Source organism: Puma concolor, chromosome B2, assembly GCF_028749965.1.
Source record: "Puma concolor isolate L17-30 chromosome B2, mPumCon1.1.hap2, whole genome shotgun sequence".
NCBI classification, from domain to species: Eukaryota; Metazoa; Chordata; class Mammalia; order Carnivora; family Felidae; genus Puma; species Puma concolor.
The window spans coordinates 48,452,333-48,524,421 of NC_141671.1; the positions used below are offsets into that span (position 1 = coordinate 48,452,333).

At 35.8% G+C, this 72,089-nt stretch overlaps 1 protein-coding gene and 1 pseudogene across 1 annotated transcript; one reads left to right on the forward strand and one right to left on the reverse strand.

Annotated features, from left to right (window-relative positions):
* Nucleotides 1–10,870: 10,870 nt before the first annotated feature.
* Nucleotides 10,871–28,635, reverse strand: CRISP1 (cysteine rich secretory protein 1). The gene is made up of 6 exons (XM_025925887.2): nt 28,513–28,635; nt 23,816–23,906; nt 22,591–22,739; nt 19,289–19,386; nt 16,984–17,072; nt 10,871–11,456 (listed from the first exon to the last, which is right to left on the reverse strand). The coding sequence occupies exons 1-6, from the start codon at nt 28,522–28,524 to the stop codon at nt 11,329–11,331; spliced, it is 567 nt and encodes a 188-aa protein (XP_025781672.2). The 5' UTR covers nt 28,525–28,635; the 3' UTR covers nt 10,871–11,328.
* A 21,011-nt stretch (nt 28,636–49,646) lies between these two features.
* On the forward strand, nt 49,647–50,148 carry LOC112862513 (tRNA-splicing ligase-activating factor archease pseudogene; annotated as a pseudogene).
* Nucleotides 50,149–72,089: the final 21,941 nt, after the last annotated feature.

Below are 72,089 nucleotides of genomic sequence, written 5' to 3' on the forward strand. Positions count from 1 at the left end.
CCATAAAAATTTCAGTGGAGTAAATTTTTGATCAGAGCAGTATTGTTTTCCTTTGGACCTACTCCTGAGTGATTCAACTGTAGGAAAACATTTATTTATGCGTGTATGTATGTATGTATGTATGTATGTTTATTTTTGAGAGAGCACAAGCATGGGAGGGGAAGAGAAGAGAGGGAGAGAGAAAATCGTAGGGCCTGATCTCACCAACCGTGAGATCATGACCTAAGCCAAAACCAAGAGTCGGTTGCTTACCTGACTGAGCCACCCAGAAAATCTTTATTTATAATTGATGAGATCACTATTTAAAAAATAGCAAAATTGAAAGGTATTAAGAAATATAATAATTATAGATTGTATATTCTTTCCATGCATTTCAATTTCATATAGTCACACCTGAAGGGAGAGAATTCTGAGTATTATTTTTTATTGTAAAATGTCTACATACTTATGAAAATTAGTCCTACATGAATTTAATAAAACTGCATTTTGCTTTCAAATATCTTCATATTCATTTCTTGCTTGTCGATATTCTATCAAGAAATTATTTAAGCCACTCTTCTATATTGCATCTCATAATTTTACAGTGGTAAATAGGTCAATTTTTATTCTAGTCAGCATTCTGAATATGGATAATATTACTGTGTTACTCACTTTCTATGTTGTAATCTTGGGGAGACGCATGGATATCCTGGCCATAGCTACACACTATTGTATCTCTAATTTTAATCACAAACAGTAGCTCTATAATGATTTTTCACAGGCTGATGTATTCTCCTTATTTGTGCTTTTAAATGACAGTACTGTGAACCTAGTAATTTCTCAAGTCTTTCTCCAATTGAATGGAAAGAAAGTCACACCTCCAGAACACTTGCTTGCTCCTCTTCACTTCTTGATAGACAGTCGAAGAGTTTCTAGTTTGGGGCTAATAGAAAAAAAAAATTTGTGGGGCGCCTGGGTGTCTCAGTTGGTTAAAAGTCCAACTTCGGCTCAGGTCATGATCTCACTGCTTGTGGGTTCGAGCCCCGCTTCAGGCTCTGTGCTGACAGCTCAGAGCCTGGAGCCTGCTTCGGATTCTGTGACTGCCCCTCCCCTGCTCATGCTCTGTATCTCTGTCTCTCAAAAATCAAATAAACGTTAAAAAAATCTTTAAAAAAAAGAAAAAAGAAAAAAAATTGTTATGGACATTGGTGTGCATCTTTGCATGGGCTGTGATTTCATTTCTCTTGGTTAAATACATAACAGTGGAATGGTCAGCTGCCAAACTGTTTTTGATAGTAGTTGTGCCATTAAACATTCACATAGTAAAACATGAATTGAGTTGGTCCACATTTTCACTGACACTTGCTCTTGTTCATTTTTGTCATTCTAATGGATGTGTAGTTGTATCTCATTGTGATAATAATTTGGATTTCCCTGCTGGTGAATGATGTAGAACATCTTTTCCTGTTTTTTTGTTTTTTTTTTTTTTTTACCAATTATATATCCTCTTCTGTGAATTGTCTGTTCAAAACTTTGAAGATCATAATTGCTTTTGTCTTCAGATTGTTATCAGACTTTTTATATAAAATGGATACAATTCCAGTTTCACATATGTAATTTTGAACCAAATTTCTACTCATCTTTTAATGGTTCTTTGTTGCTTAACTGTGCCTTTCCAAAATCAAGAATTCTAGTTTTGAAAGAGGTCAAATTATCAACTTTTTCATTTATGAATCATATGTTTGGCATCGATTCTAAGAAATTTACCTTATTATTGTCACATATTTTGCTTGGTTTTTTTCTATACACTTTACAGTTTTACACATTACACTTTGGTCAAGAATCCATGTTGAATTAATTGTATAATTTTAAACATATGGAGCAAAATTCAAAATTTATGCCTATTAATACCCAGTGTTCCTTTCTCCACTGAATATTCAGCTTTTAAAATAAATTGGTAATTTATGCCTGCATCTGTTTTGGGATTCTATTCTCTTCCACTGAGTATCTTAGTCCAACTGCTATACTGTCTTGATTACCCAGAATTATAATAAGAACTTACTTCTCTAACATAGTTATTTAGCAATTTAAATTTTCTCTCAACACTCCTTTAAATTCCTCTCACACAATTTTGAATTTTATGTTTTTTTTTAAATTGTATTAAAAATGCTTCCTAATTTTCTATTAGATTTATTCTCAGCTCATGACCTATTTAAATGTGTATTACTTAGTATTCAAAATTTTGAGCATATTCCAGATATATCTGTAACTGATTTATAATACTTTTCTATTATAGATAGAGATCAATGCACTTTGTATGCTTTGAAGTACTTTTAAAATATTGACCTCTCTTATAGGACCAGAATATCTTCTATCTTGATAAATACCTGTGTGTACTAAAAAAGTGTATTGTGCCTGAGAGAGTTTATTCAAAGAACACCACATGGATTTGTTATAGAAATTTGATCTTACACAAATGTGTGAGCTGACTAAGCAGTATGTAAGGTTTATTCTTCACATCTCCTGCTGGAGATTAAGGCCACTGGAGAGGCAGTTGGGAAGGACAGATGTGAGAGAGAGAGAGAGAGAGAGAGAGAGAGATCAGACTGGAGTCAACTTCATGATCTGAAAACCCACCAGGATGGAAGGTGGGTGACAGACACCTGGCAGAAGTGAGGCCCTTAATCTTGGAGTTAATTATGCCTACCTACCCCAGATACTGTAGAAGTTGAAGGAAGATCCAACAGAAGATGGAGCGGTTGCTATCGACCTGCTACTTCTAACAAATTGATTCAGCAGATTATCAACAACATCCAAGAGCTACAAAATGGTTTCTGCTTCATTTCCACCTAGAAATCTGCCACAAGAATCTCCTTGGTGACCCCAAATGACCAGAAATTCATAGGAATGATCATCATGGGAAATGTAGTTCAGTCTTCTTAAGTTCATGCATATCGAAGTGGCTTCATGTTTTCTGCTGATTTGGTTAGATGTTCAATAAATGCCAAATGAGTTTAGTAGTTGATCATATTAAGTCCTGCATATCAATTCTGATTATTTGTCTTTATGTTGTATCAATTTTTGAGAGAGAGGTGATGAATTTTCTAACTATATTTGTGGGGTCCTTTTGTTTCCCCTATTTTATTTTAAAGTTTATTTATTTTGAGAGAGAGAGAGAGAGAGCAGGGGAGGGGCAAAGAGAGGGAGAGAGAGAATCTCAAGCAGGCTCCAGGCCCTGGTGCGGAGACAGACCTCCTGACTGTGAGATCGTGACTTAGTTGACATCAAGAGTTGGTCACTTAACTGACTGAGCCACCCACATGCCCCTCCCCTTGCTTTATAAAACAAAAATTTTCCAATAAAAATGTAAAATAGCCACTTAATCAATGTTTGTTATTTGAGTAATAAGGTTTTGTGTGGGTTTTTTGCTAAATGTATTAAATATTTAAATGGTGAAGAATGGAACTATAAGAAATAATGTGAAAAAAAACACTGCATATCAAGGCATTAGTTGAGATTGCTTTTAAAAATTTAAAAATAGTAGTGTTTGCACATACAAGTACATAATAGTCTGTAGGTATACCTGATCCCAGTTTAAAAATATGTGTATGTGATGTAAAGAGAAATTGATGAGAGGTATATAATTGGTGCCCATTACTGTTAACCTCAGAAACAGGAAGTGGTTTATATATGTTTACTAAGGTTCATTCTATTTTCATCCACACTGAATGGATATTTTTTCCTTTTGGAAAGATTTCAAGCATCAGCTGAATTTCTACAATAATCAAAAGAAAGGGAGGTAATGGAAGATAAGGATTCAGCCACTCAGCTGCTATTTTCTTTGGCTTATTTATTTACAATGAAGATCTACCTTCATAGTATTTTGTTTGCGCAGTAGTCTAAGTCTATTTTCCTGTAGTGGTGATTGAACACAAAGGGAGAGATATCAATACAGATTATTAATACAGAAAGTGATGTTTGAAAAATCAACTTTTATATATGACACAAGAAATTAAAATAATCTATTATTTGTTCTATTAATAACTGATTGAAAATTCATGGCATTATTGTATCAATTACATTTCTGTTGACAATTAATATGAAATATATGTTTCACTATGCTATGAAGAGATTCTGGGTACTGAGATGACCATTAACCCGTATGCCTATAATTGCCAAAATGCCCAATTTAGTCACCTGAATTATGAAAAGAAGTAGACCAAGCTCTCATTAAATATTAATATTTAATGATACAGTAAACTCTGTTTTGAAACTAGACACAGCTACAATGTTTGCATTGCAAAAAATTTCATGAGTTCTTCTTATTATTAAAAGGAGGGACACCGGGGTCGCTCAGTCGGTTAAGCATCCGCCTTTGGCTCAGGTCATGATCTCGCAGTTTGTGGGTTCGAGCCCTGCATCGGGCTCTGTACTGACAGCTCAAAGCCTGGAGCCTGCTTGGCATTCTGTGTCTCCCTCTCTCTCTGCCCCTCCCCAGCTCATGCTCTGTCTCTTTCTTTCTCTCTCAAAAATAAATAAACACTAAAAAAAAATTTAAAGGAAAAAATCAGTTGTGCAATTTTTAAGAACTTATTTAAAGCAGGACTAGATTTATAAAGCTACATATCAGATATAACAGTTGTGGCTGGATGTTTAATTCACACTTTTTAAAGTATATGCTGTACCTTCCTAGCATTTTGTTGATTTCCTCACCTATTTATCTTTTTCTCTAACATAGTACTCTTACATAAAGAGTAAGATATCTTATTTTTTTACATTTTTATGTTTCACATATTGTTGTTGTTTTGTTAGTGACTACAAAGGATATCAGATAGAGGGACAAAATAAAATGACTAAACCGTCTGAACCACAAATATTTATTCTCTTAAGGTCTTTAATACTGATTTCCTACTAAACTCTATAATGAGTTATTCACTCACGTAGGCATGGAATAAGACAAATCCATGATGTGAGGACTTGGATGGGAATTTTAATTTTATTAAATTGAGGCAAATAATAATCATTTAAAAATAAACAAGACAAGGGGCGCCTGGGTGGCGCAGTCGGTTAAGCGTCCGACTTCAGCCAGGTCACGATCTCACGGTCCGTGAGTTCGAGCCCCGCGTCAGGCTCTGGGCTGATGGCTCAGAGTCTGGAACCTGTTTCCGATTCTGTGTCTCCCTCTCTCTCTGCCCCTCCCCCGTTCATGCTCTGTCTCTGTCTGTCCCATAAATAAATAAAAAAAAAAAAAAAAAAAAAAAGTTGAAAAAAAAAATAAACAAGACAAATCATCTCCAGCTCAACCTAACCCTATGAGAGAAATGGTGTGCTACTGAGATTACATTTGCATTTCATAGTCGCCTAAAGATCCAGAGTGAAGCTGCAAAAAACATGAACAGCCAGAAAAATATGGTCTAAATTTTTTTGTTGCAATGAAATATTTCAAAAGTGATTCCTTCCTTAAAATGTTAACAAAATAGTGATTAGAAGCTATAGACTACAAATAAACAGTAACAGGGGCACCTGGGTGGCTCAGTTGGTTAAACGTCTGACTTCAGCTAAGGTCATGATCTCGTCTGTGAGTTCCAGCCCTGAGTCTGGTTTTGTGCTGACGACACAGAGCCTGGAGCCTGCTTCAGATTCTGTGTCTTCCTCTTCTCTCTCTCTCTCTCTCTCAAAAATAAATAAACATTTTAAAAATTTAAAAAAAAACACAAAGAGTAACAGTTATTTATCATTTTTAAGTTTATTTATTTTTGTTAGAGAGAGGGAGAGAGAGAGAGAGAGAGAGCACACTCAAGTGGGGAAGGGGCAGAAAGAGAGGAAGAGGGAGGATCCCAAGCAGGTTCCATCCACACTATCAGTGCAATAGCCTGATTCAGGGTTTAAACCTATGCACCAGGAGATCATGGTCTGAGGCGAAATCAAGAGTTGGATGCTTAACCAACAGAGCCACCCAGGCTCCCCAAGAGTTACTTTTCTGATACTTCGAACACTAAGTTTTTTCAAAATGTAGCTTTAATTTGGTTTTATTATTATAAGATAAGGTAACAAATTGTTTAACCAAAACTTGAAATCGGGGCACCTGGCTGGCTTAGTATGTAGAGTCTGAAACTCTTGATCTTGGGGTGAGGAGTTTGAGCCCCACATTGGGGGTAGAGATTACTTTAAAAAATAAATAAACTTAAAAAGAAACAACTTGAAATCAAATTAAGCATGCCTGTGTAAATGCCTTCTAATATACACACCCAGGAATCTTCTCTTCTTACATAAATTTTTATTACTGAAAAGTTTACAACTTCTAATAGGAAACAGGAAAATGTCACTAAGGCAATCTGTCACTGAGTTTTCATAAAACACCTTTCCATCACTATCATAGATATATCCTTTACCTTCTGAAGGCCTGCATAGTGTAGAGCATGCTTTCTAATTAAACGACTATTTGTTTATCTTTTATTATAAGAAAATTTAAAATTTATTATAAGAAATGTATTAATCTATTATAAAGATTATAAGAAATATATATTTGGTCTTCAGCCCTGTTTCTGGTTCACAGTTCCCAAAAACCTTGGAATATTAAAAGTGTTGAGGGTGAGGGGCGCCTGGGTGGTGCAGTCGGTTAAGCGTCCGACTTCAGCCAGGTCACGATCTCGCGGTCCCTGAGTTCGAGCCCCGCGTCAGGCTCTGGGCTGATGGCTCAGAGCCTGGAGCCTGTTTCCGATTCTGTGTCTCCCTCTCTCTCTGCCCCTCCCCCGTTCATGCTCTGTCTCTCTCTGTCCCAAAAATAAATAAACGTTGAAAAAAAAAATTTAAAAAAAAAAAGTGTTGAGGGTGATAAGGGTGTCTTCTGTCATGTTGACCTTTGGAAAGCAGCCCGCCCCACCCCTCCCACCCTCCCCCCAGTCCTGACCTCCAGGGAAGGGACCAGGACTGAAGGTTGAATAAGCCAATGTCCACAATCATGACATTGTAATGAAGCCTCCATAAAAACTCAAAAGGGAAAGCTTTTTAATCTTTCTCTTTTGGAGTACTTCCAGGCTTAGGGAACCAGGACATTTTTGAGTGTCATTGAGCCCAGGCTGCAAACTCCATAACAGGAACTTCTTTGTCAGGCACCTTGCCTTATGTATGTCTTCATCTGCCTGTTGAAACATTGTTTCCCTGAGTTCTATGAGCTGCTCTAGCAAATTAATCAAAGGTAAGGAGAAGGTCACTGGAATCTCCAATCTGTAGTTTGTAAATCAGAAACGTGCGTAAGAGGGGCACCTGAGTGGCTAGGTTGGTTAAGTGTCTGACTCTTGATTTTGGCTCAGCTCTTGATCTGGTGGGTTGTGGGTTTGAGCCCCATGTCAGGCTTTGTGCTGACAACACAGAGGCTGCTTGGGATTTTCTGCCACTCCCCTGCTCACATTCTCTTTCTCTCTTTCTCACTCTCTCTCTCAAAACAAACAAACAAACAAACAAACAAACAAACAAACTTAAAGAAAAAAGAAACAGACAAGGGCTTGCCTCTGACATCTGATGTTGGAGGTAAAGAGACAGTCTTGCAGAACTGAACCCTTAACATAGGGAATCTGATGCTAACTTCAAGTAGATAGTATCAGAATTGAGTTGAATTGTCAAACACCATGGAGTCTGAGAATTGCTTGGTGTTGTATGTGAGGGACCCACCCCTCCCACCCCACATCAGCATTGAGTCCAGGATCCCTAAAAATAATTACATCCAATTGAATAATTTTTGCACTGTGATATAAAATGTGGATTCACCCATTATAATATGTTGAGTATAACATTGCCACAAGGGAGAAATAAAAATGAGAGAGAAAGTTGTAGTCTAGATAAGGTCTAGCTAAAGGAAAGACAAAGAATGAGAATATGTTTCTTTGTGTATACAGCATTATGTAGGACCAAGGAGAATTTTTAGACAGATTATGAAGGGGACAAGGAGAACTCATTCTAACAGCCTTATCAGAAACATCTCTGAAGAATATATATACTACAAAAAATGGCCGGATGACACCAAGTTTCTTACAAATTAGAGACCTAAACAGTACATGCTTATTCTCTGTCCCTCATCTAGCCCTGGAGATGACAGAAAAGAGACAGGAATTTTGAGAGTCCTTTTTTTTTTTTTTTTTCAGTTTTAAAATGGATGCAATGTTTATGGACCGTAGGATGTTTGCATCCTTTTGTTTTCTGAGGGGGCACGAAGACATGCCCTCAGTTCTAGAAGTTGAAAGACCAAGAAGAGGAGATGGGCTGCTGTATAGGATAGTCACATTGTTTCTCTCTCCCTCATGCCCTGATAAGGTCAAGCCAGTGACTGAGAAAGGAAGGGCTTAATTGGGGTAGCAGTTGGAAGGGGTGTGAAATTTGATGAAATAAGTACTAAGTATGCCTAGAATTTAGATTAGAGTAGTCAGCAAGGTGCCAAATGAAAGGAAATTGCAAAATTTAAGTTGGAAGAAGAAACTTGTTCCCTAATGATGAGTGTCCTAGAGATAGATTCTAAATATGTGTTACTCACCCTTTGCCAATTACAGAGTAATGTTCAGTGTTAAGACACTGCTGGGGGCAGGTAGAGTGGAGAGCCAAGAACCTAGAACCACAAATATACTCAGTTCTGGCAGCCCCTAGTCCTTTTTAATTAAAAGGGTTGCAGCCAGGAACAGAAGTTGCGAAATACAGCTGCAGTGATGTTATCTTGAGGATGGGAAGTGTGCATTTTGGGGGATAAAGGGTAAGGAGCAGATGACCATTGACAGTAAAATAAAGCCTCTCAGAACTAATGTCTTTTTCCAACTCTGCCAAACATACCATGAAAAAATGGAAGACAAAGCCCTATCTGATCTTTGCAGACTTAACTACCCAAACTAACAAATATGGGGAAATTTTCAGTATATCAAAGTTATCTTCTGATGTTGTGAGAGAAAGATAACAACAGAGCATTTGCCAAAGGAAGCTGAATTATTAAAAAGTCAATACACATTTGAAATAAACACAAATGTCATTATAGAGAAATACACAATGAAAATGTAAATGATCAAATGTTTATGAATCATAATCATTTGGAAATATTGGAAATTAAAAAAAATAGTTGAGATGAAAAACTCAAAAGGAAAGATTGCAAAGTCAATGAGATACAAATGTAGGTAAAGTATAAATTAGTAAGAAAAAACATAGGTGGAGAAATTGCTTATGTATTGGAACATCTTTTTTGATTGCTGACTTTTTATCTAGCTTCTGTGCTGAACTATCTAATATAGTTAACTATAAATTTTAATACAAAATAAAAGTAACTTAAGTGATTTTTTTTGAAAATTTAGAAAAATCATTGTCACAGTCTTTTTTTAAAAGTTTGTCTATTTATTTTTGAGAGAGAGAGAGAGAGAGAGCAAGAAAACACGAGTGGGGAGAGGGGCAGAGAGACGGAGAGACAGAATCCAAGCAGGCTCCGTGCTGTCAGCACAGAGCCCCATGCGGAGCTCCAACTCATGAACCATGAGATCATAACCTGAGTCAAAATCAAGAGTCAGCACTTAACCGACTGAGCCACCCAGGTGCCCCCATTGTCATAGTCTTTATCATCTTTGTTAATTCTTTGTTAAGTACTCCCAGCATATTATAAATATTCCTTAATATACTGGGAAATTGGAGAGAGTTACAGGCTGATCTAAGAATATGAGACATACCACATCCCCACTATTATTCAATGGTTCAGGATATATGATCCCTAAACTGTCCAGGGATCTCTGGGCTCTCACCAGTGAAGGAACAATGATGCCCTTTCCTATTAGAGAAAATATGATTATGAAAATGCTGTCCAAACTGCTTAACCCTTGAGAACATTTTGAAAATTCACAGTGACCCCTAATTTGGACCAGTTGTCAGTCTGCACATCTTGGACTGTTCTATTATACACGTCTCCATACAAAACTGCATAGAACCAATTTTTATCGTAGAGCTCTTATAATTGAGAATCAGGGCTGTGTTGTCTTTGCTCATGGCATCAAATAAAAGTCATTAGTCTGGCTTTTCTTTAGGTTTCCCTGTAATCAGATCAACTTTTGTGCCCATTTGCTCTCCACTGTGAATCCAACAACCTAATCAGACTTGTCCTCAATACTGCTCTTTAATAGCTTTGCTTCACAGATCTTGTGGACATGCCTCAGTATTACGTGTGCACACGTGTGTGTGCGTATACACACACATACACACACACACGCAGTTTTAATGGAACAGTGTGTTCCAGCTTTTGAGTCCAATCATGAGAGTGACTCTGAAGTTACCCTGAGATTTCTTTCCATGTGTAAGTGTGTTGCTGTGTGCACAAACACTCCTGATAAGCTCTGGTCATGGAGTGATATTGGGAAGTATTCAAAAAGTTGCATTATAATTTGTGTCACATTTCCTTATAGATATTTAGCATATGAAGTTCATTGGGGATCACACAAAAAATTCTCATCCTCAGAGTAACTTGGTTTCTACTGCCTCTTTCTTACACATGATATGACCAATGATGAAAACCTAGAGAATTTTCTTTTATACAAACTTGTAGAAAGAAAGATCATATCTATGGGGGGAAAAAAGAACAAACTGAAACTGAAAACAAAACACCAGGTGCTGGGATCTCTGTGTGGTCATACACTTTAGCAGGTTTCTTTAGTGTGGAGATTCACTAATATTTATGTCTGCATTTGAAATAAGGGAGACAATATCTTCTATAGTTGTATTATATTTTGTATATAATCAGTGCTGAATATGTATTTTGTTAAATTAAGGAAAACAATTCCACCCCTGCTTTACAAATGTAGATATCAAACAATAAGACATTTAAATCACTTCCAATTAAGCAATTTGTCTTGTAAGTAATAAGACTGGACTCTTTGATTGCTTTGTGAATTATTTTAATCATCAATTTAAAATAGAAGTAAAGTTAAGATATAAAGAATTACAGTGCATGTTAGTTGGGCAGGAAAGACAAACATCGAGGAGGTAGCAGGGGAAGGAGTTAATAGCAAAAAGACAAAGTTATTGTCAAGGGGCCAGTTATACCATGAGTTGAATTTTGTCAACCTGAGAACTACAGGTCACATGATTTAAACGTGGGGCAGGTGTTGGGCTGGACGCTTCACTTCTGTAGTAAGGAACATTAAACCAGTGTTGGATCAGGACAGGAGTGGGTGGCATTGATGTAAATCTACTGATGCCTGTATGTGCTCAGTAAAAATTAGGGTCTCACATGTAATTAAAACCAAATGAAACTCAGCAAAAGCTACAGAAGCAAAGTAAGGTAGAAGGTGTAATCCAGCAGACATTTTCTAACAGCACGTTATACTTGCAAATATATTATTTTATCTCCGTGTCACACAGACAACTAGCTTTGCAGAACTCTTGAACCCACTGGCGGCTGCATCCAAAACTACGTTTTTGTGTCTTACAGTTATTGTATTCATCATAGTAGAGGCAGGGGTTAGCTGGAAGGACAAAGCATGTTTACACCGTATTATCTCAAACATTCACCATCACTGAAGAAACAGATAAACTTCTCAAACACATAAATGAAATTATCCACACCCCACATGTCCAAGGCCTCTGGAAATCACCAATCTTTTCTCTGTAACTGTGTGTTTGGTTTTTTAGATTCCACATGTAAGTGAGATCATATGGTATTTGTCTTTCTATATCTGACTTATTCACTTAGAATATGCCTTCAAGATCCATCCCTGTTGCTGTAAATGATAAGACTTCCATTTGTTTTATAGCTGAACAGTATACATAGTGTATACACACACACACACACACACACACACACACACAAAGATACACAGTATACTATACATAGTATATACTACACTATATACAGAGAATATATATATACATACACATACATATATACATATGTACACATATATACATATATCTGTATATATGTACACATATATACAGATATATGTGTATATATATATATGTATATACACACACACACCATATTTTCTCTATCCATTCATCTGTCAATGGACACTTAGGTTGTTTCCATGCCTTAGCTATTATAGGTAATGCTTCAAAGAACATAGAGGTGTAAATATCTTCTTGAGTTAATGTTTTTGGTTTCTTTTAGATAAATATCCAGAAGTAGAATTGCTAGATCATATGTTAATTATACTTTTTAATATTTTGAGGAGCCTCCATACCATTTGCCATAGTGACTACACCCATTTACATTCCCTTTAACTGCACAGAACGGTTTGTTATTTGCCACACCCTTGCCAACATTTATTATCTCTTGTCTTTTTTATGAGAGCCATTCTAACAGGTATGCATTATATCCCTGCATTTCCCTGGGGAAATGATGTGATGTTAAATACTTTTTCATGTACCTGTTGGCCATATGGACATCTTTGGAAAAATGTCAATTTAGTTCCTCTGCCAATGTTTTAATTGGATTTTTTAATTTAGCTTTCTAATTTCTTTATATATTTTGGAGATTAACTTCCTATCAGACATATGATTTGCAAGTTTTTCCCCCATTCAATAGGTTGTCTTTTCATTTTGTTAATGCATTTCCTTGTTTTGCAGAAGCTTTTTAGTTTGATGCAGTCCCACTTGTTTATTTTTGCTTTTGTTATTTTCGCTTTCAGTGTCAAATCCGAACAATCATCACCAAGATTGATGTTGAGGAGTTTGCCCCCATGTTTTCTTCTAGGAGTTTTATGGTTTCAGGTTTAATGTTCAAATCTTTAATCCATTTTGAGTTGATTTTTGTGTTCAGTGTAATATATGGGTCCTGTTCCATTCTTTTGCCTATGACTGCCTAGTTTTCCCAACACCATTTATTGAAGAGATTGTCTGCTCCCTTTGCATGTATTTGGCTTTTTTGTTGTAAATTAATCAACCATGTATGAGTTGGATTATTCCTGGGCTCTCCATTCTGTTGCATTGATCTATGTGTCAGTTTTTATACTAATACCATGCTGTTTCGATTACTATATGTAGCTTTGTAATATAGTTTGAAACCAGGGAGTTTGATACCAATAGCTTTATTCTTTTGTCTCAAGATTGCTTTGGCTAGTTGGAGTCTTTTGTGGTTTCATATAAGTTTTAGGATTATTTGTTCTAATTCTATGAAAAATACCATTGAAGGGGCACCTGGGTGGCTCAGTCAGTTAAGCAACACATTTTGGCTCAGGTCATGATCTCACAGTTCGTGGGTTTGAGCCCCACATTCAGCTCTGTGCTGACAGTGTTGAGGACCCTGCCTGGGATTCTCTCTCTCTCCCTCTCTCTCTGCCCCACCCCTATGCATGCTCTCTCTCTCTTTCTCCCTCATTCTCTCTCTCTCTCAAAATAAATAAACTTTAAAAAATACCATTGGGATTTTGATAAGAATTGCACTGAATCTATAGGTAGCTTTGGGTCGTATGGAAATTTAAAAAATATATTAATTCTTCTAATCCATGAACATGGAATATATTTCTATTTATTTGTACCTTTTTCAATATATTTCATCAATGTCTTAAAATTTTTGATATATAGATCTTTCATCTCCTTGATTAAATTTATTCTTAGGTGTTTTTTCTTTTTGATGCAATTGTTTTTTTAAATTTCTTTTTCTGATAGTTTGTTGGTAGTGTACTTAAAATAATGGATTTTTGTATATTGATTTTGTATTCTGCAATTTTAATGAATTCACTTATTAATTTCAACAGTTTTCTGGTGGAGTCTTTCTGGTTTTCTATACATACTGTCATGTCATCAAATAGAGACTGTTTAACTTCTGCTTTCTGATTTTAATTATTTGTATTTGTTTTCTTGCCAAATTACTCTGATTAGGACTTCCAGTACTATGTTGAGTTAAAGTGGTAAGAGTATTCATTCTTCTCTTATTCATGGTCTTAGAGGAAAAACTTTTCACCACTGAATATAATACTTTTTGTGGGCTTGTCATATCTAGCCTTTATAATGTCGAGGTAAGTTCCCTGTATACCCAGTTTGAGAGTTTTTATCATGAAAGAATGTCAAATTTTGTCAAATGCTTTTTTTGCATCTATTGAGATGGCTATATGATTTTTATTTTTCATTTTTTGGTGTGGTATATCACATTGTCTGATTTGTGGATGGTGAGCCATTCTTGTATCCATAGAATAAACTCCACTTGATTGTGGTGTATGATATTTTCAGTGTATTGTTGCAATTGTTTTGCTAAAGTTTGTTGCTCTTTTTGCATCTATGTTCATCAGATATATTGGACTGTAATTTTTTTTTTTTTTTTTTTTTTTTTTACTGCAGTGTTCTCACCTGATATTAGTATCATGGTAATGGTAGCCTCATAAAATGAGTTTGGAAGAGTTTTAGAAGTATTGGTATTAGTTATTTAAATGTTTGGTAGAATTCACTGGTAAAGACATCTGGTCTCTAGCTTTTCTAAGTTGGGAGGTTTTTTATTATTGATTCAATCTTCTTCCTAGTACTTTGTTCACAGTTTCTACTTATTCATAGAACATAATTATATTCACAGAATATAATTATTCTGTCATTCAGTCTTGGTGGGGTCATGTTTATTTATTCATAATTTAGTCTTTGTAAGTTGTATGTTTCTGGGAATTTATCCATTTCTTCAAATTAGTTGTTTAATTTGTTGCCATACAGTTGTGCATAGCATTCTTATGTTCTTTTTGGTTTGTGTGGTATATGTCTCTTCTTTATAATGTCTCTAATTTATAATGTCTCTAATTTATAATGTCTCAGTTATAATGTCTCTTCTTTAATTTCTATTTTTAATTATTTGAGTCCTCTATTTTCTTCTTTTCCTTCCTCCTCCTCCCCCTCCTCCCCCTCCTCCCCTTCCTCCTCCTCCTCCTCCTTCTTCTTCTTCTTCTTCTTCTTCTTCTTCTTCTTCTTCTTCTTCTTCGTGACTAAAGCTAAAGATTTTTTCTGGGTTATCTTTAACAAAACAGCTCTTTCATTGATCTTTTCCATTGTCTTTTTGGTCTCTATTTTATTTATTACTACTCTGATTTTTGTTATTTTCTTCCTTCTGCTGACTTTGAGCTTAGTTTGTTTTTTCTGTAATTGAGGAATAAAGTAAAGTTGTTTTGAGCTCTTTTTTAGCTGTTGTTAATAGAGGTATTTATTGTTATGAATTTCCCTCTTAGAACTAACTGCTTTTACTACTGTTATATACACTATATTAATTTATTAACTCCCCTATTTTATAAGCATGAATTTTGCTTTTATAAAATTTATTTGATTACACTAAGTTGATTATACCTACATATCCAGGTCTTTATATTTTTAGGCTTGTTTTCATTCCAGGGTGGCCCAATTTTAGATATCTATCTTTCTTCAATATTTCATATATTCTCATGCATCTGTAGGTGATCAAAGGGTTTAAGATATGCATCTTCTGTGTCATAGATTTAACCTTCTTAAGTAATAGTTTCTCTTTTCTACTCTCATTTTACTTCTCTGACATTTTTTTTTCCACTATAGACATTGCTTTTATATTTTGGATTAAGAAAATGTACCCCATTCAGCAAACATAGATAATTAGTAGATATTTTCTTTCACAAACAACATTTCTTTCTAGAAATGTGGTGTAAAAAGTGAAGTTGAAAGTGAGACAAAAGGAAGAAAAAGAAAGAATAAAGGAAAAGGAGAAAGAGAATATCTATCTATCTATCTATCAAGAGAGAGAGAGAATTTGAGAAAGATAAAAAGAATCCATTTTCCTTACTTTAAAAGTAAATAGGGGCACCTATGTGGCTCAGTTGGTTAAGCGTCTGACTCTTGGTTTCTGCTCAGGTCATGATCTCATGGTTTATGAGTTTTAGCCCTATGTCAGGCTCTGTGCTGACAGTGCGGAGTCTGATTGGGATTCTCTCTCTCACCTTCTCTCTGTCCCTCCCCTGCTCACACACTCTCTCTTTCTCTCAAAATAAATAAATTAACTTTAAAAAAATTAATAAAAGTAAACAGAATGACTTGGTCAGGTGTAGGAAAATAAGTCTTCTGGCTTTCCAAGTCTGAACTTAAAAGATTTTTTTTTTCTGGGTTAGTTATTTCTCTATGAACTTATTGAAAATTTTCTTAACATTATCCTCAGGGATTAAGGAATTGTTTTCAGAAGGCTCTAGAAAAAGGAACTTTGCCATCTAAAGGAACTTTTGCTATCTAATTGGATGCCATTTAGTGAATACCACGTTGTAGGTAAGGTTTATTTAAGAATTAAAAGGAAGTAGGGGCACCTGGGTGGCTCAGTTGGTTAAGTGGCCAACTTCGGCTCAGGTCATGATCTTGTGGTTCACAAGTTAGAGCCCTGCATTTGGCTCTGTGGTGACAGCTAGAGCCTGGAGACTGCTTCAGATTCTGTGTCTCCCTGTCTCTGCCCCTCTCCCTGTTCATGCTCCATCTCTCTCTCTCTTTCTAAAAAAAATAAATAAATAAACATTAAAAATTTTTTTTAAAAAAAAAGAAAGAAAAGGAAGTATTGTAAGGGGACAGTGTGACTATCGTCTAATATGTTCTGATGTGTCAGTAGGAACATAGAAGAATAAAGATCACTCAGTAAGAAATTACCTGCCCTAATAAGTGGTCAGGCAGGTAGGGGAGTTATGGAGTAGCAAGAAAGCTGAGAGTGCTGGTATCCTGAAAGAGTATGTCTAATTCCAAGGCTGCAATGAGAGAACCCAGAAACTTTTTTATAGATCACAGAAAAATTTATACTTCTATTTACATCTTATCCAGGTTTCCCCTATTAGGGTCATTAACTTTAGGGTGGGAACTTGAGTTTAGGCCTAGACATTCTAATTTCCATTCCAATAGATTTAATCAATCATCTTCTTGGTCACTCTGGGAGAGTGATCTTTGGGAATATTGATCTTTCCTGTGAGATGGTTCAGATAAAAGTTATAGAAAAGTGCAATATTGTCAAATGCTTAATTTTAAGGACACATGGCTCCTGGGTCAACAGTCTACATTAAGCAAACTGAATGTAAAACTTACTACAAAGTTTATTTTCACAGTCATTTGGACAGTCTTCACATGGATCTCCCACATTATAAGGTTCATTCCTTTTGGCAAGATCATTGCCCCTTAAAAACAGAATAAAGAAAAAATTGATGTAATAAAATTGATGTTTGAACAATGCATATAAAAGTTTACTTACTTTTATAACAAACTTTGAAAACAGTTTTTGAAAACCACTTCTAGATAATGATTATAATATTTAAGATCGGTTTAAGATTTCTAGATTTACAATGATGAAAATTTATCTTTTTGAATGTATAACAGGTAACTGTGGGGTCCCAAGAATGTTTTCAGACAATTTACACCTATTTGGACAGTCAAGTTCTAACAGGATTGGGGCCTATGAACAGTCAAATCTTACCAAGCAGAAGAGCTTTAGAATCACTTATAATAGGTCATTTTTCTTTATTTATACTCATAAGGACTTGGTGAATAGTCATGTAAAAGAGGATGTTAAGAAAATTTTGAGTCTAATTGGAGATGTTCTAACTTCATCTTGCACGATGTCATGAAAAACTTGATACATGTTGCTGCTTGTGTAGAAACACAGGGAGCATTGTAAAAGATGAAAGTCCCTCAGTATGGCTAAATCTAAAGTGACAGATTTGGGGGAGAGAGAGTAGAGAGAGTCTCTAGTTCTAAGCTAATATGAAATTCAGAGAAGACAGTCTTACCTGCAGACATCTAAAAAAAAAAAAAAAACAACAAAAAACAAAACAATGTGGATGATAGCCAATTCTTAATATGCTTGGAAAATAAAATAAATGTTCAGCATTCTATTTGATAATTTCCCCCTTTGATATCTGAATTGTTAGAATTTCACTTTATTTCCTCTTACTTTTTTTTAAACTAAGCTTTATTCCCAATGTAGTACTTGAACTCATGACCTTGAGATCAAGAGTCTCATGCTCTACCAACTGAGCCCTCTAAGCACACCTAAATTTCACTTTATAAAAGAATATTATTACTTAATTTAAGAAGGGATTTTTGTCAGACAGTTGGGCTAATCTTTGCCATAGAAAATTATCCTACCACATCTCTGTATGTTTTACTTTTGTGTATTGTCAGAAATTCACTAGAGACCACCAGCCCCAGCAAAGATTTAGTACAATTTATGTGTTGTAGATGCAAAGAGATCTTACTGCCTTCAATACTAATTACATAGATAGAATCATAACAAATATTAACTACTGAAATCAAGAAATGACAAGACCACAAAATAACTCATATAGAGCTATTATATGAATATATCTATTGAATCTATACTGATATTGGAGACCTCATTTGAAGTATGAATATGGTAGCATATTACCAGATAAATAGTTTTTGCTGATTTATATTGAACATCTTTTATTTTGCAACAAAAATGAGGGATAACAGTTAAACATCATGTAAACAGATATTTGTGGTAAACTATTGGGGGAATATATCCTGTTCTGAACAGTCTCTAATTTTTCATAATTACCACTGGAGCCATACAGTGTGCCCTTATGGGATTCTGCAATCATTGTCTGAAACTGATTTTACTCTCTAACCACAGTTGATAGGGTAAAGGAGTCCACTTATTCTTCACTGAAGCAATCATATTATCTCTTGTGGGAATTGTACTCATACCATGATAACATGGAAATTTAATTTCTAAAGAAAAGACATATACTGAGAGACTAAAAAGCTAACCATGAGAACACTTCAATTTTTGTTTGTTTACTCTTGATATTCCACTATATTTCTGCCCTTGCATTCTAAATATACTCTTGAATTGCTTAAGTAAATATTGTTTCTTTGCTTATGCTAATCAATAACACATAACAAGACTACTGGTAATAGCTTTGATTTTGGACATTCTACTAATGAGATATAAATTCATTTAAAAAATATGATATAGGGGCATCTGGGTGACTCAGTCAGTTAAGTATCTGACTCTTGATTTCAGCTTAGGTCATGATCTTATAGTTCGTGAGTTTGAACCCCCCCATCAGTCTCTGCCTGACAGTGCAGGCTTTTTGGGATTCTCTCTCTCTCCCATGACTTTGGTCCCTCCTCAACTTGTGCACATTCTCTCTCTCACTCAAAATAAATAAATAAACTGTAAAATGAATATGATATAAATAAAAATACATGTGTGATATTTTAGGTATTGGCTAAATGACATTTTATCCCTAAAGTTCTGCTTAACTGAAGTGAAATATTTGTGTTTTCTTATGTAATGTTTGAGAAACTGGATTATGTAAGGAGGATATATTTCTAACAGCTATGTGAAACAAAGCTGTATAATACATACTCATGACAATAGTGACAAACATAGAGATACTGAGTTGACATTCTTTTGGGGCATGATGAGATTCCACACCCAATGAGGTAAGAAGTGGCCCAAACTACCTGTAAAGACAAAGAGATGTTTTTAATTAATAATTTGATGTTTTGCTAAATGATTAAAATACGTATATTGTTACCCATGGCTTAAAATAAACATGTTTGCTTCCAGTATTCTTTGAGCATGACTTATTAGGAATTCATAGAAATAGCAAGATTTCCATGTGTCTGGACAACAAACATGCATATGCACACTTAGTGGCCATCCCTAATCCTGGCTCATTCCCTTATCAAATCTATGTGGACAATCAGATAACATGATGAAGACTGCTTGGTGGTTATGTACAAAATCAGGGGTGTCTGGGTGGCTCAGTCGGTTGAGCATCTGACTTCAGCTTAGGTCATGATCTCAGTTCGTGGGTTTGAGCACCGCGTCGAGCTCTGTGCTGACAGCTCAGAGCCTGGAGCCTGCTTCAGATTCTGTGTGTGTGTGTGTGTGTGTGTGTGTGTGTCTCTCTCTCTGCCCCTCTCCTGCTCATGCTCTGTCTCTCTCTCCCTCTCTCAAAAATAAATAAAGATTAAACAAAATCAAAGCATAGGAGGAAATTTACTTAATCACCAGGGAAAAGGCATAGTGTAGAGTTATGAATTGGCCTTTGAAGCAAAATGACTCAAGTTCAAATTCTATCTCTACCACTTTCTGGCTGTATGGTATTTACCAATTTGATTTATATCTTGAAATTTTTTGTTTTTAAAGTGGGATATAATAATATCATTTTCTACATCATAGGTGTATAGTGGGTATTGAACAATAAAATTTTTAAGTGTTTGGAAGAGGAAATATTATTATCTGAGTATGATGTAACTAAAGGTCTTATGATGTAAATAGTGGGTCTAGTCTACCTTTATCTGAAAGAAATAGAAGGTAGGAATTGATGTCACAAATTTGTCAGATTTTTAGCTCTCGGGGTGACCATTTTATTTTTATCCTCTGTTCATAAGGTAAATTATATGAATACATAGTCTAATGTTATAACATTCTTGAATTCCTAGCACATACCCTTTTTGTACAAGGGTATCAATCTTAAAATAAGAATTCTACTTGCTAATCATTTATTTAGAATTTCTGCATTGTTATCTATAAGTGATTAAGTCTATGATTTTAAATAGGCAGATAGTCTTGAAAAGCAGAACAAAGCTGGAAGTCTTATATTTGCCATTATCAAACCTTACTACAAGCAGTGGCACTTACATAACAATAGACAGATAAACCTATGAACTGAAATAGAGATTCCACATATAGATCTTCACATGTATGTTCTAATGATTTTCAAGAAGGGTGCCAAGACCATTCAAGGGGGACAAAAAAAGTGGGAAAAAACTAGATATCCACACACAAGCAAATGGACAGTACCTTATACCATATAAAAAACTAACTCAAAATGGATCAAATACCTAAGTGTAAGAGTTAATATCATAAAAAACTCTTCAAAGGAAACACAAAGAAAAACCTTCATGATATTGAATTTTTCAGTGATTTCTTGAATGTGACACCAAGAGCACAGACAGAAAAGGAAAAAATAGATAAATTGGACTTTACCAAAATCAAAAATCTTTGTTCATTATAGCATTATTATTATCAGAGTGAAAAGGCAGTCCATGTAATAGGAATTAATATTTGCAAATCCTATACCTGATAAAAGATAGATACCTAGAATATGTAAAGAACTCTTATAACTCAACAACAAGAAACCAAAGAACCTGATTTAACCCAGCAGCTCTAATTAGAGATGGAATCTCTAAGGAATTAATTTACAAGTCATAAGTGTGGGACCATGATCTGATAGGATTTGTGTCCTTACAAGAAAAGGCACTAGAGGCACTCGAGTGCTAGCTCTGGTTCTTGTACTCTCTCTTTATTTCTCTCTTTCTCTCTCTCTCTCCACTCCGCCCCTCTCTCTGCAAGCATTAGCAGAGGAAAGGAAAGGAAACTCCATGCAAGGATATAGTGAAAAGAAGACAGGAAGAGAGCTCTCACAAACTATGCTGCAGAAATTCACAGACTTCCAGCCTCCAGAATTATGAGAAAATAATTTCTGTTGTTTAATTCATCCAGCCTGTGATATTTGTAATGACAGCCCAAGCAGACCAATACAGTGTGTGGATGTGAAAAACCAGAAACTTCATTGCTGCTGGGAATGTGAAATAATGCAGTTATTGTGGAAGACAATATGCCAGCCCCTCAAATAATTAATTATACATAGAATTTCCATATGATCCAGAAACTACACTTAGGGGTGTATACTCAAAAGAATTGAAAGCAGGATATGAACAAATATTTGAACTCCAATATTCATACTAGTCTTATTCTAGACAGCCAAAATTGGAAACAACTTAAATACCCATCAGTGGACGAATGGATAAACAACCAGTGGTAAACAGATATGATGGAATATTATTCAGCCTTAAAAAGGAATAAAACTTTGACACATGCTACAACATGGATGGATGTCAAATGAGAATATAATGCTAAGTGAAATAAGGCAGACACAAAAGGACAAAATTTTTATGATTCTAGTTATATGAGGTACCTAGAGTAATCAAATCCATAGATACAGAAAGTAGAAAGGTGATTGCCAGAGGCTGGACACAGAGGAAATGGGAAGTTGTTGTTTAACAGGTGCAGAGCTTTAGTTTGGGAAGATGAAAAGTTCTGAAGATATATAGCGGTGATTTCTGCATAAGAATTTGAATACAGTTAATGCTACTGAACATTAATGCTGCATAATTTAAAAGTAACTAAAATGACAAATTTTATAAAATATATACATATATTATATATGCATATATAGATAATTATTATGTGTCATATATGTATGTATACATAATATATGTGTATATAAATAATATTATATACATATAATTTTTTACAATAAAAATAAACTAGAAAGAAGAGGATTCTCTGTACTATAAGGTACTGTTATTTTCATTCTTTACAAATATCAAAAATGTAATATATAAGTGACGTTTTATGATTTTGTTAATTTCCAGAAAATCAAATGTGTAAAAACGGAGACTAAGCAGTTAAGCAGCTTCTCCAAGCCAGCTATTGAGGGAATCACACTTCCTTGTGTTCCAAATGATAGCAGGAACTCAGTGGGTCAAGTGTAAGTTTGCAGGAAAAGGTAGAATGATTTTCTCAGTCATCTATATTCCACACATGCTTATAGTCATTTAAACAATGTGTATATTTGCAAGTATGCAGGTTACCTGAGTATAATGCTCAATTGTTATGCCATTATCCATTGACGTCCATTCCCCATACTTGAAATATTTAGATTCGTTGTACCAGATTTCAATTACATGTGACCATGAGATAGCATAAGATGTCAAATGCATATTTTCTCCACAAAAAGTATCTGAAAGGGAGAAAACAGTCTGTGTCATACTCTATGAAACCTGGAAATATAAGGACACTTTCCTCACTTCCATTTTACGAATGTTTCTCTTATCATCTAAGCAATGTCTTATAAAAAGAAAGCTGACTCAGCTGTATCTCTGCTGGCAATCATCTTTCCCACTGATGAGTGAATTTGTGGTACTTAGGTTTGGTGAGAAGTCGACAGTAGGAGATGATGTGCAAGCTTGGAAATCAGCTCGACATTTCAGTCTCCAAGCTGATGGAGAAGGGTGAAACCAATCCAAGCAGCCTGTGTGTTGTAACAGGGCCTGTGACTTGCAAACAGCTACCCACAGGTATTCATTATGCAAGGACCATGAAACAAACATTTGCTCATTTAGCCATCCACTGGTGATGTGGGTTCTTGACCAAACATGGTATTCAGGAATTATCTACCTTTCTCTGAGACTCATATTGCTAATTCACAGGTCAACAATATTGGGCAAAGATGCCCAATAACCTGTAAATATGGAAGTTTCATTAGTATCTTTGAAATATTTTGTAACAAGCAAGTATCTCAAAAATGTTAATAATGTCTACTTGTGTAGGAAGTATTAATGGCTTTTCTGGAAACAAGCAATGGACATTTATGTCATGAGATGGACTCATTTTTGAGCACCTAAATTTGTTCACATGTACAGCCCAGTCGACTTGAATATAACTCACCTATCATCTGTATTAGTATTTCAAAGCCAAAGATATCCCTAATGCATTGTTGTGTGTAGCTGAAATAACTACATAGAATAGTCAACTTCCAGCTATCCAGCTCTCCATCCAGTTATCACTGTATTACTCAACTATTCTATAATGTTGAGACTTTTGATTCTTGTTTCTGATGATCAGAATCTGGAATTTGAAATTTTGAAATATCCAAGTTTAAAAATTGATAATAATAAAAGTGTAGTGGGCCACAATCTACTGCCATTTATGGGGCCCATATAATATACCAAAAGACTTAACTTACCCTTGCCAGGTTATTTAACAATCACCGAAGACTTCTGAGTACCAAGGTGAGTCATGTAGACATATACCTACTTGTAATTCGCCTCCTAGGTGCGCTGCTCTCTCTTAATTCGCACTGTGTTGACAACATTCTGGCATTTTGTGCAGCTTCCTCACTCCAGTCCTACAGTGGAAGCGTACAGTAGAAGTGCTTGGTCTTATTGGTATTTCCATGATAATATTTTAGTTTATTGTTTCTAAAAAGCCAAGGTTAGCAATATCTTCAATTGTATAAGCTAACAATTTAAATAATATTATTAAATGTTCTGGTTAGAAGAGGAAGATGAAACTTTCAACTTACTACTTTAGCCCTTGAATTTACAAAATCAAAATTTGGTAGTAATGCTCAGATGTAGCATTCTCTCTCAGAAGTATGAAAGAGTTTAAGTAAATGCTTTCTGTAAAACAGATCAGGGTTAGAACTCCATTCTGTTTTTTTTTAAGTTTATTTATTTTTGAGAGAGAGAGAGAGAGAGAGAGAGAGAGAGAGAGGGAATGCAAGAAGGGGAGGGTCAGGGAGAGAGAGGGAGACACAGAATCTGAAGCAGGCTCTATGCTGACAGCTCAGAACCTGAAATGGGGCTCGAACCCATGAACTGTGAAATCATAACCTGAGCTGAAGTTGGACAAATAACTGACTGAGCCACCCAGGCGCCCCTCCATTCTGTTATTTGATAGTAGTTTTATCTCTGAAACATTATTTAATCTCTTTGAATATGTTTCTTCCTCTATAAAATGTGACCCTCAATGCCTAATAGCTTGTTCTAAAGTTTTAATGTAATAATTCATGCAATACAATTATGATATGACAAATCTTATAGTATGTGCTCGGTAAATAAATGATGGCTATGTACAGTGTCACACATCTCCATCTAAAATGACAAATGATAATAAAAAATAGTATCTAATACTACATGCCAGGATCTGTTACCAATTCTGTATGTATATTCCCTTCTCTTGGCTCACAGAATCTCCACAAGATAAGTACTATTATTATCCCCATTTGCAAATGGGGAAAATGAGGCACAGAGATGTTGCATAATTTCTCAGGATGACACAACCAATAAGGAACCAAAAAAAAGTAGGATCCAGCTTATTATACCTTCAGAGTGTATGTTCTTAACTCTTAATGTGTGTCAACTGTGCTGAGTTGAAGAATTTTGTCAGGTGTATCTCCAAGTAAGTTGAAAGGCAGGAAGTCTATATCACCAGTTATGGAACTCTGTGGCAAAATTCTCCCTAATACTCTTTAATCCTCACAGGGTGTACATCCACTTAAAAGACTGTATCAATGTCTTCACGCAGCACATTATCAAGAAAAGTTGTAGGCCTTGTTTTGTAATATAGACTGAGACATAGGTCATTCACTTACTCTTCAGAATAAGTTTTGTATGACACCTAACTGTAGGCTTTGATTGTTTCACGCAACAAAAGTTGTATTTTACTGGTGGATACATTTTAACTGAGGGAGTAGAGATGACACAACACATCCCATTAAGTCCCAGGATCTCCTGGCAGTGGGAATATCATCATTGCATGCACTAATAATCTTGCCTACTATGACCAGGTTACCAAGTGATTAGGACTAGAAATCATCCGGATAATTTACAACTAGTTGCTTGTTGTGCATGTTGTGATGCACTAGCAGGTTGCTTTCTAAACAGAAGCACTTATTTCCTTGCAAGGAGTCCCGCCCACTCACAGCTCTCTTGTCTGTCCTTTCTAAAAATTGTCCTCATCCAGGAGCAAAATCACTTCCTGGAGGTAGTTTGTACCCAACAACTGGTAGATGTGGGAATTGTAAATGACAGGCCACCTCCCTCCAACTTAGGACAATTCAGAAGGGCCATCCTAGCTGTACAGCTTCCTGAAAAATTAGCTGAAACCTCTGTCATGACAATGTCACAACCCAGCTTTTCTATATGCCCAATGCTGCTTCTCTCTCTACCTCTACAGGTAGGTGTCATTCTGGAGATTGTTCTCCAATAAACATCCTGTGTGCTAATCTCCGTCTGAGTATGCTTATCTTGTATAACTATCTGAAACATTCATCACATACTATGTGTGGTTCAGACCTCTTTGCAGAATCTCTCTAGAATATTACCTCTGATTAATGGTGGTAAGATACTCCTTTTGGAGGGGGGAGTCATGGGTGGCTCAGTTGGTCAAGTATCTGATTCTGGATTTTGGCTGAGGTCATGATCTCACAGTTCATGGGTTCAAGCCATTTGTCGGGCTGACAGCACGGAACCTGCTTGGAATTCTCTCTCTTCCTCTCCCTCTGCCTCTCTCCTGTTCATACTCTCTCTCTCAAAATAAATAAACCTGAAAAAAAAAGATACTCTTTTTTGGGTGATGTATCCATGATTAAAATCACAAGTGAGTATTTATGGTTATTGCACCAAAGCTATGAATTCTGTCCTTAATACCTGATTCCATTTAATCAGCTTCTAACCTTATGTATGAAAACTTTTCTTTTTAGAAAACCTCTGCCTGGCAGTTATGACCAGCTCTTCAGCCCTGCTGTAACTCTATCAATTCCTTTCTTTCCATGTCCTATATATTGTTTATGGGAACAATTCAACTCCCATATTTCCTTTAAAATATGATTCAGTTTGGGGCACCTAGGTGGCTCAGTCCATTAAATGTCCAACTCTAGATTTTGGCTCAGGTCATGATCTCGAATCTCATGAGTTCAAGCGCTGCATTGGGCTCTGTGCTGGCAGTATGGAGTCTGCTTGGGATTCTCTTTCTCTGTCTGCCCCTCCCCATCTCTCTCTCTCTTCTCTCGAAGTAAATAAGTAAACTTTAAAAAAATAAAATAAAATATGATTCAGTTTTACTGGTGAGCTTAATTTATTGTCTTGATCTTTCATAACTTTACACTTCAGCACTTGAATATATTTATTCTTACATTGTGCTCTATTTCCTTTGTAGTTACCTTTAATTCATAAAAAGTCTCTGAAATCAGAAGTTATATTTTCCATTTACTCTAAAATTTTTCTTTAGTACCTCCTAACTGTGTTTGCTTTCCTGGAAACCAAGAAGTTTGAACCCTGTTTGTCCTCAGGGAGGCAAATAGTTAAGAGCAGGTGCCTGGAGTTGGACCATTTGCATCTGAATCCTGACTTATCCAGTACTTATTACTTTGGATGTTAGCTAATTTCTCTGAGGTTCAGATCCATCATCTGCAAAATGGAGATGATAATATAATCTACATCAGAGAATTATTGATTTAAATGAATTAATGTAGGGGTGCATGGTGGCTAAGTGTCTGACTCTTGATTTTGGCTCAGGTCGTGATCTCATGGTTTGTGAGATTGAGCCCCATGTGGGGCTCAGTGCTGACAGGTGGAGCCTGCCTGGGATTCTCTCTCTCCCTCTCTCTCTCACAAAATAAATAAACTTAAAATAAATAAATAAGTAAGTAAGTAAGTAAATAAATAAATAAATAAATAAATAAATGAGTTAATGTAATAAGGTTCTAAAAGAGTGCCTGTCAACAGTCAGCACAATATATATTTCAGTTACATCACTCACAATGCAAGACTGACTATGATAGCTACTGATTTTTATTGTTTTGTTTGAATAACACTTTTGATTCTAAGATGACCAAGAGATAAATTTCAAAATAATTTTTTTATTCACTTACTTTCCACCCTTTTTCATTTCCATGAGAAAGCTGTCCTTTAGAATCACCTTCCAGAGCCTGCACTATTTCTAACTCTTGTACTTTGGTCCATCCAGGGTTAAAGGAATTGGGATAAAGTTGCCCAGAAACCTGAGGGATACTTCTGGGAGATAATGAATACAAGCCTAATCACCTGGTACATCTGAGACTGCCCTGAATTTGTTTGTTTTATAGCACTTAATCTGCTCACACAGCAGGTTTATAGTGGAAAGACCATTTGTCTTATCTTTTAAGGTGCAAGGGAACTGGGAAATAGATTTGTCAATATTTGTTTATCTGGCAGCACCCCCTGACTTAGAATCTGGGCATCTTGCTTCTCAGGTGAGTGTCTAGCCTCTGGGCTGCTCCCCAGTGAAGACAGTTATGAAACGCCTCTCTCACTTAAAGCTCACTATGCTGACAATGCTGGCTGGCAGCATGAGCTTCAGCTGGGAGCTTGTAGTGGTCTCTACCCCAGACTTCCCCAAATCGGGATCTCAGACAGTGGGGCCCAGGAATCTGTGCTTTACCAAGTTGTTCAAGTAATTCTTAGCACGCTCAAGTTTATAAAGCACTGTGTCAGGGTATATTATGAATGGAGTTAGACTGTCTGAGTTGGAATTGTTGCTCTGTCATTTAATAACTGTGATTTTGGGAGAGGGCATCCAGGTAGCTCAGTTGGTTAAGCATCTGGCTCTCAATCTTGGCTCAGATCATGATCTCATGGTTTGTGAGTTCAAGCCCCACACTCCATGCTGGCAGTGTGGAGCCTGATTGGGATTCTATCTCCCTTCTCTCTCTGCCCTGCTCTGCTCACACACGCTCTCTCTCTCTCTCAAAATGAATAAATAAACTTTAAAACCAACCAAACAAAAAATCACTGGTTTGGGGAAAGTTACATACCTCCTCCATGCCTCTGTTTCTTTTGCTGCTAGGCCAAAGTTTTCTTTGGGAAGACCAAACTTTTAGTAGATTGAAAGTGAATAGAAGTTAAGTAAAAGCTCAGTTAACACTATTACTACTACTGACATCATCGTCGCTGCTATTTAATTAATCTTACCATCTTCAGCATGTTGCTGGCTGATGGAATTACCCCTCTCCTGAGGTTGTTATGTACAGTAACGATTTCTTCTTGGACAGTTGCCAATTCAGTGAGGAGTGTGTTGTATGGAACTGGAGCTGGTTTTGCCTGTTACCAGAAAGCTATTAATTAGTGTCGCTTCTTCCATGTGCAATTCGTCTTATATAATATATCACTGGCAGACCTATAGCCGTATGAATTTGTGGTTTATATTGAATAAATCACGATCTACAGCATTTTAAAATTTACGATAGCTCAGGAGATTAGTTTCCATTTCTCCTGTGCTATTTCTGTGGGTTTCTGAATGTCATCTGACATTTTATAAGTCTATAGCATAATGCACTGAATGCTCTGTGATTCTTTTTCCCCCCCAGTTTATGATTGGTACTTTGGGGCATGTTAAAGCACTTTTTATCAGGCAATATGAATCACAGTGGAAGATATCTTGATTCCCTTCCTTGGCTCCTTCCCCACCCCATTTACTGTAAGTGTTTTCCTTGTTTCCCAAATAAACCACTTGCACTTGAATACAATCTTAAGGATGTGTCTAATCTAAGAGTTTCATTATTGAATACAAAGCCCCTACTATCTCCAATTCAGAGTCTATATTTTTATCTAATGCAAATGAAAAAAGCATTAATGTTTACATCTGTATGTGTACATATAAAGTAGAATGCAAATCAGCTACAATCTAGAATTCCTGACTGTTCTTTTAAGCTGTTTACCTTTTATCCTTCAACTAACAAGAAAACTAAATGACATTAATATTTTGTGTTAGCATTTGGGGAACCTGGGTGGCTTAATCCGTTAAGCATCTGGCTCTTGATTGAAGCTCGGGTCATGATCCTCTCACAGTTTGTGGAATCGAGGACTACGTCTGGCTCTGTGCTGACAGCATGGAGCCTGTTTGGGATCCTCTCTCTCCCTCTCTCTCTGCTGCTACCCCACTCACACACTGTCTCTCTCAAAATAAATGAATAAACATGTTTTAAAAATTAAAAAAATATTTTAGGTTAGCATTAATTGCTATAAAAAGCAGCTTCATTCGTGTGTATGTTATGTATCACATTTACTCATGCCTTTTACTAAAAAAAGTGGCAAAATCTAGGTAGTATAATTTGAGTAGTATCTATTTACTCCTCAGCTACCACAGGGCTATCAGCAGAGTTTCTGAATGGATGAGATCCAACACCATACCTTATTCAAATAGAGTAGTTATTGTCATTTACTTTATGCCAACATAAAATGGTACGGGGGAAAGGCAAAAATATGAAATCCAGAGGACCCCTCTAGAGACTGTCCCCTGTGAACATCATTTTCAAAAACACATTCATGTGATGCTATTTTCCTTTATACTCCAGGTAGCTCTAGTCTAGACTACAGGAAAGGGGGGGAACCCACCAGAATCCCTTTACCATTTCCAAGACATAACTTCCCTTGCTCCTCTGAACTCTGCTCCACTGAAACTCATGACATATTGCTCTACCCTCTCATCACTGACCGTTTACTCTCCTATGACAGTTTCCCTATTACTTCCTCTCATTCACAGAAATTGGGTCTCCTGAAACAAATTCATCCTGTCCACCCATTTCTTCAGTCAACTCAAGGACTGCCGCATTCACATGGATGACTCCAGCCACCTGATATCTCAGGCCCCTTGAATTCTCCCTCTCTTAGATGGTTCCTCCAAGTGTCTTTAGTCTCCACCATGATGATCACAGTCTATATCTCATAATCACTGCCAAGTGCCATACCTCCCAAATCCCCTGGGCAAACTTTTCCCTGCCTCATCAGTTCCTGCTCTCCCAAGTTGCCAAGGTCAATCACTCTTTTCAACATATTCTAGCCTTCTAGCTCATCATTTTCTCCATGTCCCCACTCTTGAATTTTCTTTCTTTTCTATTCATGTACTCTTATTTCAACAACTCTCTTGCTAAAATATCGAATCTTTTCCCTGCCCATCATTATTTAGGAACACCCCCACTTTGGATGGGACCAAAAATTTCTTTGCCTGCATGGAGTCAGATGAGCATTGTCAGAAAAATATCCCACAAAATGACAGATATTGGTGTCATCCCAAATCAGGATTTCTAATCTCAAATTGCTCGTTAATTTTTCTCATTAATTCTATTAATTTACCATGTTAACTCACTTTGTCTTTTTCCACAATGTTATTGTAGAACTTGTGCACTCTACCTCAGTAACATTTACTTCTCTCAGCAGATTGTGATATGTGCTAGTTTCCTCAGTAAAGAGACAATATCTGATGATAGCTGTTTTAGGTTTTCTTGGCCAGTCTACCAATCTGCCTATATCTGTTCTCATTCTTTCCCCCTTACCTTTTGTGGTACTACTGAACAGGTCATACTTTGTTGTTGTTGTTGTTGTTGTTGTTGTTGTTGTTTGCTGTTGTTGTTGTTTTTAAACTATTTTATTGAGGTATAATTGACATGTGAAAGCTATACATGTTTAATGTATACAATTCAAGGAGTTTGGGTAAGTATACACTTGTGAAACCATCAAGACCATAAACAAACAAACAAACAAACAAAAACAAAAGACCATACATAACAATCACCTCTCAAAGATTCTCCCTGCCCCCTTTATTATAACTATTGTTATTATTTTGTCTATATTGTAAAAACATGTAACTTAAGACTTACCCTCCTGGCAAATTTAAAACTGGATATCCACATGCAAAAGAATGAAATTAGATCCTTATACCATAGATAAAAATCAACTCAAAATGGATTAAAGACTTAAATGTAAGACCTGAAATCAGAAAACTCCTAGAAGAAAACATAAGTATAAAGTTCCTTGACATTTGTCTTGGCAAGCACAGACAATAAAAGTAAAAATAAACAAGTGGGATTATATCAAACTAAAAAGCTTCTGCACAGCAAGAATTGTTTCCTTAACAATCAACAAAATGAAAAGACAATTTAATGAATGGGAGAAAATATTTTAAGCTATATACCTGATAAGGGGTTAATATCCAAAATATATAAAAACTCATATAACCCAATAGCAAAAAAACAAACAAACAAACAAATAACCTGATTAAAAAGATACACAAAGGACCTAAACAGACATTTTTCCAAAAAAGACATATAAATGGTCAACGGGGTATATGAAAATGTACTTAACCTCATTGATCATCAGGGAAATAAAGGTGAAAACCACAATAAGATATCACCTCAGCTATTAGGTGCACTATTGTTAAAAAACAAGATTTCAAATGTTGCAAGGATGTGGAGAAAATGGAATCCTGATACACTGTTGGTGGAAATGTAAAATGGTAGAGCCATTATGGAAAATAGTATAACAGTTCCTCAAAAAATGAAAAAAAAAAGTCATTCTTTCAATAGCTTTGTCCCCAGTGTTATTTACCCTATTCTCTTCCACATTTTCCCAAATTTCACATTACTCATTATCTTCCAGTATATCTTCTACCATTCTTTTGTCTTGGTCCTTCCCACTGGCATTTACTCATAATCATGTTGCTGGTAACTTAAACAAACAAAACTTTGCATTTATTCCACTTCCCCACTCAATCACTGTACTTTCTACTTTCCTTCCCTATCACAATTTCTGAAAATGTTGCCCATACTGGCTGTCTGTAATTTCCCACCCTCCAGTAATATAGTCTGCATTCACCCTTCCCCCACTTATTCCAGTAAAACAAAAGTTCTATAGTAGGAGTAATATACCCCGTCTCAAGCCCCTCTTCTTTTCCCTGGAATTAAACAATGTCTGGAGAAATTTCTGGTTGTCATGACTGGGTTGGGGCGAGTACTCTGCCATTTTGTAGATACAAGTCAGTGATTTTGCTAAACATCCTGAAAGTTTCAGGACAGACTCCCCTGACAAAAAATTATTCCATACAAAATGCCAGTAGTTCTGAAGTTGAGATATTTTGTTTTGAAACAGCTCCTATTAAGGTCACAACATGCTTAATTTGTAAGTTCAATATTCTTGTAATGTCTTCATTCTACTCGATCTATTGGCTGCTAACTCCTCTGACTAAGCTCTCAGTATAGAAATAGTCTTTCTCTCCATGTAAGGGACAACACATTCTCTTCATTTTTTCTCCTACCTCTCAGATTTCTCTTTCCTCACCTGGACTGACTATGGCTATAGCCTGACCTCTTACTGGCCTCCCAGCCTTCAAATACATACCAACCCCCCCCCCCCCACACTCTCCTTCCAACCCCTCTATCCAGTCTTCCACAATCCATTCTGCAGGAATCTACCAGAGTAAATATTTTACAACACTGACACAATGGGTCTCTTTCCTGTTAAGTCTTTCAACAATTTCTTAGAAAAACTAAATCTTTTATAAGGTCTATGAAGATCTTGCTGACTTCTCAGCCTCTACTTAAGACATGCTCCCCTACTTTTATCTGCTTTTGTCTCAGTGATTTTCTTTTAATTATTGTAATGTGCCAGCTTCTGTTCTGCCTCAGAGTATTAGTCCAAGCCTGTCACTTTGTTAGTATCCTCTTTTGGCTTGCTCTACTAGGTGATGACAATTAACCCTTCAGATCTCAGGTCTACCACCACCTCATTCCAAGAGAAGTCTCTAATTACCTCAGACAAGATCAGATCTCCTTATTACCTGATCACGATTTCCTGTACTTTTCCTACAAAGATCTTTTTGTGTAACATCTACTAGATTCTCACAGAAAACTATATCTCAGTAAAAAGTGATTTTTGTCCAAGTAGATGCCTACTATCTCAGTAAACTCTAACATTGAAGGGGAGTTTAAAATAAGATTCAAGCCTGGTAGTCTATTTGGTCTCTACTTGGAGTCTAAAAAGGGAATATATCATACTGTTTATTTTCATTGGACAAAGAGGAGCAGTTTGTTTTTTACTTCAGCTAGGCTTAATGTTTAAATTTTATGTAATGAATTTGTGTTTGGGGCTTAATTTGTTTTATGGTTTTTTTTTTTCCTTTAAAATTCTTAAGCCTTGGAACACCTGGGTTGCTCAGTCCATTAAGCATCCTAGTCTTGATTTTGACTCAGGTCATGATCTCACAGTTTATGAGTTTGAGCCCCAAGTCAGGCTCCTCACTCTCTGAATGGAACTTGCTTGGGATTCTGTCTCTCCCTCTCTCTGTGTCCCTTCCCTGCTCTCTCTTTCTGTCAATATAAATAAATAAACTTTAAAAAATTCTTAATTTTTTAATTTTGCCTTAGTTTTCTGAGCAAATTTTCTGTAAAATTACATGCAAATATTCCAATAATTATCTTTCTATAGAATGTATACATGTTGTTTTATCAATGCCTTCAACCCTTTCATATTTTTCCTTTTTATTGTTGGTCAGTAAATGGACTAGGCTCTGGTTGCCTTGACGGGAAAGGGTTCTACTTACCTGCTTTTTGATCTGGGCTTTTAACTTTGATACTGATTCCTTCTTTCACATGGCAGCCTGAGCCAGGCAGTCTCCTAGAACGTGAGCTAAATGACCTAGTGACCTAGACTAAACCAACCCAGACTATGCTTTAAAGGCAAAGGTAGTGTTCTTGCTGCCTTTCTTCTTTCCCTCTGATGGAGGCTATGTTTAGGTTTTCCTTACTTTGAAGTGTGAATATTCCCCCTTCATACTGTGGAAGTAAAATGGGAAGATAATCAAAGAGAAGGAAGGAGAACTCTTCTTTAAGACTCTACTTCCAACTTACTAGAGCATTATTGAGTATTAGACAAGAGGTCTACCTGGTTTCTCTTTGTGGAAGAGGTGTGAATAATAAGACCCAAATCAGCACCCCAATGGTCTGATGTATATAGATTTTTTTTCATTTATAAAATTAGATGCCTTCCAATCTTGACTTCTCTGAGCTAGCCCATGAAATCATAGAAATCACTCATATGTGTGCTCATCATAAAAATATTTTGGATATGTTAAAAAATGTAATTTTTAAAATATCATTGAGGCTATATAGAGATACATATTATTGGGTGATCATAAAATCCTAAGGCCCTATACCTTATACCATTGAATGTTTTGTTTTTATTTTGTAATATTGAAGTTATTGCCTTTAATAAGTAGTAGGATGCAGACCTCATATATTGACTCCATTGCTTACAGTTCCTCACACTTCTCTTCTTGCTGTTCACACCTTTCATTTTATATTTAATTTTGATATATTTAATTCTTGTTATAGTCACAAATCAAATAGTTCAATCGGGATATGGAAATACTTACTTTTTCTGGGTTAAACAAAATCCAAACAATTTTTTTTCCCATTTAGTCATAGAAAATGCATGGATTGACTATATGCTCTACATTCTCAGCTTTTTTAATCATCCAGAGGGGCTGTAAATGAAATTGGCATGAGCCCACGGAGCTAAACTGGTTAGGTTTACTTTCAAGCTCTGCCACTTGCCAGTATTCTGACAATGGCCACATGACTTCACCTCCCTATGCTTTGGTTCTTTTCCCTGCAATACGAAATTAAGAGTGGTACTTGCATGCTAGAGTCTATGGTGAGACAGAGGTGAGTAAAGGGCATAGCATCCACACAACAATGTCTATAATGAAATGAGTTCTACAGGAGGAGATCTTATCCTTTCCTGGAAAGTAATTATGAAACATATAATCCTCACACACTCTTACAATCAAAATAGTCAGGAAACCAGCAGTGGCAGCCAAATACAAGAAGTGTTTCATTGTCATGCCTGAAAAGAAAACATAAATTTAGGTTATTGTCAACTCCGAGAATAATGTGTTATAATAAAGCTTTTTTCAAACCACTTCTGCAGTACATTTGCATTTTCTGCAAAAAGAGTCCTGTAGGATCAGAACAAAATTGAATATGTTAGTCAGTGGAACCAACAGAGGAGAACAGAACTGTGATTTGAAGCATGGTAGATTTCATGTCTTAATCCCCTGAACCTTTGAATATGTTACATTACATGACAAAAGAGAATTAAGGTAGCAGATGGAATCCAAACTGCTAATCAGCTGACTTTAAAGTAAGGAGATTATCCTGGACTATCCGTGTGAGCTCATAAGGGTACTAAATGTGGAAGAGGGAATCAATGTCAGTGATGGATCGTGAGAAAGACTGGACCCACCCATTGCTAACTTTGAAGAAAGAAGAGACCATGAGCTAAAGAATGTGGGCATTCTCTGGAAGTAAGAAAAGGCAAGGAAATGGATTCTCCCCTGGTGCTTCCTCCTTGAGTCTTGATTTAGCCTGCCCAGTGAGACCCATTTGGACTTTTGACATCTAGAACTGTAAGATAATAAATTTGCATTGTCTTGAGACACTAAGTTTATAATAATTTGTTACAGTAGCAACAGGAAAATGATATAAAAACACAACAGGATTATATTTGAATTGTCTATTACCCACAGAGAAGAGATGTGATCATAATACTGGTAATTTATATGCATGACTTACAAATATTCTGTGTATATGATCACTCTGCTGAGAATGATCAGGAAAATCAGAGCTAATATACTCTTTCCTTTATTTCTGTTTGATAAGGTAGTTGACTCTAGGTTATTAAATTTAGCAAATGTACGTTATTAAATTTGGTTAACACCTTCTTTTAATAATCTGCCAACCTTATTTCTGAATCAGTCCTGCTGGGTTGAAAGCAGAAAAGGCTAACAGTTCTCATTTTAAACAAAACTTTCAAAGAACAGGTTAAATGATTTGTGCAGAATTATACACATGATAATGATTGGCCATTGCTTTCAACCTTCCCCCACCCACTGCCAAACATGATATGAGGGGAATTCTGTAAATAATCTTTTACATAATCTTTAAAAACTCCAGTAAAACATATTCCCCCTGAGTTAACTGAAGAAAAAATAAAATAAAAGGAGTTTCTGCAGTATAATAAGTTGATATATATACATTAATATATGTATACATTAATATATATACATTTTATGCATTAATATTTGTACCCACCACACTGAGGTGTTATTATTCCAGTTGGTCCCCATTATGAAGCTGTCTATAACTTCTGTTGTTGCATTTTCTGAGGAGAATTTTGGGGTGGGGGTGTGTATGCTCATTATCTTAATTGCTATGATGTTTGCTTGAGTACACACTAAGACGTACCTTAATTATACCACAAAAACACTGTTATAAAAGGTTTAAGAAATTAAAAAAAAATATCTGGTTCACACCAGTCAAACAACTTGTTTGTTTTGAGGCCATTTACATTTAGTCTTTCAAGTATTATTTTCCTTATATACAAATTTAGTACTTAGATTTCCTCGTAAACAAATAATTTGTATAAAATATTGTATCCTATTTTTCCCAGAATTTCAATTTATATATTTATTATTATTATTATTATTATTATTACTTATGTATATTTTAACATAAGCACCAAGCCATTTTTAGGATTTTTTTTCATGAGTAACCATTGGATTTGTGCTCCAAAATTGAAATCAATTGAAATCTTTGGAATTTTTTTTAAGATGACATAAATCTAATTTTATTTCTAAGTGTACCTGATATATAATAGTGTTTAATAAATATTTAATAAATGAATTAATTTTTGTACAGGTGAAAAATTGGCTAATTCAGACACACATGCCCATGCAGACACACACATACACACACACATACACACACACACACACACACGTGTGTGCATAATCTGTCAGTTCACTATACTGAGATACAATAAAACTCATACTGATCCTGGAGTTAAAATACTAGCATTTTATCCTAGGCTCTCCTATTATCTATGATGCTGGCAAATACACAAGTTCTGTTAAAATCAACTTCCTTTTGTTTAGAATGAAGTCCAATATGCCAGAGATACAGATGGCATATCACGGCTATGTAACACAACCAGTTCTTTAGAATTTAATTACTTTTTTTTTTTTTCAGAATGCTGCAATCTGCTTAATGGGCTTCATAATCCAAGTTTAAAAGCATATCATATTTTGTAAATGGCTTCTAATTAATTCTGATAAAAGGCCTTTGAAAACATACAGCATTACCCATATTATTGTAAATGTATAAATACAACCTGGATATTTTACATACAAATATAATATATTTCTTCTGTCATAAATGGGTGAAAAAACCATTGTTCTATGATATAAGATGCATAAGGAATTTGATACAATATTGTGTAGTGATGATTTAAAGCCAGGATTTGTAACCCACGCAAGAATTGAAAGCAATCACAAGATAACTATTGTGACTCCTGAGAGTGATCACGGGACAATTAGTGTCAATGGGGATTATCGTTATTTTAGCATTTTTGGCTCCTTCAAAGAGCTTTGGTTTTTTTTCATTAGCATATAATTTATTAATAACTAGCTACAGCTCCTTGGTGACTCTGTGTTGAAAATCTTTTATTTATTTATTGAGGTATAATTGACATATAATATTTTATTGGTTTCAAGTGTACAACATAGTGATTTGACAGTTGTATACATTGTAAAATGATCACTACAATAAGTCTAGTTACCATCTGTCATCTTACCAAGTTAACACAATATTATTAAGTATATTCTCTATGCTTTATTCCCTAGGAATTATTTATTTTATAGCTGGAAATTTGTACTGATTAATCCTTTCACTCATTTCACCCTCCCAACCTGCCCCTCACCACCTTCCTCCTGGAAACCACTTATCTGTTCTCTGTGTCTGTGACTCTAGGGTTTGTTTTTTAGATTTGACCTAAAAGTGAAATAATGTGGTATTTGTCCTTTTTTGTCTGACTAAGTTTACTTGGCATAGTTAAGGGCAAACTCAAAGTTAAGGACAACTAAACTGGAGAGTAATGCTAAAATAGAACCCTCAGATCTTGGACCCCAAGTTTTGGCTTGAGATTTACGAATAGGTAAAATGTGCACACTCAATTCTTCAGAGAACAGAGGCTACAAGGAAAAAAGGAGGATACCTTTGTTTATTGAAGAGTCAAATATGCACTTGGAGCAACTGAATCAAAACATGAAGGTAAAGGTTAATAATCAGACATTGGTAATATATTAAGCATTTTTTAATAAGGATTGAATCCAGGTAATTATGAAACTATATCTGTTAGCCAAGAATTATTATGAAGTACAGATTTTGGGGCCTGGGTTAGACCTCAGAGATAGAGTTCAAGGGTCAGTCTAAAGGGTTGGAAACAGCAGACAATAGGCAGAGATTTGGGCAAACAGGGAATCCTGCAAAAGTTATCCCACACAAAGGTGAAGACATAGAGGTTAGAATTGGAGAGCATGACTCAAAGGTCGAGTAGTGGTTGTAGGGGTGGAGAAATAAGTGAGTCCAGGGTGAGAGGGTCTGGGGACCCAGACTGAGGCATATTCACTAGAGAATTAGATCAGATTGATGGCTGGGCCTGGATCAGTGCTAAACTCCAGAATGGTCTAAATGATTCCCCATTGCCTGGATAGCTGCAAACCTCAGGACCAAGTAGGTCATGTTAACCAAGGAATTATAGTTACACATACCCAAGGAAGTGCACCTTTTCTGAACAGAACTATTATGGAAGCTGCAGAAATATTACCTCACTGATTTCAGTATCAAAACCTACTTAACACAATTATTTTATATGCAATAGATAATTTTAAGCCAAAACTCTTAAAATATTTTTAGATAATAATACCAGAAAATTGATATACTGATTATTTAAATTATTTTTCTTATATTTAAGTTTTCCTAGCAGAAAATGAGCAGAATGTGGATATTTGCAAGTTAATATTTAGTAGAAGGAAAAGGCTGAGAATTGATTACTGCCCTCTAGCAAGCCCTTGGGAATATATTCTCACATATTAACTTGGCTAGACCATGACTTTCCCAGAAAGCATTTACACAAAGAGGCCCTTCCTTTCCTGAACCAAAGATGTAGGGAGAATAAGCTCTGTAAAGGAACATATCATCAATCTTTTTTTCTTTGCCTCTGTGAATTTGTCAATTAAAAAAAAATTACTAAGGTAAAAATTACATTTTGTAAAGTACATAAATTTTAAGTATACAGACTGATAAATTTGTAAATATGTACATACCTGTGTAACCACAACCCAAATCAATAAGTATAGTAGTTTTAGCATTATTGGATGTAGAGCATCCTTTATTCCCCCTTTCAGTCAGTAAGTCCCAAGAGTAAAAACCATTCTGATTTCCAGAGCTGTGGGTTAATTTTATTAGTTTGAAAATTCATATAGGTAGAATATATATTTTTAGTGTTTAACCTCTTCCCCTTAATAGGCCTATGAGACTGATTCATGTTGCATGCAAAGCTTATTTTTGTTAATAGCTGTGTAGTATTCTACTGTATGCAGACAATATAATTTATTTATCCATTCTATTATTAATGAACATTTCATGTATTTTCAGTTTAAATCTATTATGAATAAAACTTATATAAACATTTTGTCCATGGGTCTTTTGGTACATATTAGTATTCACTTTTTGGGAGGCAGATATATACCCAAGAATGAAATTATTGGGTTATATGGTATACATATGTTTTCTTTTAGTAGGTACTATCAAAGAATTTTCCAAAGGAGTTCTAGAAGTTAATACTTTTATACTTCCATCAACTTTACATCCTCACTCATACTTGGTCGTCTCAGCTTTTTTTTTTTAAATGATCTATTATGTTTTGTAATAGTATTTATCACAGTTTTTAATTTGTATTTGTCTAATTGCTAATGATATTGAACATATTTTTGTATGTTTATCAGGCACTTTGATACCGTCTTTCATAAAGTCTCTGTCAAAGCTTTTGCCTGCTGTTATAATTAGGTTGGCTGTCATTATTATTACTATTATTATTATTGATTTATAGGAATTCTATGTTCTTGATATAAAGTGTGGTGTTTAAATGGGGTATCTCTTGATCAGATGGGGACCCCAGATGTGGGGTGATGTGCGGGTGGAAGCCAATGGCGTTGGAGGTTAAAGAATTCACTCAAGGCAGAACAAAGGAGATAGTTTATGGAACACACCACAAAGAAGCAGCAGGCAGGACAGTGGAGAAGAGACTGTTTGCAAGGAGATAGTGGGAGACTTTGACTCAGGTCCTGATCTCACAGTCTGAATTCGAGCCCCCACTCAGGCTTTGTGCAGACAGCTCAGAGCCTGGATCCTGCTTCGGATTCTGTGTCTCCCTCTCTCTCTGCTCCTCCCCCACTAGTGCTCTGTCTCTATCTCAAAAAATAAAATAAAATAAATTAAAAAATAAATAAAAAATAAATAAATAAAAAATAAAAAAAATAAAGGGGAAGATGAGGAAGTAGTGAAACTAATGGAATCTTCCCTTTATTGCTATTTGTGCCTAGATGTAAGTAGCCCATTGGTTAGTTAGGGCCTAAGGATATTTTGAAATGGGTCACCTGATGGACCTGTTTGTATTCAGCCAGTTGGTCACTATGGCCCTTTCTACATTCCATTGCTCAAGCCTGTTTGACTAAAAGCAGCCTATACATGAAGTAATTGTCAAATGTATGTGTTGCTAATATCTTCTCTTAGTCTGTGGATTATTTTTTGAAGTATTAATGGTATCTTTTGTTAAACAAAAGGTCTTAATTTAAATATGTTGTTTATTTTTTCTCTTTATGGTTAATGTGTGTCTATGCATGTGTGAGTGAAAAAAAGAGAGAGAGAGGAAAAGAGAGATCCTATTTAAGAAATTTCAATCATCCCAAAATCATGAGTCATTAAGCTATTTTCTTGTATAAACTTGATTCAACACTGATGAAAACATCCCAAAGCTGGAAGACTTATACTATCAGATATCAAGATTTATTATAATGCTGTAGTAATTAAGACAAAGAACCATAGGTACAAGTATAGATATGAACCAAAGTAATTCAAGTCATATAATGGAAAACACAAACAGATTCAGGTATACACTTACCTGATTTATGGCAACCCATGAAATGCCTGGTTACTCCCCTTGGTAAAATTTGAAACTAGCCTGCCTTCAATTACAAAAGAGACAGAGGCCACTGCCTTTTGAATATGACTGCCTGATTATTTTTGCAACAGTGTCATATAGTTTCTGAAATACGAGATATCTACCTTCATTCTTTAAGATCTATGTAACTAGATGGTAATTGGCCCTCCATGAAAAATAGTGTCTTTGTGCACTGCCACAAGAAGTTTATGAGAATGATCTGAATTAGTAATATTACCTTATATTTGTATGGTATGTCTAAGTATATTAATCCCCTTATTAAAAGCATGGAAATAATAAGCATTTCCTTCTGGATTATAATGGATAGTGTTAAGATAAGACTGCATATAATCTCTTATTTAACATCATGACAATCCAATTAGGTACTCATTTGTCATTAACCTCACTTTTCAAATAAGTAAACTGACACTTAAAGACATTTTATAACTTACCCAAGTTTGTACAGTTTGTAAAATTCAGTGTCCTGATGAGAACCGGATATTTGGCTACATGGTGTGCCCTTGCTTTAAACAATACTCTGCAGGGAAGATTTGCTCTATGAGGAAGTCAGTGCAAGGAAAATGCTTACAAGAGATCCGAGAATTTACAGCAGACAAAGGGTGAGTGTATAATAATCAGAACAAAGCTAAAGACCGTGAAGATTGCAAATCATGATTGTGGAGGCATTTCTAGTTTAGAATCCAGACAACGTCATCAATGGACCTCACCCATCTTAAACTTCCTCCTGTTGAAGGAGTTGCAAAGATTAGCTGCATAATTCAGTGGAGCCACAATCAGATAACAAAGCCACAATCAGATACTTAAATGGAAAGAAGCCCCATGGCCCAGATAAGGGAAGAAATTTATCAGCTTTATTACATTCATACATGCAATCACTCAATAAATATTTATTGAGGCATTACTAGGAATCATGTCCTCTTTTAGACACTGAGGATACATAGAATAACCAAACATAAACCGCACAATCTCATGAAGTCTGCAGTCTAGTCCCTGCAAATAGTATATTCAGTGCATTTATGGCAGCTACACTATAAATGCCTGGCACTTTGACATTGTGGGAATGAAAAGATAAATAGTCCGCTTTCCTCAGGATCTTCTTGTCCAACAGGAAATCCACATGCAATATGGGAGCATTCTATTAGAAATTTGCCCAGAAGTTATGTAGCCACAACTAACTGAAAAGTCTGGATATTCTAAATTTTATTATGCTACATACTAAATAGTAAAATATTAAGTACTCCAGATTTTATCTGAGCTAGATGATGATGAATAAATAGGACTTTAACAGCAAAGAAGGATGGCACAGACAGAAATAATCTTTGAGAGGAGAAAAACCACTATGCAACTAATGTAATCAGATGTTTTATTATTCTGAAAATTTGTTTTATTATTCTGAAAATTATTCTGAAATATTATTCTGAAAATTTGTTATCTGAAAATTCTGAAAATATGAGTGGGTGGCCATTTATATTGAAATCGCTATCTACATCACATACTGGTATTGTTGCGGGATTTTTTTTTACCACAATACTTGGGATTCGTTGTCTCGTGCTTTGAAGAACGGAGAAGTAGACACAAAATGAGCAGCTGGTAAAAGTTTATTAGAGTATAAGATCAGAAAAGAAGAATAGTATGAAAGTTCTCTTTAGCAAGAGAGATATTTGAAAGTGAATGCCCAAGGACTATAGGCAAGGGTCTTTGTTTTATAAGGTTCTTGTCAGCTCCTCTTTCCCTTCCCCCTTGTTTATTCTCAGGTTCTACCCTTAATGGCTGGACAACTCTTGCTGGGTTGTCCATTCCTGATTGGCTCGTTTCCATTGAATGAGGGGTTGTCTATGGCCATGCCTTTCCTTGTGAGTCATAGATTTTATGGTCTACTTACTTTTAGTCAGGTCTTTTGTTAATTCCTGAGAGAAACCTGAGGGGGAGTAGGTGGTGTCTGTTACATTCTTAAGAGGGACCTTAGGCCTTGGTGGGGGGAGGGGGGTAGTTTGCTGTGGTCAGACATTCCCATAATTGTTTCAAAATATATCTTTTTCCTCCCAGGGACCTCAGGTCCTAACTTTCCCTCTCTGCCAATTTTATCCTATCTTTTCCTATTATAGGATCTTTTTCTTTTTTCTTCCCCCCACCTCCCCCACTGTGGAATTTGCTTTGTTCCCTGGAAGAAAGAAGACATTATTACTTAATAATAAAGTTTTCCTCAGATCTTTCCTGAGAAAGGTTTGTGGAATATTTCAGGGGACAAAGTAAGATAAAAAGTGTATAGTCATGAGTTATTTTGTATTATGTGCCGAGGCAAAAGAATATGAAATAAAAATAACAGAGATTGGAGGCTCTTTGAGACTAAATTTTCCAGTCTTGCCAAAGAGTTCATAATGAATCCCTGGGAAACAGTCTGTAGGGAAGGAGGACTAACCATTCAAAAATCACTCACTGTAGCCATACAAATACTTTTTTGTTGTTGTCAATGGGAGATTGTATTAAGCTGGAAGCACACCAGAGCTCATCTATAAATCCTTTAATATTTTGCAGACAGAAAATTTTGGATGATTTCAGAAGTAAAACTCACAAATTACTGAGCCACTTTTTTTTCTCCCACATTGTAAAAAGAAAGCTGGAAAAGAATTCTGCTTCTTCATCAAACCAGCATGGTTTATATATTGGGAATGTATGATTTGTCATTTATGTCTTCCTACACTGTTATTTATAAAGAAGACTGTTGATTCAATCCAAGTCAAGTGTTTATGGAAACTTAATTGCTTTGGTTTTATCTGCTGGTCCTGTCAATTCCTGGCATTGCTCTACCCAACACAATGCTGTCCGTATTTATATCACTGATGTCTTCATATAGAGTTGCTATCCAGCTTCAAATATGGTTTTAAAGGAATTTGGGAAGTGTTGGAAAGCAAAGAATAACTTGATTTGCATGTGAGCCCCAAACATGGATGCCAGTTGGCTGCTTCTGCTCACATCTCTCCTATTTTCATACATTGTTCTTTTTCTGTTTAAGCTTCTCAGCATAGTAAGAAATGATCTGCAGTGGCTTTTTTTCTAAAACAAAAAATCAAGACACATTGGTCTAACATATGATATAACAACATGATGGAATATTTTTAATTGGAACTATCCCAGAAAACCCTCAAGAGATAGATGAAGACTAATGTGTTTGTAAGCACATAATGTTGATTCAAATATATGCATTTAAAAAAAAAACTATAAAAAATCAATTATTTTCTTAAAAAACAACATATAACTGCAGAAAAGTAAGAAACAAGGATCTATGTGTTAAACATGACTTGAAAATGGTGCTTGCACAAGAACAGATACACACATTATGGATGTAACACCTGAGGGCAAGAGTCAACCTCATAATATCTTCCATGTATGCCTTTTTTGACTGCACTACACACACACACACACACACACACACAATTCCAATTCAAAGACTTCACTCCCATTTTTTATTGGCCCCGATCTCCTCTCTCTTCTCTTCCCCCATGGTTGAACTCTTACCTACTAAAGACCCATTTGAGGCAAATCACTTGTTCACATCACTCAGGAAAATTGTATTTATGCTTCAGTCTTTTATGTTGCAAGGACTCAACGACTCTAGACTTGCCTGGAAACGTGGCCCCACCCATTTAAAATTTTCTAGACACTGTGAAATCCAAATATTTGTCACACAGAATAAAGTCAAATTAATTTTTTGAATTTGATTCTAATAAACCTTCTGGATGTCACAGCCCTTTGAAATTTTCCCCTTCTTGTTCTATAATTTATAGCTCCTGTAGGGGTGGAAGACTTTTCCCTTTTTCCCTTCTAGCATCTTTGGCTGGTCTAATAATTACATTGATATAAGACATATTAACAAGAACAAAACAAATTTCATATGTACTGGAGCCCCATAAAAATATGAGACTCATAGGCAATTGAGGTTTTATATTCCTTCCTGAGCTCCTTGGACAAGGGAGTAGGAGTCTGGGGCTTCAAAGGGAAAGAAGACAATTCACAGGAAGATGACAAAAGCAAATGTTTGGTAAACAGATGTTTGCCCTGCCCATGAAAATAACTCTTTCTGATATAAAAATTTATCTAAGGTAATAGCTCTCTTCCTGCTATAGATCGCCTATCTAAATTCTTTTAGGCAGTTAAGAGAGAGAAAAGGTTTTCCTGAGCCTAATGGGTCTTAATTGCCTTCAGCTCAAAACCACATGACAAAGTGGCACGTTTTGGGGTCACATATTCTGTCCTCCTGACTTCCATAATCTGGAATGAAAATCAGTATACATTGTTCTATTCAGCTTTATTTTAGTTCTTTGCTTTTTGTGATGAATTATCCCAAAGGTAAGTGACTTAAAACAATACATACTACCTCTCATGATTTCTGGGGGTTAGGAATTTGGGAACAGATTAACTGAGCAATTTTAGTTTAGAGTTCCTCATTAATTGTAGTCAGATGCAATTATCTGCAGGCTGCAGGCATTTATGTCTCTGATGACTTAACTGCTTCCAAGTTGACTCATTCATAGACTTACAAGTTGGTTTTGTTGTTGGTGGGAACCTTTATTTGTTCTCCTGATTGGCCTCTCCACTGGGGATGCTTGAAAGTCCTTAAAATACTGCAGCTATTTACTTCTAACAAGGGATTCAGAATTATAGGGAAAGGCTGCCATAACTTGTGTGACATAGATTTGGAAGTCATACACTATAGTATTCTACTGGTCTCAGAAACTAGCCCTAATTCAGTTAAGGAGATCACACAAGAAGATAAATAACAGGAGGCAAGCGACTGGTGAGCTGGGACATGAGTCTTCTGCCCTCAAACTGGGACTTTTATGACCAGGACTCCTGGTCCTTAGGTCTATAGACTTAGACTGGAATTACACCACCAGCTTTCTCAAATTTCTGTCCTGCAGATGGCAGATTATGAGACTTCTCAGCTTCCATAATCATGTGTGAGTCAATTCTTCATAAATATACATGTGTGTGTGTGTGTGTCTGTATGTGTGTGTGTGTGTGTGTGTATAAATATCTTTTATAAATCTCAAAACAAAACAAAACAGGAGGCAAGGATTGTTGGAGCCATCTTGAAGGTAACTGTTATAAACCCCTAATCCCATCCCCTTTTTAACTCTATATCCAGTTTTTCTATCTCCAGCTTAAAGGTTTGTAATTTCCCTCCAGTTTTCAGGAAGATATTAGGAGGAAGCTGCACGTATAAAAGTCTGTCCCTTCTTTCTCAGAAGTCAAAGTGTTTAAACATTTTGCCTAAAACATAAATGGCAGAGGAAGGACATATAAAATGCACTCATAACCCCTTCCCAAAATTCCTAAGCAATGCAAAGTGCCAAAATCATCTGAATCGTTCTAAAAGTTTACTATAGAGATTTAGATATCATTAATTTGTATCAGTCAGGGGACCAACAGGAAACAAGGCATTCTCAAGTAGGGTAATTTGAAAAGAGTTTAATAAAGAGAATTTCTGGAGGTGGGGGGGAGGGAAGGGGTAAAGAGACCACTATGAACAATGCAATAACCAGTAATAGTAAGTAAATTTATCACATCTAGCCTGAATTCATGAGGGGAAAGTGGAGTTATAGGAAGCTGGAAAGTGAGAAAGAGAGCCATGGGGAAAGGGCTATCTTAATAGGAAGCTGTGGCCTTGGGTATAGGAACACAGACAACTCATGAAAACCTTTCTTAGAGGGAGATGAAGGAATAAACACCCCTGACCTTGGCCAACTCAACCTGAAATGAAGTTCTGGAAAGGTTCTTGATATATAGACAATTATACAAATATGTGTGTTTTAATTTCTCAACTTTAGTTCCTTGTGATGCCCAGCCATATTTCCTGTCCTTGGGTTATAAAGAGAATTATTTTCTGCTTCAAATCAATTCCCAGTGTGCACTTAAGGTAGTTTGTGTAAACTTTAGTTTGGGTTCCCAACAACAAAATCATCTCTGCCTAAAACATACACAGAATCCATTCTTTTACTGTGCCTCAAACTGTATACCAAATGTATCTCTTGTTAACGTGGAATGGGAACTAAAATGGGACATGAAGCAAATGTTTATCAGTTGAGTTGGTGAAGAATATTGCAAAGTTTACCAGGTGAGTGACAGAAATCAGTAAGGCTGTGTTAAGAATCAGGTGGAGAAGAGCCTAATTCTGCCAAAAAACAAAAGTTTGGGAAGAAGAAGAGTTAAAGGCAATAGCTCAATCTGAAATTAAAGGGTTACCAGAAGCAAATACAGGTGTGAAAGCCTGTAGGATAAAATGGCTGAGAAGTAAACTGGAGTGAGGATGCCCGGGTTTGATTCCTGTGGCTGCTTCTCACTAGGATAATTGCCACTTAACATCCCTTTGCTCTAATTTCCTCATTTCTATACACGGGTAATTATAATACCCACCTCTCAGGGTTTCTCTAGTGATTACATTATTCTAATGCATCTGAAGCATCTTGATCAGTTTCAAACACCAAATACTAGTTATTTTTATCATCATCATTACTATAAATCTAGTATCCATTAGAGGTCATACAACCTGAAAGAAGAAAGGTATGAAGAAAAATACAGGAAAGTTTAGTTTCAAATGATGATTAAATACCATGAATAAGTAAACATGACACAGGTGTATTTATTACATAAACAGGATTTGGTGTCTTCCAACATGATGCACTCATTCATTTAATGGACATTGATTGAATGCTAATTCTGTGCCAGGTGTGAATGCCAATTCTGTAGAAAATGATGAAGACATAGTTATGAACAAAACAATTGCCCTCTGAGAATGGAGACTGCATTACAATGACTTCATGGCTTCGGGAAATAGATACAGTAATGAGGACAAAAAGAAGAATGGGACACAAGAGGTCGATAAGACAGGGTGATAATCCATGTTGAGGTATATGAACTGGAAGTAGATTACCATGAAATTTTGAGAGCATCCTAAAGCAATGAACTTGAAACTTCTATGTACTCTAGCTAAGCTGTTTTCTCTATGCAGGTAATACTCCACTTAAAATGATTCCTAAATGTGTGTGTTCGGACTTGTGATATTTCAGTGTGAAATTTACACTACTCAACAGCAAAATGAGAAACAAGTAAGGACAATGTATTGAGGCCTTCACAGAAATAAGTTATGTTAAATATAAAAGAGTGTTCTTTTTTCTAACATGGCTGACGTGTGCTGTTGGTGTTAACATTTTTATCTGTAATGAAATTATACTAATAGTAGATGGAAGATTTAAAGTTGTTTTTAAAGCTTAGTAGACACAGTTGACAAAATGTAAATTTGGCAACTCACTTGATCTCCAGACTTCATTTCTCTAAATAGTTTCATTTCTCTGAACCAAACCATTCATGTGAGCTACTAACATAAAGACTGTTAGATCAATAGCCAAAGCAGATACCTATTTATGACTTTTCTCTGAATTAGCCAAGATAGACTTTTGTTGTCTTATTTTTAAAATAAACAAGTTGGAATATATGCTCCACAAATTTTCTACTTGAACAATATGCCATGTTGAATTTTTAGCATTTCTCCACAGTCCCAAAGTTGTGCTGTTAGGAAAAAAATAAGCGAATGAGGGGACAAACTTCTAGTCAATGATAGAGCTTTAGCAAACCAGAAACTAATGTACACATTTTACTACTAATCACAGATCATCTTATTATTTTTAGCAGTTATTGAAAAATAAACCTGGCAACTCCAAATAATATAAGAGCTAAAAAATATATTGTTTCTTAAGGAAAATAGTACTGCTCAGTGCTATAAATTATTTTTTTAATAAACCCAATTCATTTCAGAAAATGGGAAACACTCAGAAGTATTGAATTTTTTCTTTGTGTTCTGCCAGAAAAATTCAAACCATAAATGATAAACTTCAAAGACTAGTGAATTTTAATTTTTAATATAAATGTAAGAAAAACATTCTTCCAGTTTTTCTGCCCTTTCTAGTTCTGCCCTGATCTGAGCCCTTTCTAGTTCACTTCTTGCTGTTTGACCTTTACAGAATTATTTATTACTCCCTGTACTTCCCCAGATACCCCTCTTCCCTCAGCCTTCACCAAGCCTGACAAATGGACAGACTATTCCATATGGGTTACATAGCACAAGTATCAGTACTACCTAGATCTTCAAAATCCAGAATCTGGATGAAAATAGTGGGCTAAAGAGAGTGTACAATGCTGCAATTATGGTACAGGAAGAGGAAGATATTCGAGATTATAATTTGACGGAAGAATAGAAGACAATCAAGGCCAAGTATCTTCCAGTCATTGGGAAGTACAAGTATATGGATCCTACAGCAGATGTCCCATTACATGCATTCAGAGATATTCTGGAGGAAGCATTTGAGCAATGTGCAATGGCCATGTTTGGTTACATAACAGATACTGGGACTGTGGAGCCTGTCCAAACTCTAGAAAGAGAAAACCAAGGAGATGACTTACAGTCTCTTCTGATTCACTTTTTGGATGAGTGGCTTTAGGTGCTGATGAATTCTTCATACCCTGGGAAGTGAAGGCACTTCATACGATCAAAGAAATTTCAGATTACAGTCAATTGGGTGAGGAGAAGAATTTTCATTGTTCACGTAGCCTCAGGGAACTGAAATCAAAGCAATAACCTACTTGGCGATGCAAGTCTATAATGAAGGGAAGCCAGAAGTCTTCGTGATCATTGACATTTAAGATACCAAAAAGACAACAGCAAAACCCCCCTCCTATGAAGAACTGTTTTTTTCCCCCTCTTCTTTTTAAAAAAGATACCATGATACTATGATCTGTTGATATATGGAGATTTTTCAGAGCAGAACTTTTTATTTATTTATTTTTTTTAACGTTTATTTATTTTTGAGATAGAGAGAGACAGAGAATGAACGGGGGAGGGTCAGAGAGAGGGAGACACAGAATCTGAAACAGGCTCCAGGCTCTGAGCTGTCAGCACAGAGCCCGATGCAGGGCTTGAACTCACCGACCGCGAGATCATGACCTGAGCCGAAGTCGGCCGCTTAACCCGACTGAACCACCCAGGTGCCCCTTTTATTTATTTATTTATTTTTTTTAACGTTTATTTATTTTTGAGACAGAGAGAGACAGCAGAACAGAACTTTTAACTTAAAGTGTGACTTTCAGAAATGGAACATTAAGGGGCAGCCTTGGTTCACGTTCCCCAAATATTCCAACTTTAAGGAATTCTTCAGATGGCAAGTATGGCATTTCATCTCTTAGTTCCCTGCTAAAGAAGCAGGTGCCTCTACCTTTCCAATGGAACATAAACCACCCTGACTGGTCCTCAAAGGGACCAATGATGTAAGCAGCAGCCTGAGATACTCAACCTTGCATAATTGAATCCATTTTGCAAAAAAAAAATAATAACAATTTGAGAAATCCTACAACCAGGACTTTGCTTTTTTTCCAAATTGGTTAGCACATATATTTTCTATATGTACATTAAGAGAGGTTGTGTTTTAGATTCCTGTTGGACAAAGCCATCCTGAATTCCGCCTGGTTTTCTTAGAAGAAATAATTATAGTTGAACAGTTGGAAGACTTCTCTAGAAAGAGTCTTGACTTTCTGTCTCTCTCTCAGGAGTTTTTAAAGCACTAATATGCAGACACTGTCCTATTTTCCCATGAGAAAAATTCAGTACCCTTACAAATGGGCCCTTCCTTCTAACATGTGATTTTATATTAAAGCCACTATATTTATATACTTAGAAAAGAAAATAACTGTTTTACATTTCTTTGGTTTTTTTTTTTTTAGTTACCTAATTTCTTCATTGCTGGAAAAACATGTTAAAAATGACTTGAGTGTTTTCAAAGTAAAAAAACAAACAAACAAAAATGATGGGCTCTAACTTTTACAAAAAATACTTACAGGCAAATTGGGACTTATTTTAAGCATTATTTAAAATAAGTGACTTATTTTAAGCTCAGGATAAGCATCAGAAAATCACAAAGCAAACATACAATGTGTTATGCTTCAATAATGTCAATACTTGTGAACCCGCTTTATGCGTTATCATATCCTATACAGGATCCCCCAGTGATTCTTCATAGCTTTTATGAAACATTTTATATTCTTAGTTAAAAAATCACTTCCCTCAAAATTTGGACCTGCCTACCTCTTTTTTGCATTTGCCTCTGTAACCTCGTAAACCTCATTTGGAAATCTCTGCCTTTGCGTTTGTTGAGTAAAGCATTTCAAAGCTGCTTCTGGTAAGGGTGGATGAGATAACACAAGGAGCATGTTTACATAACATGTAGTCATTTTTCACCATTTTTTTTAAAACTGTAAACTGAATTGGCTCTTTTTACTTTATAATTACTTTCCCTGTTTGTTGGCGTTGGTACCTTTTATTTTTATGCTCAAAATATTTGCTGATCTACGGCTGTCAGCTCATATTGGAGAATGAAACCCTTCAGACGCTAACTGGAAGCCAGTATGTAAGGGCGGGGCTTAGCCACTGGTAAACTTGACCATAGAGTAATCATACATCAGAGTGGCTTATCTTTTAGATACCCAGGGGTTTACCTGTCAGGGTCAGGTAAACCGTGTTGATGGAGAAGGGTATCTCATGGGATGCTTAAGTCCAGGTATGGCTTCTCTTGTTTTCCAAAGTGAATTCCAAACTGCAAAGAAATTTTAATGCTTCTGACTCTCTTTTTACTTTTGCTTTCTCCCTCCCCTCTTCTGATGTTTTTGTTTTTGTTCTTTTTTGTTTTTGTTTCTGATTCATGCACAACCAGTAAATTATTCCCCATTGGTAACAATAATTGAAAATTCAGTTTTATTGTCTGGTGTTCTTGGTTGATGGAGGATAGAAATCTGGTCTCCACTAGGTGGGACATGATGGAGACTCCAGTTTGTTAGTCATTTTCATTTATATGTCTATTTGCAAGCTCAGATAAATGAATAATTTCATGCCTTCTAGTGAAGGAATGTGAGAGTTTTTGTTTGTTTACTTGTGACCCGAGGTTGAAGTTACAGCATTGCAGCTGTAAGCTCTATATGTGTATTTATACACTTGAGTCTGTGTGTCTATAATCAAGAAGAACATTGACTTTCGTTGTGTGAGTAGGAAATGTCTTCCTACCCCCAAAAATCATGAACAAATTATTATAAAAGGGATGTACATGACTATGTGACAGGCAAATGCACAGATAAGTTAAAGAGTTAATTTTATTCACTCTATTGCAATAGGGAGAGAAGGATGAGGAAAATCTCAAAGAAAAGGATGAGTCTGGGGTTTCACAGAGGCAAGTAAACAAAGGAGTCATAAGTATTATGAGAGTTGTGAGCAAGGGGGAAAAGTGTCTTATCTCTAAATATGTGAGAGCAGGATGGTCCTTTGTGATTAGCCTCCTCTCAGAACACACAGAGTGGGGAGGGGTGGTTCTTGTATTGTTGTTTTCCAGGAAGATGGTGCTCAGATAAAATTCAACATTGACAGTTACATGTATTCAGTTAATCTCTTAACATGTTTTCCTGTGACAATTCTCATTTACCTACCTTCCATGTTTTTCTCTGTACGGTAGAAGTTAGGATATTTTGATTAGAAGTTATAAATACTATTGTTCATGAAGTTTATATGAGGAACAACACTGACATGTGTATACGTTCTTTTTTCAAGGAGAAATAGAATACTTTTACCTTAAAGCTTCAGTTTGTTCTAAAATATGAAAGCATATAGAGCAATTAACATACAAAGAAAGGCAAAACTATTCTATCACACCTGAATCTGAGTAGAAGCAATGATATAGATAAATGCTTTTACAAAGTTTGGTCAGTTCCAACGGGCTTCCTCTTTTGTTTTATTGGTTAATGCCTTCCTCTCCATTAGGAAAGATTATTCTTTACCTTCTATGTAATGTGCCTAGATAACAAAGATTCCTTTTCTTACCAGAATTATTTTTAATCATTTCAAAGAGATAACACACCTATCTCCCTATTTCTGTGAGAGGTAGGAGCTTAATTGTGGTGGGGTGCCTTGCTCCAAGTTATAAAACTACTTTCTGTCATAAAGATGTGAGAAGTTTATTTTTACTTTGAAAAAAAAAAACTAATTAGCAAACAGAGATGGTTTATGACATCCCCCCAATCTTGTCCAGTACTTTTCTTCTAGTTCACCCCAGCCCTTAAAAATCCTACAGCCCTCTGCTTCACTGTAATTGCATTGACTTAGTTCTGGTCTCTCCCCCTATTGCAAAAGTCTCATTTTCTCCCTTATAATAATCTTTTTGAATAAAAATCTTTCCTTACTAAGTCCAGATTGGTTTTTGATTTGACATAATTACGTTTGTGTAAGAACAATGATTTTCTCTTTAAAAAATATTTAAACACCTTAAACATCACAATGTGGAGGCCCCCCCCACACACATACCCCAAGGGGAAAAATAATCTTTTAATTTAAAAAGTAAGGGACAGAATTGGCTGCTGGCATTCTAGGAGCAGGGAGGAAGATTAGAATTAGAATTCTGATTTACCACATAGAGATTACCATGTAACATGCCTTCTTTTTATTTATTTTTTATAATTTATCTTTGCTCTGTGCTTCATTCTGCATCCGTAAATCCAAAGATTTTTTTTGTTCAGTTTCTCCATGTATAAAACTCCCATTTTGAGCAGGTGGGGGTCATCTGCCTCTAGAGATAAAGAGGGGCACTGAAGAAGAGCCGGAGGGGGTTAGCTCTTCTAAATAAAGATTTTAATCAATTATATTTCTTATATATCAGTCATTTACATACATTTATGCTTTCCAGACTGGGTTATAAATTCATGTTCTAAAAATATCATATTTTCCACTGATAGGAGTAGTACAATATTTATAGGCATATTTGTTTGTTGAGCAAATATGTAATAAGCATACAGTCACCATATTTGTTTATAACTATAAATTGCAAATGTCCCTAAGAGTTTGTTCTCTTCTTTTATACACAGTAAAATATTTTGAGTTTTTAAAATTATTTTATATGATAATGATGATGATGATGATTTTAAGGACAGGCATCGTCATTCAAGTATTGTTATAATTGCATTTGTGAAGCTCTGCATTTCTGCGGTGGCAAACCAGACTGAGTTCCCCCAAAATTAAAAAAAAAAGTCATTACTAGTATGCAATTTTGAAATGTGAGAAGAAAGGGATTTTTAATGTGAGCCCTCGACATGTTCCACAAAGGGCTTCCCTGAATCTAAAAGGAGAAATGACTCAGGAATCCCTCTATTTAGGAGTAGAGGGGAAATGTGTTGTAATTTTAGCAGTGCCAAGGAGTGGTACAGATGGGACGCCGAGATAGCCAGGCAGATGGTGCCAAAGCAAGAACGGCAGCTGCTGGTGCGTGAGAGCAGAGCAGATGGTGCAATGACACGGGCCACGGCAGCTATCAGCAGCGAGAAGTCCAAGTTCACATTCGAAGATTCTGCAACAGCTGTCCTGCACCTAGCACAATATGAAGTCATTCATTTCAATGATCATTTGTTAGTGTGCATTGGTATAGAGTGTTAGGTAAAGACCACTAATGATCATCGATCAGAGGAGATACCTCTATAAGAATAGTCATTGATTTCATATTTTCAGTAAGCTGAGTGAGTAAAGCAACATTTATTCATTGCATGTCTCCTTGCAGGGACGAGAAGACCTAATATCTGCATGCACTAGGCATCACTGTTGATGTTTTTCAAGCACTACCAAGACATATAATTTCTGAATCCTTAAAGCTAGTTTTCCTTGAGCTATGAAAACACTCAGATGTATAAGAGACACACAGGATATTGGCTTAAAAATGCAAATTCCTGTGTTCTTTCCTGAAGCATTTACATTAGAAATTCTAGGAGTGAAGGTATAAATCGGTCAATAGCAAGGTTCTCCAGGGATTTTTCTTCCTACCAAGTTTAGGGTCCCCATTTTAAGGATATTTGAGGGAAAATTAAAAACAAATGAAAATCTGTGTGAAACATAGTATAGCTGCAAATTCAAGAAATATATTTGTCATCTGCATATTGGAAGAAGATAGGATCGTTCTGACACAGTGTATGGCTAGATCCAGGAACTCCGAAGCCTTTTCTCCTTCCCTTTCTCCATTTCTCAGGTCAGCTTGTCTCCTTTGGGCCTCTCTTTCTGGAAAATCAGAAGGTTTACCTTCCAAACAACTTCTTTGCTTGTGACTGAAAATGACTGTGTTCTTAATGGGGTCATATTTTCATTCTGGAAAAGAATCATCCCCAGCTCTGCAGTAGGGATGTTTTCATCAGCTCCCTAAGTGTAAGGACTGGGGAGATAAGTGCTTTTGGTCATTTGAGAAACTGAATATAGTTTAGTTAAACTCTCACTATACACAAGATGGGGATGGGCCTGAAAAATCAACAGAGGGCAGATCAAAATAGTCATATACTAAAAAGTTTGAATCTTATTATTGAGTAAATGAAAAACACTGAAAGACTTAGGCAATTGGCAGCTATAGATAATCATTTCAGAAAGATCACCTTTATCATTCATTCCCTGTATTCTTAGGTATAAATATTGTTCAAAGACTCCCTGAAATACTAACAGAGGGATCTTGACAATGGATCTCCTCTCACGTGTCCATCTTCCTACCTCAAAATGTACTTCTTTTAAAATTGACGAAAGGATAAAAACCAAATATTTTTAAAAGAATTTACTGAGAGACCCAGAACTTATAATTCTGCAATGTTTTATTGCTAGGACAAGCGTAGTAAAGTGTATTGTCCACATAAAAAAAGAAAGAAAGAAAGAAAGAAAGAAAGAAAGAAAGAAAGAAAGAAAGAAAGAAAAGAAAAGAAAAAGAACCAAAGAAAGAATGCTATTCATGTAAGGAACTGATATCTTTGTGCCATGCTTGCAAACTTGATTGTATCTGATTCTTTGTGATATGAAAATGCCCCATCTAAAAATTGATTTTGTCTATGTCCTGACCTAAGCATTAAAAAAAGTTAAATATTAAAAGTTGTCAAGCAGCTTGTGGATTTGTGACGATATAAGAAAAATACTTCTCCATTATTAAGTGCTTACATGTTAAGAATTTAACATATAATATCACTGGATTCTCCTTGTAATTCTACAAGGAGATACTATAATTATTTCCATTTTTCAGATGAAGGAATTGAGAATCTAAGATATTAAATAGCCTAGCCAAGATCATGTAAGAAGTAAGTGGCTAAGAAAAGACTTGAACATTTCTCTGTCAAGAGATGATATTCTTAATCAGTATGCCCATCATGGCAGTGGCAACAGATTTTATCCTCAATTTTCTAATTTATGAAATGGATATAACACTACCCATTGTGTTATACCTGAGAGTATTAAATGAAACACACATGCACATAAATGACTAAGGCAATAATTTAGGCTTATCATCTGCAACGTGTTAACTCTTGAATCACTGTGGCTTTGGAAGAAACAGTTGGAGCACTGTTTACCAGTATGTTTATATTCTTAGGGTAGGAAGTAACTCAGGGGCACCTCGGTGGCTTTCTGCTCAGTATATGATCTCACAGTTGGAGAGTTTGACCCCCCGGGATAGCTGTCAGCACAGAGCCTGTGTGGAATTCTCTCTCTCCCTCTCTCTCTGCACCCCCCCCCCCCATACTCTCTCACTCTCTCTCAAAATAAATAAATAAACTTAAGAAAAAAAGAAGTAACTCATTTCACATTTGCTCACAGATTAATGGCTGGAGAGTACAAAGGCTGAGAAGTATGGGAAGTAGGTGGACCATTTGGTGAGCACCACTGTCAATGAAATGCAGCCAAAAAAATCATGTTTTGATTTCAAGAAAGGATTGTCATGATACACATCTTAATTCTGCCTCAACAGTAATACAATTGCAGGGAGTATTTAAATGGAAGTGAAAATTTTGACCTAATCTTCTGACACTTTAAACGGTATAATGCCATTGTTTATAATGTATTTCAGTTTTTTTAGGTATTCTCACTTTCTAAATGGTCTTCCAATCACAGATGTTTTAAAGAATTTATATATCTTTATTTTTATAGATAATTTTAAATTACTGTTTTTCACATAACATAGTGAGATTTTATATTCCTGGTTTTAAAACATGAGCTATTGAACAGTCAAGTTAGATGGGAGATATGTCTGCCTCCTTAATCTCTACGAACCAGGTTTTAGTCATATCATGACTCATAATTAGCAAAATGCCAGCAGACCTTCCCCCCTTTTCTCATGCAGGGTCTAAATGAAGAATATCAAATAGTCACTTTTTATTTATAACATCAATTATAAACATTCTACATAACACACAATCATTCATGAGAATGTTTTCCTTGCCTCTTGCTTATAATTCTGAGCTCTTACAATTTCAAGAGCACGTTCTAAAACTATGGTTAACATTTTACAAACATATAATGAATTTCACTAAGAGCTTATTTTGCCCACACATTTTCTTGCTTCATAACTTTCTATCAGTACATGATAACCATAACTAAGGAAATAATTAATTTTCATTCTAGGAATTCCTATAGGAATAACTTATTTTTCTGGCAGTGTTCATGAATACTTGCAGATATGCCAAAAATAAATCATGAGAGAGTGATGTTTGTCAGGATATTAGCCCCAAAATGGGTTATTGTCAGCATCTAGCAGATGTGAGGTGATGATGACACAGTGGCAGGTCATATTCCCAACTAGACTTGCCAGTCCTTTGAGTAATAGAAGCCAAGGCATGTTAACCTTGACTTAGGCTAAAATATTCCCCTAAAATTTCTTTTCCTCACTAACCCATAAGGAATCAAGGCTCCTTAGGCCAATGAATATATCTAATCCTAAAGATAAATAACCAAAGGAATAAATACAGAGGATGTATAGACAAAGAGGAACCATCTGACTTGATGAAGGTGAAGTTTATTCTAAACAGAAGAATCTTAAACTTTTAATTGTATTTGGTCCCTTTACATCTAGTGGATCTGTGCCATTATCATAATGAGTTAACTTAGAATTTGTTTCTACTTATTTTCCACTTACAGACATATAGGCATGGTTATAAGAAGCTCAATTATTTTAGGGGAACTCATTCTAAAATTATTTTCCTAAAATATGAGATTTTTCTACCTTAGCAAAATGGATTCAATTCACCATGTAAAAACATCCATTAATTTGCTATAGATACTTGCTTTTTAATAAAGTAAAAGAATTGAAACTAATCTACTCATATTTAATGAGTAGACAGTCCAAAAATGACATTGCAGATTTATTTTTAGGAAAGCCCTAAGAAAAAATTATGTGACATCTGTTCTTGTTGTAATCAAATAAACTTTCCCTATCTATTCAGAAGGATTTCCTTAGTTACCAACTTTCTAATGTGTTTTTTATTCTTCATTATAGGTAACTCAAAAAGTATGTTTACCATGTCTGAACTCAGGTGGTAAGATGAAGACCCACTATTTTATATTATATATATATTTTATATTTAAGACCCTGTCTTTATGAGTATATCTACAATGTAAAGGGTTTACTCTTTAGTCTTGGACATATAAGAGCTTTGTAAAATGTTTTGTGAGCAAAATATATATTCAGAGTATCTCAGTGTCTGAACTTTGAATGAAGGGATAATGAAATAGCATATATTGTTAGAGTAATTTTTCAGATAATGATAATGAATTTGATATAGTCTATCATTTTGTATCTTTACTGCCAAACGCTCAGCTAGTCTCTTTGTCTCTAACTCTAACAACACCCCTATATGTACTTACCCAAAGACATATAGCTAGAGATTCTTGAGGTAGGATGTTAATCCAGCATCTTTCTGGGGCATGACATTGGTCTTATCTTATGGACATTTTTCTCAATATTAGGTTTTTTTAGTCTAGATACCAATATTTTGATTAAAGTCAAATAGCTAGATTTTCAGTTAATAGAATAAGGATTGACACAGAAATTAAAACATGTAATATTGGAAATGCATGATTAATTTCATTCATTGGAAAATGTTGAATTTCTTTCACCTAATGAGATTTATTCTCTAATTTTAAAGAAAGTTTATTAAGCACCTTAATACTTAAAATATTTAATCTCTAAGTAGTGACATTGGTTATTCACAGTGCCCAAATTGACTGTGTGAGCATCAACTTTGCACATCATTTTGTGCATCAAATTTCACATAACGCTTCCATTATTTTTTATTTGGGTTTTACTATTAGTGTGTTCAGCAGATCACATTATTTCCCAAAACAGTTATTGAAATTTGGTTACCCCAGTGACACATTTGAATGTGATTTTAACTCTTCCTTCAGCATAGCAACTAAAAGGGAAAGAAATGGCAGGATAATGAATTAATAGCAGTTTGGAGATACAAAGTATTTAGGAGTGCTGCTTGAGAAAGATAAATGTTTATAAAAAGATATATGCTTGCAATTCATTGGGAATGAATTCAGTCTCAGTCCTCCCCACTCCCTTAAAACATCTCCACAAAGTAGTATAGCCTTCAGTAGCCACTAAAATGCTTTGAGCAACTCAATGGTCTCTTTTATTTCTAACCATCCACCTTTACCTTTCAGCTTAGGGTGGAAACCAGCCTTACTGATATGTAAAAGTTTGGGATAATGAAAGCAAGGAGATTAAACTAAATATAGATGTGTAAACCTTGGTATTTTAAAGAAAAGAACAAACCTCTAAGAAAGACATGGCTAGAAGTCTCAACCAACCCCCTTTACAAAAATGTGTTTCATTTTCAAGTAAACTTATAATGAAAAAGATACAATTTGGAGCAACTAGGAGAAATATTGACAAAAAAAATCCCTGTCAGGGGGAGCCTGGCTGGCTCAATTGGTATAGTAAGCTACTCTTGATCTCGGATTTGTGAGTTCAAGCCCCACATTGAGCTTAGAGCTTACATGGGAAAAAAAAAATCTTTGTCAGTGTCAATCTTGGGAGGACACTGCCTTACACAAATGTGGAGTGATGGAGGATACTATGTGATCAATTTTTTTTTAAAGTGTATATCTTTAAGTTGTATACCTATTTCAAAGATGTTATTAAGGATAGAGCACAGAGATTTAAGGAGAGAGAAAACAGGGGAGAAGTGAGGACCCGGTGGTTGATTGTACTAAAATAAAATGCTGAGTCCCAACAATGGAATATTGCAGAATCGTAGTCAGTTAAAGTCCACAAGAATTTACTGAATGTTAGACAATTTCTTAGCACTATGTATATATATGTGCGTGTGTGCGTATCGCACACACGCACATATACATAAACAACCTGTTTCTTATGTTCACTATGAGTAAGAAAATTGTTATTGTTATTTTAATTTTTTTTAATTTTATTTTAGAGGGAGAGAGAGAGAGCATGAGTAGAGAGAGACAGAAGGAGAGAGAGAGGGGAGAAAGAGAGAGAGAGAGAGAGAGAGAGAGAATCTCAAGCAGGCTCTACACTCAGCACTGAGCACAATGTGGGGGATCATGACCTGAGCCAAAATCAAGAGTTGGATGCTCAGCCGACTGAGCCACTTAGACACCTCAGAAAATTATTTTTTAAATATCAGATATAATGTAATTATTTTCATGGCTTTCTTGTTTACTAAAGCTATATATTTTTTCCTTACATTTTTAAATTCTTTGTTCTTTACATTTGTCATCCCATTTAGATCATACTATAAGAATTAATCTTCATTATTTAATTTAATAATCTTGATAGAGTGCTACTCATTGAAAGTTGATATACCAGGTTCAGGTTCTCTAGGGATAGAGTATCCCTCAAAGAAGAAGATTCTGTGTAAATAAAAATAACAGGTGATTACTATCGTAAAAAGTGTGACTTATTTTGTGTTCCACATAGAACTTAGCTATGTGCTTTATAGGGTAGATGTCCCCAAATATATTGGCTGAGCAAATGGATGGTTCAAATTTATTACTTTAACATATTGCCATATTTTCATTGGAAAACTAGCATAAAAATTTTTAAGTATGGGCACAATGAAAATTGACGAGTTAGTACTGCCAGCATTGGTTGATAAGATTAGTATGTAAATTCTTATAAGAAATCAATTATTTCCAATGGAAGAAAACTTCATTCTACCTGTTTTTTTTTTTAAGTTTATTTATTTATTTTGAGAGAGACAGAGATAACATGAGCAGGGGAGGGGCAGAGAGAGAGAGAGGGAGAGAGAGAGAATCCCAAGCAGACTCAATGCTGTCACTACAGAGCCCCACACAGGACTTGAACCCACAAAACTGTGAGACCGTGATCTGAGCCTAAATCAAAAGTTGGATGCTCAACCGACTGAGCCATCCAGATGCCCCTTATCCTACCTATTTCTGAAGAGCATATGTATTTCCTCATTTGACTTCTGCAATTAAATTTTTTTTTTAATGTTTATTTGTTTTTGAGAGAGAGAGAGAGAGAGAGAGAGAGAGAGCAAGGGAGGGGCAAAGAGAGAGGGAGACACAGAATCTGAAGCAGGCTCCAGGCTCTGAGCTGTCAGCATAGAGCCCGACGCAGGGCTTGAACTCATGGACCAAGAGATCATAACCTGAGGCAAAGTCAGATGCTTAACTGACTGAGCCACACAAGCGCCCCTGACTTCTGGAATTTTAAATTGATTAAATCAGTAAGAAATTTGATTTACGTTATGCTTATTCTGAATATTCATCTTACCAGTTTAAGCTTTTTTTTTACTGAAGCAATAAAGTGATTTAATGTGATATTAGATTTTTAAAACAACCTTTTGTGTCAAATACTAATACTAATTGATGATACTTAAAGATATTTAAGGGAGTAAGATATTTTATAGAGTAAGATATTTTACAAGATAAAGTCAATTGTACTTTATTGACAGCATCTGAGCATGCCTTTTGTTGAAGACTTATATGTGCCAGGATTGCATACTCAAGTCTCAGAATCTCTTAAATCATCTATTGATTTATCAATCGATAGATTGATAGATCCCAATAGGTATGTTTTGACATTTTAAATTTTGTATCCATGGGCTAAATATATTAAAACTGTAAAATATTGTATATATCAATCTTAAAAATGATCTCCTAGGTCTCTCCACACTTGGATCTAGAACCTCATGCTCTAATAAGTATCCTGCTTTTATTTGAGACTTAATATATTCTGTATTTCTTCTGATATTTGGATTTTGTTGCAGACTTTATTTTAAAAGTGTCTAAGGTTATATATATATAACCTTATATATATATGATATATATCATATATATATGATATATATATATGAGAGAGAGAGAGAGAGAGAGTTTATTTATTTTGAGAGAGTAAGAGAGTGAGAGTATGGGAGAGACAGAGAGAGAGGCAGAGAGAGAATCCCAAGCAGCCTTGATTTGCGGGGCTTGAATTCATGAACCACAAGCTCAGGACCTGAGCTGAAATCAAGAGTAGGACGCTTACCCAACTGAGCCACCCAGGCACCTCAAAAATATATTTAAAAAAATGCCTTTGGGAGGTCTTCTAATAAAACATGTTAGAGATAGTATGCACTGAATCCCCATACTAAAAACACACATAAAGATGAAATATTTTAAAAGACCTACTTGTGCACAAAAGCAGATTAACTTTATTTGAGCGGCAGAAATGGAATGAAAAAAATAGCAACTCAAAGAGGCAGACTTACAGGACATCATAAATAATTTGCAGCATCTTTGTGTTCAACTCCCACAAGAAGCAACTCGAACAATCTTCCACCCACTGTGAAGGAACAGAGCAGGAGTTTGCAAATGGAGGCTGGAAATAGCTTTGACTCTGGTTAGGATGAGTAGCCTATGACAAGCAATATTTCTGGAGTGTCAAGGAAGGGCAGTTACGATCCCTCAATCAAAAAGTGGGCCAAATGACATACTAACCCTGGAAATGGATTGGTTGTATTTCCAGAAGACAACAACACACAATCAGAAATATAAAAGCTGGTTTTCATATGAGAACTCTGGGGTCCTGGGAAAACAAGTGCAGAGCAAACAAACATGGAGGAGTAAGTGTGGAGAGAAAACAACCAGCCAGCCAAGAAATTTCTTCCCAAAATATGGTTGTCATATGAAAAATTAATTTAATGGAAAAGATCCCAATGAGAGATTACTCCTGAGGTAACATAAATAAAAGAGTAATCTAAAAAAGAATTAAAATAAAACTAAATAAGCTTCTCAAAAAATATGACTAACATTCTAAAAATAAACAGAAGGCTATGAAACAAAAACAGTTGGATATGTATCAAGAACTGTTGGGAATTTGAAAAAGAACACATTAGTAATCTCAAAAACAAGAAAAATATAGTCACTCAAATGCATTATCCCTTACTTGTATAAGGAATCTTCAGCTCATCCAAAATTTAATGGCTGGAACTGATCTTGTTATGAAAGACCCTGGGACTTCACAGTATTATTATGCACTAAACACCCCTGGTTTCGAATCACACCCAGTAAAGACTTGAATTTGCAAGTCTGCAAGAATCTGCAAGTCTATATTATAATAAAGCAATAATATTAGATGTCAAGATTTCCTGAGTCTGTGAAGCAACTCCCTCCAATCCAGACTAACAGCTCTTAAATGTATCAGTGCTTTGAAAGCCTGCATTGGTATGAGCTGCTTTGTGAAGACCAGAGCTAGGAGGAGAAAAGAGCGGCATATATCTCAGGCATTTATTTCAAAGTCAAGTAAAGTGGCCATGTATTTGGTTTTTCTAATACCTAAGATCCCAACAGTTATCTACTTGAAATAGCCATTATTCTTAACCTTCTGCCTAACTCTGTCCATTATTACCTGCAGGGTCCTCCATGCTAACTGGGCCACTACTATTCCATCTAGAAAATATTTCTAGGAAAAAAAAGTCAGTTGAAAGAGAACCATTGGAGGACCATTTTTCATTAAAGAATGTATTTATTGCGATAGCTTAAATGGTTACAGAACATTTGTTAAATCATTTTATGCATACATGACTCTACTTAATGCTAAATAAGAAGAAAAATGTTAAGTGCAGCCCATTTAGGCCCTCGGGGTCTGGATTGCATGGTATGTTGGAAGTGTTCAGTGAGCCAAGAAGCTGTCAGCACCACGGCTGCTGATGCCAAGAGAGGCCTGAGCAGACTGCTCGGTGCTGGCACTCTTCTTTCCCTGACAGTGATACTGATGATGGGAAGGACACCACTGCTGTTGTTCTGGTCCTTGTCAGAACAAGAAATCACAAGTAGGTCTATTTGAAACAGGCTTTCAGTATCTTCTAGGAACCAAATACAAAACATTCTTCGTTTGTGTGAGACACAGAAGGATCAGAGGCAGGCTAAAAAAGCACGGTAGATACAATGCTGTATCTTCTGCAGCTTAATTTCTTTCTGATAGCAAATGCAATTAATGGGGATTTGAGGAGAAATTCACCTTTCTACTTAGTTCCCCAAATTATATATCCAATTCTGCCATAAATTATTTTCATAGATACCTAGTGAAAATATAAGGTCAGATAACTTTGGAATTTATGCAAGTGTTCAGTATTTATAGGCATTGAAAGAGAAAAAAATGCCAAACATATAAGTAAAGGATAATTATGTCACCAACCAAATCTGACCCACTCTATTAGAATTGACAATATTCTGTCAAGGCAGGCAGGGATTCATCAAGAAGATGATCAGTTATCAATCAATTATAAAAATTATTTCTGAATGTCATTGATATTCTTTATTTGTTATGATATAGCTTGTATAGCATTATGAGGGTATGTATTACAATTTGTTTTCCTTATTAAGATTGGATATTAAATATCATTTGTTTGCTTATGTGTTAACAAAATCTATTACAAGGAACACAAATCATGAAATTAATAAGGTTCTGGAAATGTTTTTTTTTTTTTTAGCATCAAAGCAATTTCTGTGTTATTATAGTAACTGTGTGGCCTGATAATATGTCCCAGGAAGATATGTGTGTGTGTGTGTGTGTGTGTGTGTGTGTGTGTGTGTGTGTATACACACACACACAAAATAGCAGCTCTATCTATCACCTGTGGAAGTATGAATCCATGAATGTACCAGCCCTCTGGGTTGCGGAGGGGAGTATTTGGCATACTGAGTAGTAACTGCAATATAGCACACCCACAGTACAATTTGTTTTCTTTTCTTTTTTTTAATTATTATAAGGAGTATTAAAACTGTTAAATTAAAAAAAAATTAAAAAAAATAAAAAATTGTCTGGAGGTAATATTTTTAATCCTTTGCCATTCTAATGAAGTTAATCACACACGAATAATGATTTATTGAAAACTTACTGTGTTCTGGAAGTATTTTGAAGAACAGAGAGCAAATATCTTCATTGTTAAAAATTGTACAGTCCAGCTTGACCAGCAGATTTTTCACATGGAAACACACTATAAGTGCTCATGACTGATTATTTTACTCTTGGGATTTATGCTTCTCAGTACCCTCACCTTGCCCCCTGCCACCCACATGTTGTTTGGACTGCCTGTCCAAAGTTCCAACACATTCATTTCTGACAGAAAGAATTTAAGTAAAACTGCTGACAATTTTCTTCAGACAATTCTCTGTAACATTATCTAAATATTTACTCACTGGGCACATAAACAATCCAGTCTTGTATTATTTATACACATTCTTATGTCCTGTCTCTTTGTCCCATTGGGTCTTAAAAAATCTTTATTTGTTTTAGTCAGGACTTGATTTCTAATAATGCAGGTTTGAACATATTCTGGAAACCTTAGGATCTATATCTGATAGCAAAATGTATTTGACATTCACCTGAGCTTGTCAAGTAACAACCAAGGGATCGGAGATATATTATGGTACGTAGAACGTGGGATTTGGAATTAGGCTCTTAGGTTTCTAATCCTGGCTTCACCCACGGTATTACCTGGTTGGTTACTGGCAAGATCTTTAACCTCTCTCCAGTTTTCTTATCTGTAAACTGGGTTATAATTGCCTATCTCATAGATGGCTGTGATACTTGGCAAGAAAATGCATATAGAAAGTTTAAGACAGGGGCACCTGGGTGGTTCAGTTGGTTAAGCGTCCAACTTCAGTTCAAGTCATGATCTCGCAGTTCATGAGTTCAAGCCCCACATAGGGCTTTGTGGTGACAGCTCAGAGCCTGGTGCCTGCTTCAGATTATGGATCTTCTTCCTTTCTCTGCCTGTCCCCCATTCACACTCTGTCTCTCTCTGTCTCTCTCTTTCTCTCTCACTCTCAAAAAATAAAAGTGTTTAGGATAGTTTCTGACACATGTAAATACTCAAATATTTGCTATATATATTTTTGTATGTCTAATTCATATTTATTATACATATAACTAAAGTGTTCTGATGATGATATACAGTTACCAATACAAATTAATTTATGTAATAATATATTTTACTACTAAGTGAATATTTTTGGTTCATGTATTTATTTTCTATGAAACATTGAATTGTTAAAATGTAGTTGGACACTGAGATTGACTTTTTCAATAGACGTGATGTGTAAATACGACATTAGGACTCAAAAGGCCAACTATCATTGAAGCAGTTAGCAATTAAATTCCCACCCAAACATATATACATCAAGGAATTAAGAAAAAAACACACACCTGTATGAGAAGTGTTAGATAGTAGATTCTGATATCAAGAAGCTAGACTACTCACAGTGGTATAAAATTTAGAACTAGAAGAATGGCTGGCTTCCAACGAGGCAAGAGATTTTATATAGAGCAGATCCCAGTGAAAACCATTTTCAATCATTTGATTATTTTTTCAATTTGAAAATATTTGACTTTAGCTTTAGAGGTCTTTTTTAGTACATGAATAAAGATAATATCAAGACAAATAATCATCATGTTCAACTCTACACAGCTAAATTAATTACTTCCCTATAGTATCTAAGTATCTGTAAAAGAATAAAAGACAGGTGCCTAGGTGGCTCAGTTTGTTAAGTGTCTGACTCTTGATTTCAGCTCAGGTCATGATCTCAAGGTTCACGAGATCAAGCCCCGTGTCAGGCTCTGGGCTAAGTGGGCAGACCTCCTTGGGATTCTCTCTCTCCCTCTCTCTCTATCCCCCCCACCCTTCAAAACAAATAAATAAACATTTTTTAAAAAGAGAGAAACATTCAAAATAAAAGAAGAAATAAGTATAATGTGCTGACAAGTGTCAGGCGAGTACACTAAAAGGCACATGAAGGCATACAAGGAAGATATGCTGATTCTGGAGGAAGGCTCACATACACTGTTGTCATATATAATCACTGGTCTCAAGTCCTATAACACTGCTGCTCAAAAGGTGTCCATTTACCTACAGCATGAGCATTGTCTGATGCAGAATCTTAGCCTATTTAGATGCTCAAGACTTAGATTGTTGAGATAATTGATTCTTCTAACATAACGGAAAAGTGAGCTTATGAACATTCCTTGTTTCTGTATTTCTGGGCATATTAGGGGTGGAAAGATATATATTTCTCCTCCTATATCTTTAGGTGATGGAGATGCTGTTTGAAGCACTGAGAGTCCAGATGTTATCAGTTTTTATGATACACTGTAATAGCCTCAAAAATCATTACTTTTCTAGAGCTCATCAATGAATTTAGTATGTAAATGACTAAAGCATAGCAGAGTGAAAGAAGGGAAGAAATGGTTTATTAAAGTGTCTGAAAACTTGTCTTTACTCTTGCTTATCTTTAGACAAACCTGGCTGAGGAACTGGCTGTATCCTGTATCTCATGTAGATGCAACAGACCCTAAAGAGAAGAGATTCATTCCAGGAGGATATTGAATAACAAATGAAGAATGACAGATTAAACTTTACGCTGACCTTAGCAAATAGGGATTGGGGGAAAAATGTAATTAGCAAGTTTCTTAGAGTTTGTATAGAAAAAATTGCAAATTCCCATTTAAACTATAATCAGGAACTGGCAATCCCTCCCACTTCATTAAGATAGAAACCTGTCTTTCATACTAAGGTCTGGCGGTATTGACACATCTGTGCAGGAAGTGTGTCAAGTCTGCCTGAGTCTGTGTGTGAATGTGTGTGGGTGCATAGCACTTTGTCAGGAACACACCCATTGAAAATCAGAATTGCATGACCATCGACCTCTGTTCATATGTTCTGTCTCCAGGACCTGTCACTTTTTTTTTTTTTTTCAACGTTTATTTATTTTTGGGACAGAGAGAGACAGAGCATGAACGGGGGAGGGGCAGAGAGAGAGGGAGACACAGAATCGGAAGCAGGCTCCAGGCTCTGAGCCATCAGCCCAGAGCCTGACGCGGGGCTCGAACTCCCGGACCGCGAGATCGTGACCTGGCTGAAGTCGGACGCTTAACCGACTGCGCCACCCAGGCGCCCCGTCCTGTCACTTTTTAAAGTAGTATATAATTTTTTTTTTTTTTATTTGAGAGTGGTCCAAATGTTTCTGAATTAAACATAAAGACTCAAGTTTCAAGCCCTGGGCTTGCCATTTACCTTCTGTGTAATCTTTCAATTTTCTTTGAGCCTCATTTTCCATTTACAAAATGATGTCACTGTAATAGAAACAACCTTCTCATCCTGAAATCCATGATTCTATGACCTTAATCTCTAAATTCTAACGTACTTGGTTTCTTTCTATAATCAACAGGTATATCATAGCACCTGTAAGAATAGCTGAATCATTCTTTGCAGTTAGATGAATGTCACCTAAATCACTGAACATAGGGATATGATTGTTCTACAACTTTACAGTGCCCACTCTTTATGAGGTATTGTGGTTAGTCTTGACAGGGTTTAAGCTTCTAAATTAAGAATTATTTGGAGCACTTGGGTGGCTCGGTTGGTTGAGCATCTGAATCTTGATTTCAGCCTAGGTCATGATCCCAGGGTCTTGGGAACAAGAACCATGTTGGGCTCCACTCTGAGAGTGGAGCCTGCTTAAGATTATCTCTCTCTCTGCCCCTCCCCCACTCTCTCTCTCTCTCTCTCTCTCTTTCTCTGGGAGGAGAAAAGAATTGTTAGAAGGAAGTGAAGACACAAATAGAAACAACTCAAATCTGATTTAAAATGTAAAAGTAAATTCTCTTGGAGTTTCAGAGCAAGTCAAAATGGTCTTACTGAGGAGTGGTTGAAACGGAGGAGAATCAGAATGTTTCATGATGTAGGTTTAAAGGAATAGCAGAATTTCAACAAGTGGAAAATTTGGGGAAAGGGTGTTCCTAAAGCAGTGAAAACATTAATAATATAACACAGTTTGTAAAACTCAGGACATTTTAGAGAAAAGGTTCAGTTTTTCTGGAATATAGAGTTTGTGTAGGACATATTTTGAATGTTGAGGCAGTAACTCTATGAAAGGAATTATCATTTTAATTATTTTTATTTTTAAGGGAACAGGTCGTTGACAAAGAAAAACAGATGAAACAGAATAAGTCATATTCTTTACTATATTCTTAAGTGGCTCAAATTATTATTTTTTTTAAATTTTTTTTTCAACGATTATTTATTTTTGGGACAGAGAGAGACAGAGCATGAACGGGGGAGGGGCAGAGAGAGAGAGGGAGACACAGAATCGGAAACAGGCTCCAGGCTCTGAGCCATCAGCCCAGAGCCCGACGCGGGGCTCGAACTCCCAGACAGCGAGATCGTGACCTGGCTGAAGTCGGACGCTTAACCGACTGCGCCACCCAGGCGCCCCTCAAATTATTATTTTTAACACAAAGTAATGGATAGGATTATCTCTTATGTAGAATACATTTTATCTAGAGCATCTTTATGATGTTCTTTCTGTGCTGGGGAGAAGATAGTCAGGCTTCAAATTTGTATTAAAGCACTTGAACTCAAATGTATCAGAAGATGTATATCATTCTGGGAACAGTAGCTACGGGACGCAGTGAGCGGTTTCCTTTATCTTATCATGAGTTCATTGTTATTTATGGTTAGTATAAAGAAAGCTTTAAATGGAAGAAAATTTCTACTTTATGATTTTTCTGTAGCCAAATAAATTATATAGAAGTGTTATCAATGATGATATAAATAGATTTTTATTATTAATTTTTTTTTCTGTTAAAAGATGATTTGGTAGTTGGGTATTTAATTTGTTCTTTTTCTTTTCTCTTCCTTTTTTTCTCTTTTTTTTTTTTTTCTCATAATGCTGTTTGAAATTGTGTCACAAACCTCATCTTTGGGGAATTTCCATATTGCCTCTTTGGGGATTTAATAATTTATCACTTTTGCATCATTACACAAATTAACCACAATCCTATCACCTTCTGTGGGTTACCTTTGCAACTGTAAATTGTATAATTGCTTTAGTGGTTTGCACACGTCATTAGTCAGGAACACTGTAATTAAATGTAAAGTGAGAATTGTCTTTCATAAGCAAATTGAGTGTGTGGGGGCCTAACAGACAAACTGAAAAACAGGAGTACTGGTTTTGTTTATTTGGGTTTGGGAGTACTGAAGTGCTTGCTCAGATCTTCAGAGGAGCCAGAAAGTAGAAAAAGGTGGTACATGTTGTAACACTTTTTTTTTTTTTTAAGTCACACACCTACACACAGTATTATTCAGAAAGACATGTTTCCCTTCTTAATGTGAGCCTTGTGTTGGTGAAAGGTAACAAAATGACAACTTTGGGGGAAAGCGTTTCCCATCCAGAGATGTGGTACCCGATAGACAATGACAAGGCTAAACCTCCCCGCTCACCTCCACCAGCTCATCTCAGCCAAGCAGAAGCTGACAGCCGCTGAAACGCCTGCTCAGGATTCACATCCTGTGCCTGTTCAGCCACTATCTTCTCTGCAGAGACCACCAGCAAGGGAGCTAATCACTTGCAAGTCTGTAAGGTGGACCCTCCCCACCCAGGAGCGGCTGAACCAAGGTCACTTCTTTCACAGCTATCCCATAGCCCAGCTGTGAACGGTTATTAACCAGTGAGGACTCGTGCCAGTAATGATCGAGGGGGGATTTGCATTGGACCTGGAAACAAAGGCTCCATAATGCATCCCTGGAGTCCTCCACGTCCCCACTAGTCTTGCTACAGTTCTAAAATGAGATCTTAAAAGTCCCTGCAAATTCTTTTTTCCTTCACTGGCTGTATATTTTTACTGTCTGTCTGGTCTCCATTTCTCTCTGCATAAGCAGTTTCAGGCTTTATTTAAGTGTTGCATTTCCAAGTGTTCATGACTTTGTGCAGGGCTCGCCACACATCACTCATGCCTTATTTTACAGGGTGAGCGGGTAATTAGCATCTTTCACAATTAGCCAGGATTTGCTCTGCTAATTTCATTCCCTGATGAAGGTGCTAACTTGGCGTGAAACTGTAATATGTTGGGTGATTTATTAAGTCTCTACTGATGGGTGGAAATCACATGCCGTGCCTTTACTGTTGAGAAAGTTAACAGCATCCATTTGTAAGAGATGGTATTTGAAAAGTGATGTTGGTATGATTGAATGTGTGAATGTATAATGAAGTCAACCCAGATAGCCCTTTTCTGATTAAATTGTATTAAAATTATGTGGCAGTTCCTTGAAAAGAGACTCTTAAGAAAGAAATATGTGCTCATCTTTTAAGAGTAGCTGTCAGTCACAGTCTGTCACTCAGGGCTATAGAGGAAAAAGTCATACCTGCTTTTTAAGCAACAAATAGAAGACACCATACTGATATGAAAGCCTTTTGCCTACACAAGCTGTAACATAACTTTTAACAACACAAGGAGCAC

Bases quoted from the DNA above. Each gene is read 5' to 3' on its own strand.
- CRISP1 (XM_025925887.2), bottom strand. The intron at 19,387-22,590 runs GTAACCTGCATA...TTGTCTTTACAG, and splicing joins CAATTGAGCATTATACTCAG to GTAGTTTGGGCCACTTCTTA. The intron at 11,457-16,983 runs GTAAGTTTTACA...TTGTCCTTCCAG, and splicing joins CTGTGAAAATAAACTTTGTA to CTAACCCCTGCCTCTACTAT.